Source organism: Marmota monax, unplaced genomic scaffold, assembly GCF_021218885.2.
Source record: "Marmota monax isolate L192 unplaced genomic scaffold, Marmota_monax_Labrador192_F-V1.1 WCK01_AAM20220418_F8-fsc00345, whole genome shotgun sequence".
Classification (NCBI taxonomy): domain Eukaryota; kingdom Metazoa; phylum Chordata; class Mammalia; order Rodentia; family Sciuridae; genus Marmota; species Marmota monax.
The window spans coordinates 939490-1011578 of record NW_026694478.1 but is presented as its reverse complement, the minus strand read 5'-3'; the positions used below and the strand labels follow the sequence as shown (position 1 = coordinate 1011578).

General features: G+C 37.7%; 1 protein-coding gene across 1 annotated transcript; it reads left to right on the top strand.

Moving 5' to 3' along the window:
* Window positions 1–33457: 33457 nt before the first annotated feature.
* Mtnr1a (melatonin receptor 1A) lies at window positions 33458–68539 on the top strand. Its single transcript, XM_046419025.2, has 2 exons — window positions 33458–33733; window positions 64210–68539. The coding sequence occupies exons 1-2, from the start codon at window positions 33541–33543 to the stop codon at window positions 65076–65078; spliced, it is 1062 nt and encodes a 353-aa protein (XP_046274981.1). The 5' UTR covers window positions 33458–33540; the 3' UTR covers window positions 65079–68539.
* Window positions 68540–72089: the final 3550 nt, after the last annotated feature.

Genomic DNA, 72089 nt, shown 5'->3' with positions numbered 1-72089 from the left:
AGCTGAGGAGGCAGAGGTAGCATATGAATTTGTGAAAGCAGTCACCGGGAACTAATACAGAAGGTCACACTGAGAAAATAACAATTGAGCAAACATTCAAGGGAGGTGAGGGAGCCAGCACTGTGGATATTTGGGGAAGAGTACTCCAGGGAGAAAGGGCAAACAATCAAGAGAAATAGAAGGAGACAGGAGGCAGATTGAGAGGAAAAATGGGTCAGCCCATTGTCGTGCAGGGTGCTCAGACCCAGGAAACAAGGTTTGGAGCAGGGCAGGTGGAAGAAGATGCAAGATGCAGTTAGGATAGTAGACATGCTTTATTCCAAGATGGAAACAGCCTCCAGCCTCCAGCATCAGCTTTAGTCCCCAGACAGTTCCATTTTACCCCCCCACCAAGTCTTTTCCATAGGCCCTTTTTATACACAGGCCAAACAAAGAAGGCACACTGCCAACAGGTTGCATGAGGAGGTACATGCTCACATGTTAAGGGTTATGACCTTGAGTATATGTGCTTAATCAGAGTGTTTCTGGCCTTGACTAACCATAACATAGCTAGTTCCCAGGCCTGGCTACACACCCAAAACAGCATAGCCGTCCAGAAGTCTCGGCAAGACAGCCTAACTATAGCCTTTTGGGGCCTGCCGCAACACTCATTTAGATGGCCTTATTGGCCATCATAAGAACTTTGGTTTATTCTGAGTGGGATAGAGAGCATAGGAAGATCTGTGAAATCTTACAGGAATTCTAAAAGTTTATAAGAATAAAAAAAGTGGTGAGCTAGAAAGTAAACCAGTTATTTAGAGAAAGGAGGATGTGGGGAAGCCTAGAAAGGTAGCATTTGCTTATTTCTATTGTGTCCATATTTCCACCATAGTCAATGTCAAGCTACCAAAACATTGGCAACCACCTCAAAAAAATCCTGAATATTTAACTACCAGCTCCAGCAGAGCACAGCACATAGGATTCTCCAGTTACCAGTTCCACACTATATTCTATTTGAGCCAAGCAGTTTGGGAGTCAACTTGTGACGAAATGTATTTTTGAGGCCTAAAGAAAAATGAATGAGGAGATACCTCTGTTTGAAAGTTGTGAGATTCTGGAATTTATTCCTCTTTACTACACTTCCTGGTGATTAAACACTTTTAGTGCATACTGTAACTATATTCAATCTTGTCTTTTTTCATTGTCCTCAACCAAAACATCATCAGAGTTCAGCTTCATGAAAGAAGATGTATGAAAGAAGTTGCAGTTTCTTGGGTAAAAAAATTCAAATTATATATTAGGTCAATTGGGTGTGGGCAGGAATAGTAAATGGAAAGGAAAGCCAGGATTGACTATTCAAAGAAAAAACTAGACTTAGGAGTCACTGAGATATAAGGGAACTCTGCCATAAAAGGACATAATCTTAGGGTTTCCAGAGACTTGACAGATTATTTAGTCCAGAACTATTTTACGCAAAAGGAAAGTGACATGTGTACCCAGGTGGATATCAAATGTGGATTATGTCTCAGGAAGACATGATAAAATGGTACATGGTGACTTCAGTGAAAGGCAGACAGTTTTTTCTTTTTATTATTATTTTTTTTCTGGTGTTGGAAGCCAGCATGGAATTAATCATGATTGCTGAATTCATTTAATTTAATGCAAATTGGCATCCTTACTTAAATCATGCTCCTTTATTAGAGCGGGTAGAAGGGAGATGACTAGACCTGAGGAAGGCTCACAACTCAGGACCCCAGAGGAAACTGAGTGGGTGATGGGGAGGAACAGTAAAGTAGAAGGTGGGCAAAGAATGGGGAGCCAGGAACTGCCCTCTCTGCACCTCTCTGGTGTTATGACCCCACACATCTTCTGTAGAGCCTCAGAGAAACTTCTTTTTTTTTTTTTTTTAGAAAATATTGATAATATTTTTTTTTTAATTTTTTATTGTTGGCTGTTCAAAACATTACATAGTTCTTTTTTTTTTAAAATTTTTTATTGTTGGCTATTCAAAACATTACATAGTTCTTGATATATCATATTTCACAATTTGATTCAAGTGGGTTATGAGCTCCCATTTTTACCCCATATACAGATTGCAGAATCACATCAGTTACACATCCATTGATTTACATATTGCCATACTAGTGTCTGTTGTGTTCTGCTGCCTTTCCTATCCTCTACTATCCCCCTCCCCTCCCCTCCCCTCTTCTCTCTCTGCCCCCTCTACTGACATTCATTTGTCCCCCTTGTATTATTTTTCCCTTTCCCCTCACTTCCTCTTGTATGTACTTTTGTATAACTCTGAGGGTCTCCTTCCATTTCCATGCAATTTCCCTTCTCTCTCCCTTTCCCTCCCACCTCTCATCCCTGTTTAATATTAATCAAAGAAGACATTTGGCATTTGTTTTTTAGGGATTGGCTAGCTTCACTTAGCATAATCTGCTCTAATGCCATCCATTTCCCTGTAAATTCTATGATTTTGTCATTTTTTAATGCAGAGTAATACTCCATTGTGTATAAATGCCACATTTTTTTATCCATTCATCTATTGAAGGGCATCTAGGTTGGTTCCACAGTCTTGCTATTATGAATTGTGCTGCTATGAACATCGATGTAGCAGTGTCCCTGTAGCATGCTCTTTTTAGGTCTTTAGGGAATAGACCGAGAAGGGGAATAGCTGGGTCAAATGGTGGCTCCATTCCCAGCTTTCCAAGAAATCTCCATACTGCTTTCCAAATTGGCTGCACCAATTTGCAGTCCCACCAGCAATGTACAAGTGTACCCTTTTCCCCACATCCTCGCCAGCACTTGTTGTTGTTTGACTTCATAATGGCTGCCAATCTAACTGGAGTGAGATGGTATCTTAGGGTGGTTATGATTTGCATTTCTCTGACTGCTAGAGATGGTGAGCATTTTTTCATGTACTTGTTGATTGACTGTATGTCCTCCTCTGAGAAGTGTCTGTTCAGGTCCTTGGCCCATTTGTTGATTGGGTTGTTTGTTCTCTTATTGTCTAATTTTTTGAGTTCTTTGTATACTCTGGATATTAGGGCTCTATCTGAAGTGTGAGGAGTAAAGGTTTGTTCCCAGGATGTAGGCTCTCTATTTACCTCTCTTATTGTTTCTTTTGCTGAGAAAAAACTTTTTAGTTTGAGTAAGTCCCATTTGTTGATTCTAGTTATTAACTTTTGTGCTATGGGTGTCCTATTGAGGAATTTGGAGCCTGACCCCACCGAATGTAGATCGTAGCCAACTTTTTCTTCTATCAGACGGCGTGTCTCTGATTTGATATCAAGCTCCTGATCCATTTTGAATTAACTTTTGTGCGTGGCGAGAGAAAGGGATTCAGTTTCATTTTGTTGCATATGGATTTCCAGTTTTCCCAGCACCATTTGTTGAAGATGCTATCCTTCCTCCATTGCATACTTTTAGCCCCTTTATCAAATATAAGATAGTTGTAGTTTTGTGGATTGGTTTCTGTGTCCTCTATTCTGTACCATTGGTCCACCCGCCTGTTTTGGTACCAGTACCATGCTGTTTTTTTTACTATTGCTCTGTAGTATAGTTTGAAGTCTGGTATCGCTATACCGCCTGATTCACACTTCCTGCTTAGCATTGTTTTTGCTATTCTGGGTCTTTTATTTTTCCATATGAATTTCATGATTGCTTTCTCTATTTCTACAAGAAATGCCGTTGGGATTTTGATTGGCATTGCATTAAACCTATAGAGAACTTTTGGTAATATCGCCATTTTGATGATGTTAGTTCTGCCTATCCATGAACAGGGTATATTTTTCCATCTTCTAAGATCTTCTTCTATTTCTCTCTTTAGGGTTCTGTAGTTTTCATTGTATAAGTCTTTCACCTCTTTTGTTAGGTTGATTCCCAAGTATTTTATTTTTTTTGAAGATATTGTGAATGGAGTGGTTGTCCTCATTTCCATTTCAGAGGATTTGTCGCTGATATATAGGAATGCCTTTGATTTATGCGTGTTGATTTTATATCCTGCCACTTTGCTGAATTCATTTATTAGCTCTAATAGTTTCTTTGTAGACCCTTTTGGGTCTGCTAGGTATAGAATCATGTCATCTGCAAATAGTGATAATTTAAGTTTTTCTTTTCCTATTTTGATGCCTTTAATTTCTTTCGTCTGTCTAATTGCTCTGGCCAGTGTTTCGAGAACTATGTTGAACAGAAGTGGTGAGAGAGGGCATCCTTGTCTTGTTCCAGATTTTAGAGGGAATGCCTTCAATTTTTCTCAGAGAAACTTCTGAGTCCATTCATTTCTCTTCCCTCATCCTTGCTGTTGTTACAATTAATATATATATAATATATATTATTTATATATAATATATATTAACTAATTAATATTATATATTAATATTATATATATAATATTATATATATATATAATATTATTTATATATATATATATATATATATATATATATATATATATATATATATTTGAAACATAAATGCCTGACTAGGTGGTAAGATTTTTAGAGATCCTTCACCCAGTCTGAATTTCACTCCAGAGAATGAGATGGGTTAATAAGAAAAAGTCCTTGAGACTACTTCATAGCAATCAAAAAAAAATTGGTCCCTTTCCTATTCCCTTAGATTTTTATAAAACTTTTTCCCCAATGTCCAGAGAAACTGTGTGAAGTTTTAAACTACATAGATTTGACATAGGACTGACTTGAACTTCTGTTTTGCTTTACGTCTACAGCTTGCAACAGTTGTCAAATGTGTCCCCCATTATGTCTAAATAGCATCACACCTGCACCCAGATTTCCACTCAATTTTACTACTCATCAGCTCTATTATTAAATAAACAAGGAGCAGCTGCAATACTCAAGAAATGAGTGGGATTCTACTTTAAAAGCACATCTCTGCCAACACTTTTAGTTCGCTGAATAACTCCCATGAGTTTTCTTGTTAAATTCATAGAATATTTTGGTATCCATAAAAATCCTGAAATACTTGAAATAGAGACAACAAAGTATTTTTACAAGCAAAGAATAAATGTATGACACCTCAGAAATACTTTGAGGCAAGTTTAAGTGTTTATTTTTAATTAGTGTGTTTTCTTTCATCTCACAGTCACCAACCAAGGTTTAGTTCATGAGTTCAGCACTCATTCTATGTTCCTTGTAAAAGGCTGGATTTACAATAATGTGATTACTCGGCTTCTGGCAGAATCCACAGAAGACCCCAGGAACCACAAACCAATCAGTCAACTATGTAATGTCTAAAGTGTTTGCAACAAAACACTGAACAATTGGCTTGTTACAAAGCAGAAATCAAACTACATTAAGGAATAGGAGTTCTAGATGGACATTCTACAATGCACCCCACAACCATGGATCAATGGAATATTGGAAAAACCAAACCAATTGTGGCTCACTGCTGTGCATTTAGTCTACAGCATCATGATGTAGTAAATTAAAACTAAACAATTCTATAAAGTGTTTTTCAGATAGAACTCAAAATATTTATTAAAGTAAACAAAACTTCTTATAATTTTCAATCTGTTGAAATCAAAACTCTTCACATATTTTCGGTTCCTTTATATATATAGAAATAGCTTCTGATTGGTAGGCAGCACCTCCCATTTTGGGGCTTCACTTCCTATACTTCTTGGGTGCCACAGATGCTTTCTGGGCATTACCACCCATTAAGTGGCCTAAAGGGCATTAGCGAAATGTCTCTCTAAAGAACTAATAACGAGGCTGAAATCTAAAGCACAGAATTGTATATATCTCACCTGAGGTCCTTGTTAAAATGTAGATTCTAATTCACATAAATTCTAATTCATTAATTCTGGGGCGAGGCTTGAGTTCTAACAAACACTCAGAGATGCCCATGCAGGTGGCTTTGGACACTCCTTAGAGGAGCAAAAATATAAGTGGATGCTAGCCAACAAAAAAGGCTGAAAGCAGCTCTGAACTAGACCAGCTCCAGGAGCCTAAAAAAAGGGGGGCAACATAACTGAGACATGATTACTGGTGTGAGAGGTAGAGCTGAAGAAGTAGACAAGAGCTAGGTCAATGTGCAAGTGCCTACTAAATGCAAGACACTGGGCTAGGCTCTGCATAAACAGAAATAATTAAGTCAGCACTAATGCCTACATGGTTAGTGTTTGCAGTCCTGGGAAAACATTTAAAATTTTTAAACAAAAACTAAACATGACCTAATTGAAATCTTTAAAGGATCTATCTGGATGCTCCATAAAGAATGCATCGGAGGAGCACAAAGCTTGGAAAAAGAGTTTCATTCTATAGATCAGATGGAAGATGAGGATGGAGATGTCAGGAGTGGATAGCCTTAAGACATTTTGAAGACAGAATAACAGGATTTAGTTGCAAGTATGTAGAGGAGTGATGAGAAGGAAGCATCAAAGATTATTCCTCATTTCTGGCAGAAGCAAGTAGGTAAATGGAAATGATTTTTATGAAGACCAAAAAGTCTGGAGAAGAAGTAAGTTGACAGGAAAAAGTTGATTTGGGAAGAGGCATAGATTTTGAAATAGAATTCAAGAGTTCTGAGCTCTAATATTTAGAATGCTTGTGAAAATCCACATGGTAATTTCAAGACAGCAGTTGGACATACTGTTTTAAAGTTTAGTAGAAAAGAGCTACAGTACAGATTTACATTTAGGAGTCATAGGCATACAGATGTTATTTAAAGCCATCAGAATTATTAAGATCATGTCTAGAGTCTGAGTACAGTGAGAAGAAAAAGGACCCAGGGCAGAGGACTGAAAAAAAAAAGGAATTGGAAAAAAAGAAAAAGTGTGAGAGTTAAGCCAGAGAAAAGGGAAGAAAACCATTCACATACAGCCAATGAAGCCAGTGAATCCCCCCAAAGGAAAGTTCCAAACTAGAGGAAGAAGTCTATTCTGTTGAATTTACTCTGAAGATTCCATTGGTCCTAGAAATAAAAAGGCTACAGGTGACAGGTAGGATTAATAGTGTCCCTCCCCCAAAACTCATATTCAAAATTCATAAAATCCTGACCCTCACTACCTCTCTTAATCTCTGTTGTTTGTGGCCTAATCTCCTTTTCTTATAAGGATTAGAATGCATCTGTATTTGGAGAAGTGGCTGATAAAGAAGTAATTAAGGTAAAATGAAGCCATATGGGTGGATCCTAATCCTTATAAAAAAACTGGCCATCTGCAAGCTGAGGAGACTTCACAAGAAACCAAACCTGCCAACAGCCTGATCTTGGACTTCCAGCCTCCAGAAATGTGAGAAAACAAAACACCCAATTAGTGGCATTTTGTTATGGCAGCCCTAACCCACTAATTCAGAGACCTTCACAAAAGTAGTTTGATGATTTCAGTAAAAAGTGAAAGCCAAGGGGAAGAGTTTCTCCCAGATAAAAAATAAACTTTTTGTAAAATGAAAGATTTACATTTAAATGCTGACAGAAAATATCAAGAAGGAATAAATGAGAAATGCAGATGAAAAAATGGAAAAGTAATGAACAGACTCTCTGAAGAGCCAAAAAAAAAGGAAGGACCCAGAGCTCATGAAGAAGACCTTTTTACTATAGAAGAAATATTTCCTGCACTACCCAAGGACTGGAGAAGCTAATAAATGACAAGCAATATCGTACCAAATTGTAGAGCTTCATGCTTCCCAATACACTCTGTTGTGCATGACCTGATACAGTCAGCCAGGGAATTAAGTGGGGCAAAGTTATTCACATTTCACAGATGAGGACAGAAAGGGCAGAAAAGAGGAAGCCATTTTACTGGAGGTCACACAGAGGGTTAGTCACTCTGTCCACTTCAGATCACAGGATTCCCAGCTTGTTATTTCACACCAGAATTGTAGACAGAACTAGATAAAATGTCACTTATTATATTTTTAAATCTTGGAAATAAGAAATTCTTAGATTTTTATTCATTTACAAAACACAAAACAGGAGGGTCAGCACCCCATGATACTTTGTAACCCAAATCACTGGACACAGCAGGAGGCCTCTGATTTTCTGATTTTTATTTACAGAGTTTAAAAAGGGGGGGTGGGGGCCATGAGGCTGTAGCACAGTGGTAGAGCACTTGTCTTGCACGTGTGAGCCACTGGGTTCAATCCTCAGCACCACATAAAAATAAATAAATAAAATAAAGGTATTGTGTCCATCTACAACATCATAACTACACACACACATACACACACACACACATACATACACACACATCTATAAAACCTTGGGTCAAATAATTAGAGAAAACTCAAAAGAAGGTTATAGACGGTTATTTTGAAGTGATGAAGCTAAAGCTGTCGCGACCCCTTGCCCGCAAAGAAGACGCAACTCGGGAATCTTCTTTCAACAGTTTATTCAGGCCCTGGATATTTCTTCTTCTCTCTCTCGGATGCCCCTCCCAGCCTTAATAAAGCATCCCAAGCCCCAATGCAAAGCTGCCGCGTGGAGCTTTCTCACAGGGTGGTGAAAAATCATGTGCCAACTTTCCCAGATAAGAAGTTGTTTGTCACAGACCACAGTGGAGCCAGCGTCATCTTGTAATGGCGACCATAGTCTGCAGAAATGGCAGAAGCGGCTCACCACATAAAGCTATCATTATAGATGAATATTCTAATCAAGTGAAAGATGAGGAAGTTCACAATGGAAGGATTTCACTTTCAGGAATCTGAGATTTGATGGGAGAAAGAGGGAGAGGAGAAAGAATGACCACAAATCTGAAGGAAAGAATAAGAAACATCAATTAGAAAGCTCTTCAAATTCAAATGGACTGTTCGAACTACTGAACCTCTGGGACTAGACTTCAATTGGGGAAAACTCTAAAGGAAATGACCTCCTACTCCCGTGAGATTGCAAACATGATTTAGGTAAAAAGCTTTTAGTTTTACATCTGGGGAGGTAGCAATAAAGAAAATGAGCTTCCTGCCAGTGATTCTTTTTCAAGCCCTGCCAATTCTTGTGTCTGGAGAAGCTATAAAGAATGTCCAGCCTCATGTCAAAAAGAATTGCTATGGATCTCCAGCTCGCCTGCATTCAAGCATCTGAACATCCATAAGCCTGTTCCCAGGCCAGCCTGGAATTGAGGGCCAGGAGGTCCTGTTCTGTTCTTCTGCTGCAGTTACACTCTGTGTCATCATGAGCAGAACCATCATCAATAGGTGCTAGAGAAACACAGAGAGCAAAAACACACAGCTGATGAAAAGCAGAATCTTTTCTCTTTGGCAGAAATACCAATAGCATGAAGAATGTTTCTTTTGGAGTTTTCCAAACTGCTTCAAAAGCAAATTTTCTAGTGTGGATCAAGAAAGCTAGGCAAATTGACCCTGAGCACAGGGCCACCAGCCAAGATATTGATGAGTACAGGCAGCTCAGGACCATACTCGGGATGGCTGCTGTCCTCTGCAGAGTTCTGTTTAACTCCAGCAGGCATGGGTAGCATTTGAAAGCAGCATAACTGATTTGTGTGATTTTCAGCCAACCCAAAGGTAACCAGACCCTGACCCCTTTATGGTGATCTGCCCACACTCACTGTCCCTGGACTTGACCTTTGCCCCAGTCAAAGCCTAGCATTCCTGTATTGGCTTCCTTTAGACTGTACAAACTAATAAGTTTGGTGCAGTTAAATGAACTTAACTACTTGTGATTGAGGGGGCACTGGGCAGGGAAGGATTTGCAAAAGTCAATTCTGCTCTCTTCAAATTGGACCAACCTCTATTTGGATTGAATAAAATTCATGAGATCAGAGTCAATTTTTTATATTATCCCTCCTGATCCTTTTTTAAATAATCTTTCACAGAGAATTTTCATAATTTAACCAAAAAGAGAGGCTCATATGACATGTAAATTAATATAAAGAGCTGGTAGGACAGAGAACTTAGAGATTTTCAGAGCCTCACACATTACTGAGGTTTATCTATAAAACCGTCTTGTGTTTCTCTCCAACTCCAAATCTCCACTTTCAGTCAATCTCCACTTCAAGCATCTCCTCCTCATGAATTCTGCAGTTTGAAGAAAAATTTCTGAAGACTAATGATATTGAAGAATCAAAGAAAGGACTGTCGGATAAAAGGTTGCATAGAAATGGTATACCAAAGAGAACAGCTTCAGATATCCTCTCTTCTGCCTCTTTCTAGCTGTGTGACTCAGCCTCTGATCCTCAGTTTTGCCATCTCTAAAATGGGCTAATAATATACACATCATGGTACTGTTGTGAGAGTTGAATTTGAAAATATTCAAAATTATTCAAAATGTCCAGTACTTAATAAAGTGGTAGGAACAAAACACTTTGTAAATATAGCCTTCCCAGTTCCCACCTCCAAACAGTGGGATTTCTGGTTAGTGACAAGAGTCCTACAGGTGGTCAAATTTGCCACAAACCAACCAGTAAGCTTGCTTGGAACCAAATCACTACTATTATGCAAGCCTACAACTTGGTGAAAAACAAGAGGAGAAACAATCGATATCCCCAAGAAGATGCTAAAAGATTTACCTCATAACCTAATTCTCTCACTGTACTTGTTTCTTCAATCTCCATTTAGATTTTAATTCCACAAGGGAAATAAATTTTGTAATAATGGAGGTGATTAAGATGGTATTTGGCCAAGGAACAAATCTCCCTACAATGTCCCTAAGAAAGATATATATATATGTATAGAAAACAACGCACAGTTAAATAACACTTTATTACTACCTGGAGATTTTCCCCAAACACAGAACTCTACTGAGCTGAGCCTAAAGCCAGAATTCTGTTACTAACTTGGTCTAATGCCAAATTAGAGCAGAGACCTCCTTTCACTTGCTTCTCCCCAGCCCAAACACATGACTTAGATCTGGACACTCCAAGGTAAGAAAGAGCTGGAATACTTAGCAGGCAGGAAGGTAGAGGAAAACCACCCATCAGAGGGTAGCCTCACTGGTACCAGGGAAGCTTGCCTACAACTTATTTTTCTTATTTGTTTTTGGTTATGAGTTTGGTGTGAGAGAGTGGATAGGAAGCCTACTGCTAAAGATTAGTCTGCAGTCATGTCTTATCAACATTTGGGGGAACAAAGAGGATCCCCAAAAGAGGGAGAAATGATTAGACTTTCTCCTGAAAAAAAGCAGCCAACCCCAGGCTACTGTTAACTCTCTAGTTTGCCCATGAATCTCCACCTAGAATCAGAAAAGTCCCACTATTAGCTATGGCCCTTCAAAGCTCCTTATCCTTGGCCGACCATAGCAGTACGTCTCCCTGAAGATGAAGTAAAAGAGAGGTATGAGTAGAAGCTGGGAGCTTTCTGTCTTCTCTTGCCCAACCGATGTGTCTTCTACTTGAAAAGCCCATTTAGCAACCTCCAAATGCTGTTTACAAATTGACAATTCCACAGAACTGTTCCTTATCTCAAAATGAATATTAAAAATTTCAAAGGATTTCTTGTTGGCAATATGGTGTCCTGGTCACAGATTAATAAAATGCTACCCATAAAGAAGTGAGATTTCAAAAGAAAGGGTGTCAGCATTACCAGAGACTTAAAAAGTGTTGTAGGAGAATGGTAAATAGATCCTGGAATCAGAGAGATGTGGAGTAGGATCCCAGTTATGAACAGTGTGACTGTGAACAACTCTGTCAAATGCAGTTCTTCTGCAAAATGGGAACAACAAGGATAGCCAACAAACAGGGTTTCATGTGGATTAGATTAAATAATATATAAAAATGTTTAGCATTAGCATTTAATAAATTTTCTTGTAGGATTCCAAAGCACATTATTTTACCTACAGTGTTAAAAAGCTGCCGGTAATAGTTTGAACTATTAGGCTTGTGTAGGTAATTCTGTAAAACATCTGTATACATAATAGGATAGGAATGAGAAAATCTTCAGAGTAATAGTCAAGTGTGCATAGTTTTTAACAAATCCAGACACTTTTAGTAAGAGTCAAGTGAAGTCTTTTTATAGGGGCTAGATTTTTATCCAAAGGATAACTGATTGTCATTAGATGAAATGTTATTCACTGCATTTTTGTGTCCTCCTCCAAACTCATGTTGAAACCTAAACTGACAATGGGATGATATTCAGAGTTGGGGCCATTGAGAAGTAATTAGGTTGAGATGAGAGTGGATCCCCAGGATGGATTAGTGTCTTTATAAGAAGAGGAGACAAAGGTAGAGCTCATTCTTTCAGCCATGTGAGGATACAGTGAGAAGACAGCCACCTGCAAACTAGTAAGAGGGTCTTCACTGAACATCAGATCAGCCAGTGCCTTGACCTTTGACTTCCCAGTCTAGGACTGCTGGAAACCAATTCTTGTTTAAGCTACCCATTCTATGGTAATTTGTGAAAAAAAATCAGACAGGCTAAGACTTAGAATTCTCTCTCTCTCTCTCTCTCTCTCTCTCTCTCTCTCTCTCTCTCTCTCTCTCTCTCCAGTTTGGTCCTTGAAGTAGAGGCTCTGGGACTGAACCTCCAGTCCACATCTGAAAAACTTGTCTCTGCTCCCATCGAATGCTTCTGTCTAATCTAAACTCTCAAAGAATGTGTGCTAAATGGATTTGAACATCTTGATGCTACTCACCAGGCAACACCTGCAGAGCACAGTTCTGTGGGTTCTCACTGGCTTAGACTTCTGAGACTTCTTAATCCTGCCCATTAGACTGGGGTCTCAGATTCAGCCAGGAAGTTCAGATTCTAGTGTCAGCTTGGGGCTCAGAATGCACGTTAACTCCCTTCTTAGCACTGAACACTGAACATTCGGCTGCCACCTCTGACCAGCATCCTCTCTCCCTATTCCAGTTGCCAGTCAACCTAGCTCCCATGCAGCCTTAGCATTTATTGTGTGTTTTGCCTGCTGTTGTCACCAATGACAGTCAAACTGAGAACATAGATCTGCTGGCTCCCAATCCAGAACTTCCCCTCAACTTATTGCTGTATATATAAAACAACTAGGCTTGCTTTATTTTCATTTTCTCATTTTGCCACTTCTTTAGAGGTCTCCATCTAGAAAATCTTGACCTCCCAACATTCCATAATCCTTTTGAAAATGACACAGCAAATATGATGCATGCACAGTGCAAACCACAGTTGACTTCATTTCTCCATCATCTAAAAAGCACATAAGGTAATTTCTGAACCAGCAGTAAAATCTATTTATAAAGAATGCTGATTTGTTTTCTGTGCTTCCCAGCACAGAGGTTCAATTTATTTCCTTACCATAAAAAAAATTTCTTTTTTTAAACAACTATAGTGCATTTTAGAAATGTTTTAATTAAAAAAAAAACTTGCAAATTGGAGTGTAAATTGCTTTCTTAAAATGTTACTATTTTAAACCCAGTTTCTTGATGGGTGATTTATCTGTGCTCCAAGGCAAATTGTTTCAGTCATTGGCTACATAATATAAATATGTTTTTTAAAAATCAGTTGCTATCATTAAAAATATAAATATTATGAATAAAATTGCAGGGCTAAAAAGAAATATTCATTATGACAATGCCAAATTTTGAGTTAATTTATTGCCAAAAAAATATATTTCTGCAAGAAAAACTCTATGTATCCTTCTATGGGATAAATCTAATAACACCCCAAAACCGTAATAATTGTAGAACAAAAGCTATGTAGAGTGCATTGTGTTCTTAGTGGGTCAGTTGCCTTGCCTTATTAGAAGGGAAACAGCAGCACCTTGTGGAGAAATAAGAAAGAACCCAGATGAAATTTGCTCATGTAATATTAAGTTGCAGTAAAAGTACTCTAGGTTTTTGTAGCACTTTCTAAAAGGGAACTAGTAATCCTATTTGTATTGAAATGACAACAAAGAGTCGCTTATAAATATATAAATGATCCAAAAATGTCTTCGGGGAGATATAATATCTCAAAATAGGTATACGGACTGTTTTGTAAATTCCAAATTTGGTGAAAAAAAAAAAAAACGAGATATTTTAGAATATACCAAAACTCAGAAGGACAAGGAGAAGAAAAACATTAACCAGGTAATATTAAAGATATCCTTTCATGCCATTCCTAAGTCACAGTGATCTTATCATCTAAAAAGGAAATTCTAGCAACAAGAACCCAAGTGGAAGGGGGCTCATCACCTCCATATCCTGAACACTCCTCTACTCCAACTTAATAAGACCCCACAACCACTCCTTTTTCTCCTGTGCTTACCCTCTGCTCTGTGAACATATGATTAGGGAACCCTGGGAGATCCCTCAGTGCCTTCTAGGGTATCTGCAAAATCAAATGCTTTTTTTAAAAATTCACAAGTGTTATCCACATTTTCCACTTCCAATCTCACTCAGTATATTGGAGTTGCTCAGAGACTGCCTGTCATAAGATATCAATAGAAATTGAATGTAGAATCAGATAGGAGAATAAGACTCTCCTCCATTAAGCCAGTCTTAAAGATCTACGCAAAATGATGAAGCAATTCCACTCTTCTCATCAATGTTATTGAATTGATGAAAGTAATAATTTTAATTAAAAAGTGATAATTTTAATGAAAATATGATTTATTTTAAAATGTAATATCTTAATATTTTTAGTTTTTCAGTTTTAATTTTAAGATGATAAATATACATAGATATAATCCACATTATCAAAAGTGCTTTGGGTCCTGAATAACTTTTAATGGCATGAAGAGGTCCTGAAACTAAAAAGTTTGAGAACAGTTGCTATAAAGCACATATCCTCTGATACAGCTTCTACCCAGGCCCTTTCTTAAGGACAATACCTGATCAATCACCTCCCATTCCCCTAATCTTACCCTGTTGCAAAATTCAGAGATTATATCCATCTGCCAGTCTTCCCTATTATATAGTTCTGAATGCTGTGGGCATCACTTACTAACATCTTTATTTATAACAACTTCATTAAGATATCACTGACATAAAATTGTAGAAATTGTACACCTTGATATTTTCATACACGTGAGAATTGTGAAATTATTGTTGCAATCAAGCAAATTAATATATCCATTATCACTACAAAAATAATGTGTATGTGTGTTTATGTGTGTGTTAAGCTTTCGCTTTTATCTACCTTCTTACCAAATTACAATTACATAAATAGTATCATTAACTACCAACACCATACGAGTACATTAAATCTGCTGAATTGATTCTAACTGAAACTGTACCTTTTGACCAACATTACCCCATTTCTCCCTACACTCATTCTCACAACCACTATCCTATGAATTCTGTGAATTTGACTGTGTTAAATTCTACATGTGAGATCATGCAGTATTTGTTTTCCCATGTCTTGCTTATGTTGCTTAGCATAATTTCTTCCACTCAATCCACACTGTCACAAATGGTGGGATTTCCTTCTTAAGTCTGAGATGTTTTACATATATATTAAATTTTCTTTATCCATTGATCCATCAAAGAACATATAAGTTGTTTCAATATCTTGGATATGGTGAATATGCTGCAACAAACATGGGAATGCAGATATCTCTTCTGGAGGCTGATTGCAACACACACACACACCCTGAAGTGCTGGATTATATGGTAGTTTTATTTTTTATCATTTGTGTCACTTCCCATTCTGTTTTTCATGTTTTCTTAATCTACATTTCCACCAGAAGAACACAAGTGTTTCCTTTTCTCTACATTCTTGCCAATACTTGTTATCTTGTGTCTTTTTTATAATAACTGTCTTACTGGAAGATAACATCTCACTGTAGCTTGCATTTGCATTTCCCTAATGATTAGTGCTGCTGAATACCTTTTCATATTGTCCAATGCCCATTTGCATGTCTTCTTTGAAGAAATGGCCATTTAGTTCTTAGTCCATTTTTTTCATTAATATAATGAAATACCTGAGGAAGGTTAACTTTATTTTTTTTTTTAAAAAAATAGGTTTTTTAGCTCACAGTTTGGGAGACTGAAAGTTCAAACAGCATGGTGACACAAGTTCTGGCAAGGGTCTCCCTTGGCTGCAATACCTCAAGGTGGATGGCAATGGCAGGAGTGCATGTGGGAAGAAAGAGATCACATCTCAAAATAAGAAGTCAAAGAGCAACTCAGGAGTTTAGCTCACAACACTCTTGTGAGAGCTCAAAGGTCCCACAAGAGCTCCTGTCCCTTCTAAGAGAAGGTCCCACAGTGACCTAAGGATTTTCCACTAGGCCCACTTCCTAAGGTCCCACTGCCTCTCAGCGCTGCCACACTAAGACCCAAACTCCTAACCTATGAACTCTTGGGAGACACACTCAAACCATAGAAAACTTGTTTGCCCATTTTTAATCAGGTTATTTGGGCTTTTGCTACTGAGTTATACAAGTTTTTTACATATTTTGGATATTAACTCTATCAGATTTATGGTTTTCACATAGTTTCTGTCATTCTGTAGATTACCTTTTCATTTTGTTCTTTCTTTTACAAGTGTAGAAGCTTCTAAAGTTTGATATAATCACATTTGTCTGTTTCTGCTTTTATTGCCTACACTCAGGTGTCATACCCAAGAAATCAAAGCTAACGAGCACTTTTCCCCTATGTTTTCTTGAAGGAGTTTTATGGTTTCAAGACTTCTGTTTAAAGTCTTTAATAACTGATGTGATTCTGCAATCTGTTATGGGGTAAAAATGGGAGCTCATAACCCACTTGAATCAAATTGTGAAATATGATATATCAAGAACTATGTAATGTTTTGAACAGCCAACAATAAAAAATTTTAAAAAAAAAGTATTTTCTTCATCTACTTTTTCAAAGAGTTTAAGGACTGCTCTTCTTCTTTAACTGACTGAGTCTTTTTAAGAATAACCATTTTTTAATTATAATACAGATGAATTTATTATTTATGTTGTCTTCTTAATGAATCATTCCCTTATCTGGGTAATAAATTTTTTCATCTCTTCTGACTTCTAGAATTTTATAGCTTTGTTTTCCACATTGAAGTTTTTAATCTACTCAGAATTAAATGTTTTTTTTCTATAAAGATACAATCATTCCAGCACCATTTCCTTAATAATCATTCTTCTCCCCCCAACCCCCTCCTTCCGTCTGCAGTGTCTGCTTTATCAAAAGTCCAATTTCCTATATTTGTGAACTTTTGCCAGGCAAGCGCGCTATGGCTTAAGCCACATCCCCAGCCTCATACTCATTTTTTATCATATGGTGTGTGAAGCCATCTTACTAACCTGCTGGAAATGAGTATTTTTCTAGCACTCATAGGTGTCAGATGCCTTTCAAAAGTTATGATAGCTTTTGGGGGGCTGGCAGCTTTTAATGTATGGAAGCAGGAAACCAGATGCCACCCATTTTAATGTACCTTCTGAAAAAAAAACTATATATCAACTTGGTGAGGTCCAAAACTCACACTTTCATCCGAGCAACTCAGGAGTCTGAGGCAGGAGGATGGAAGGTTTAAGGCCAGCCTTGGCAATTGAGTGAGTGGTCAAGTGGCCCTGGGTTCAATCCCCAGCACTGGAAAACATCAACATATATAGTAAACATTAGCCTGAGAAATGAGGAATTAATTCCAAAAGATAGTGATTCAAACAGGTACCCAAGATATTCATTGTTAGTTTGAGTGATAACTCAACAGCCTATGTTTATACTCTTTTTTTTTTCTTTTCTTTTTGGTATGGGGGATGAGCATTCAACCATTGAGCCACATCCCCAGCCCTATTTTGTATTTTATTTAGAGACAGGGTCTCACTGAGTTGCTTAGTACCTTGACATTGCTGAGGCTGGCTTTGGACTTGTGATCCTCCTGTCTCAGGCTCTCCCAAGCTGCTGGGATTACAGGCATGTCCCAGCGTGCCCTGCTATGTTTATTCTCTTTTTAATGAAAATTCTGTATTAAGTTATAATGACATCAGTGTTTGGGATTACCAAAATGTACTGTGATAGAATTTTGCTTTCATTAACACTAGTATTCATTGGTAACTAAAACTACAAATGATAGCCAAGATATCAACAGGGATCAGGAGAAATGTTGAATATTTGTTCTTTTTCTTGTGACATCTGAAAGTTTAGGGCAACACAGTAAATAAGCCATGATGTCAAAAGCCTCCTCTAAAATAATTACTTGGCTGTATGATGCTCCAGGACTGGTGCCAAAATGCAGTCAAACTCCTTAATTTCAAGATGGGATGGGGGAAAGAAATCTTGCTGTCTCCAACTGAGGAGAGAAGGGTGGCTATTGTGGGAATAGAAGAGGGTAGGAGGAACAGAGAGGGACAGAAGGGGATCGTTGGTGGCCCAAGTGCCAGGGCTCTGGGAAGGACCAGGGAAGACAAGTGAGGTAGGTGCCCAGTGAAGTTCACCAAGCTTCTTGTTTCAAGCGCACTTTCAAGAGTAACTGGAAGACCATACTAACTTCATCACTGGAATGCATGGCTGCTTGTGGAAAATTAAGAATAATTGCTTTTGAAAGAGAATGCATTCTCGTATAATTTATTGGGATGTGTGAAATGAGGTGATCCCTTGATGTGTTCATTTGTGCGTTTATCTAAAGATTCATTTGAGCCTTTACTGTATGCCAGACACCAGCTGGCTTGACAAGCACAGATTTCTTCCCTGAAATCTGTCTTGTTGGTATCTTCTAATAATCCAGGGATAATTCTCTTACTAAGAATAATGGAAGATTTTTAGGGTTTTAAAATATCTAAATGTAAGCATTCTAAGAGATGTCTTTAATCTCTTCAGGCAACATGAAAAGATGTTGGCTAAAGGAGACTTAATGGACAACAATAAGTACACTTAATAATGTGTACTTAAAATCTGCTAAGGGAGTATATCTTAATTGTTCTCACTACATACAGGAAAGGTAATTATTTGTACGATGTTGATGCAAACCAAATCATCCTTCACATCCTTCGCACTATACACCTTAGTTTTTTATTTGTCAGTCAGACTTTAATAAAATCAGTGAAAATAAACTCCAGAAGAGGGAATAATCCCAGCTTCCCTCCACTATCACCTTTTAGCATTTGTACATCCGGAGATGATGATGAACTCGCTCAAACTAGGCCATCCGTAAAGGCCCATGGATTTGAGATGGTGCCCTTTTTTATCTTTCAGGACAATGTTCCGACTTATGCACTGTTTATTTATGTTCAAATCCTTTTAGTCAGTATTGGAATGGGAGGTTTTCCTCTTCTTTTTGTCATTCACCTGCATAAGAAGAAAATCCTTTGCAATGTTTTATATATTTTAATTTTTAATAAAAGGCATTCATACTGTATTTCTGAATATGTAATTAACCAAATGATTACTTCAAACTTTTTTTTAAGTTTCTGGAATACAGTGAATCCAATATTAGAAACTGTCACACTATAAAATATCACATTATAATTTTTATTTTGAAAAGTTAACTATTTGAAAAAGTACAGATTATAATCCAAATACATGTTCTGTGCATAATCTAATTTTATTTTCTGAATGCACTCCCTCTTAGTGAGTTATAAAATGGCATATTGTATCTAGCTTTGCACCCTGATTTTCTCACTTTAAAGTAGGTGATTTTGTGTATGTATGTGTGTGAGTATGTATGTGTGTGAGTATGTATGTGTGTGAGTGTGTATCTGTGTGTATGTGTCTTTTGGTGCTGGGGGTAGAACCCAGGGCCTTGTCCCTAATGGGTGAGTGCTCTGCCTACCACTGAGCTACATCCTCAGCCCTTTTTATTTATTTTTTATTTTGACAGAGGAACTTCCTGCTAAGTTGCCCCAGCTGGCCTCGAACTTGCTTGACCTGCATGAGGCTCTGAGTTTTATCTCCAGTTACTGCAAACAAACAAGCAAAAACTTTTTTAAGATTTGCATAATTTTTCTTAATATGGACATAACTTATTTACCAATTTTGCTTATTTTAAAGATAAGCAGAATGTTTTCATTGTATTGCACATAACATTACAAAATTCTAGAACTTCGAATAACATAAAAGGTAGAACTGTGATGGGCAGTGTGTGGAGATTTCTTTAACATTGATGTGGTTCTCTGCTGTGATATAGCTATGACAATATTTTTCCCATGCCATGCAGAAAATGATCATATTTTTATTGCACAGTGGTATAATGGGGTTAGACTTCTCTGCATCAGAGATCTAGGCATTCTGATTTCACCCACCTGCCCAGAGGATCACATCCACATCTCTGTGCTACAGAGAACTCAGGACAATCCTGCTCTCCTTTCTCTTCCTGCAAATTTATTTCTATGAAAAACAGTCTAGACAGACCTGTCATCTTTATGCAGTTAACTTTGATTTTTACTCAATTTTCAGTGACTTCTTAAAATGTAAGGTTAACATTTGTTGTCCATCAGACCCCATGGAAAGCTCTCTCCCTGCCACCACCTCCAGTCTGTCAGCTGATGGGCTCCCCTTGAACTGCAATCTGGGCTCTCACTGACATGGATCTGCTGAAATCTGGTCAGTAACTTTTTGAAGGTCAGTGTGGGCTTCTCTTTCTCTTCTGCAGACTGGCATTCTGTGTACGTTCTGATTGCTCTTCATCAAAGACATGAGGTTCAGTTTCAATTAGTGCACCAGCAGAGAGGAGAGTTGTTTGTCAGAATTTAATTTCCTCACTAGCAGTTTACTGCCTCTACTGCAAACAGAATGAACCACTTGAAAAGAATGACAAGTATTTTTTTTTTCCTCAAGAAAACCATGACCCTTGTGAACACTTACGTAATTAATGCACTTGTCACTGTGGTATTACAGAGTATGGACATCCAAGAGGCTATAATTTCAGATGACGCTAGACAAGAGGAAGAAGAAAATGTATGACACATTTGAAAGAAAATGTCATCAGACCAAATACATCATGTAAAGAACTAACAGCACATGGCCTATGGAGAAGAGATGATAAATTCGAGCTCAGTTTTCTAAATTGCAGCTGTTATCCAATTATGTCAAGGAGTAAAATGAAATTCTCAAAGTCTATTGACTATTACTTCAATTCATTTTAATGTTTATGGCCACTAATAGGTTTAGGGTAAAGGGAGAATATAAGAAAAGGAATGAATAATATATCTAGGTGTGTCAACCCCTCAGGCCTTAGACAAAGAAGCAGTTTCATTCTTTTGCCAAATTTGAAATGTTAGCCCACCTGCAAATGAGGTTTACAGAGAGTTCTTTTTAAATGATGCCCTTATTTTGTGATAGGTGTTTTTTTGTTTTGTTTTGTTTTGTTTTTTGCTGCTTTGACCAAAAGACCCAAAAAGAACAATTGAGAGGGAGAAAGGTTTTTTTTGGAACTCACAGTTTCAGAGGTCTCAATCCATAGACAGCCAGCTCCATTGCTCTGGACCCAAGGTGAGGCAGAACATCATACAGGAAGTGTGTAGCAGAGGAAAGCAGCTGTGGCCTTGGTACCAGGATGCAGAGAGAGACTAAACTCAGCTCACAAAATATATACCCCAGAGGAATGCCTCCAATGACCCACTTCCTCCAGTCATGCTGGGAGCCATTAGCCAAGTAGGTATGATAATTTCCTTGCCAGCGTACCCCATGTTGCTTAGTGGAAGGACTTGTGGAAACAGGACATTTTGCAGTGACATTGCATCTAAGGTGACCTTGCTCAAGGACCAGGGCGGATCCGGGTTTAGGGCATTCCCGGTTTAGGACTATCCGGGTTTAGGGTGGTTCCAGGTTTAACGTTATTCCTGCTGGGAATAGGGCGTATCCTGCTGCCTGAGTTCCCCTTGAGTTCTCACGGGATTCCCACAGTATTTTTTGGGAGACAGAAGCCCAGTGGGGGTGGGATTTGGGCAGAGAACGTGGATTTCCCCAGACCGTGATTGTAGACGGCTGGTGTGAGTTCGGGAATAAAGAGTTGCTGTTTGAATCTACAAGCTGTGTGGTGGCTCGTGATTTTGTGCCCAGCCAGACTGCGGCACAGTCACACTCCACCTGCCTAGTTACTACCCAGTTAATCCCTATTAGGGGATTAATTTTACTGTTTAGGTTAAGGTTATCATAACCCAATCATTTCACCTCTAAACTTTCTTGAATTTTTTCACATGTGAGTTTCTGGGGGCACCTAATATCTGAACCATAACGGTGTTTTAAATTATTTTTGCCTTAAATGGGTATTTGTTTCTTCTTTCAAGTAGAAGTATACTTTTAAAAAATATGTATATTTAAGGTGCACATGTTTTCCTATATGTATATATAGACACACAGACACTGAAATGATTCATTACTGCAGTCAAGCCAGTTAACATATGTATCATACGATATGTGTGTGGTGAAAGTACCTAAAATTTACCTCCTGAGTAAATATCGGGTATACATTACGATACCATTAATTACCATTAACTAGACTCTTGATGATATACGTTAGGCTTCTTCATCTTACATCATTGAAACTTTGTACCCTTTTGACCTACATCTCTCCTTTTCCTTCAAAATCCCCCACTTTGGAAACTACTTTTCTACTTTCAGTTTCTGTGTACTTGAGGTTTTGTTTGTTTGTTTAGATTCTACATATAAGTGAGATCAGCTAGTATTTTCTTCTTCAGCGGGCTCATTTCACTTAGCATGATGTCTTCTGGGTCACAAATGGCAGAATCTCCTTTTAAATGATTGAACAACATTCAACTGTGTGTGTATGTGTGTGTGTGTGTGTGTGTATCAATTTTTTTAATCCATCTGTCAGTGGACACACAGGTTTATTTCTATATCTCACTATTGTGAAAAATGTGGCAATGAACATGAAATGATTTCATTACCTTGGGGTATCAGAAAAAGAATAGCATGGCCAGATGGTAGTTCTTTTCTTTTCCTTTTTCCACACTCAGGTCTCCAAGGTTGGTAGTTCTGTTTCCCTGATGGCTGTACCAAACTACATCCTCAAAAGCAGCATTTTCTGTCTCCACTCCTTTGCCAATACCTGATATCTCTTAGCTTTTTGATAACAGTCATTCTAACAGGTGTGAGGTGATATCTCCTGTGTTTTGGTTTGCATTTCCCTAGGTTAGTGACACTGAGCACCTTGTCATATATCTTCTGTCCAGTTTTCTTTCCTCTGTGGAAAAATATCTATTCCAGTCCTTTGCCCATTTTCTGACTGGATCATTTGGTTTTTGCTGTTGCACTGTGTGAATGAATTCCTTAGATATTTTAGACAGCAACCCCTGATCTGTGGTTCACAAACACTTCCTCCCAATCCTTTGGTTGCCTTTACATTGTGTTGGTTGCTTTTGTTGTTTGTTTGTTTTGCTTCACAGTTTGGTGTAGTCCCATTGGTTTATCTTCTCTTGTCACCTGTGCTTTTGGTAAAAAAAATCCGTACCAATGCCAGTACCAAGGAGCTTCTCCTTTAGGTTTCTTCTAGGAGTTTTATGGTCTGAGGTCTTTCATTTAGGGCTTTCATCCATTTTGAGTTGATTTTTTACACATGATATAGGATAAAATAGAGTTATTCTTTTGTGTGTACAAATCCAGTTTTCCCAATGCCATTTATTGAAGAGACTAACCTTCTCCCATTGTGCCTTCTTGGTGTCCTGAGTATAAGTACACTTTAAAATACATATATATTTTATAAAATATATAAACATATAAAATATATATTTTATTAAGATATGTTATATACAAAACATATAGGTATATACTGTTTTTCTAGTACCAGGGATTGAACCCGTGGGTACTTAACCACTGAGCAATATCCCCAGCCCTTTTTATTTTTTATTTTGAGACAGTGTCTCACTAAGTTTTTAGGGCCTCACTAAGTTGCTGAGGCTGGCTTTGAATTTGTAATCCTGCCTCAGCTTCCCAAACCTCTGGGATTATAGGCATGCGCCACTGCAGCAGGCTTAAAATAGATATTTTAGGTTTACATAGACAATATAAAATTTTATTCACAAGGCTTATTAAAATACAAATTCCTCTAGTTAATTAAAATGACCAAAATGCAAAAAAAAAAAAAAAAGAATTCTCCAACTAAAAAAACTCTTAGTAGAAATTGTTTTTACTAGTAAATTCTCAAAGATGCAGAATTTTGTTTTTAACTTTTTCAGGATTTATTTTTTAGTTGTAGCTGAACACAATACTTTTATTTTATTTATTTAACTTTATGTGGTGCTGAGCATCGAACCCAGGGCCTCACCTGTGCTAGGCAAGCGTTCTACCACTAAGCCACAATCCCAGCCCCAAAGATGCTGAATTTTAACTACTAACGGGGAATTTCACAAAACATTAAAATATACACAGGTCATTGAAAATTAAGGTTTCCACATGGAATTTCTGTGTGTGTTGTGAATCATACCAAGTTCCTCCAGTTATCAGCCACACTGAAAGCTAGGTTTTATCTTTACTAGAAACAATAATAAACTTCCTTGAGTCTGGATACCATGCTTTAGTGCATGAACTTTTGCTACTCAATCTTTACAACTATAGTTTAGGGTAGTATTTGTTGGTACCATCCTCCCTATTTTATACGTGGAAAACACAGTCCTTGATGACAAATCTGACAAGTGGTGAAGTTATGTGTCTAACCTTGGTGATGTGGTGGCACAGCTCAGACTTTACCAAAAGCCCCCTGCTCCTGGCCAAAGCCCTGCCTCACTCCAATGGAGTGTCCATCACTAAATAGAACACCATGTTTAGGTTACTTTGCAGCCTCTGGGTTCAGCTAATTTCATAGATCTAGTTCAGTCCATTCTACCTCTATTAGCAAGAGGACTTCCACTGAGCACTCTAATTCCCAGGTAGAGAGGCAGGTGGAGACTGCCAGCTTTCAAGCCACAGACCTGAGTTCAAAATGGTACCCTGCTTCTCACTAGTTATATGACTGATACCTCCTGGGAGTTTTGTGAGGAATCAACCCTAACAATCCCAAGGAGAGCTGTCCTTTTTAAGTGCTCACTATACACCAGCCCTGCTGCCATGGACTTTTAATCCACTCATCAGCCTTCCTCATTTCCCCCTTTTTCCATATCGAGAAACCGGGGCACAAAGAGGTAAAACCCTTTGGAAGGTCACACTGCAAGTAAGTGTTGAAACTGAAATTCAAACCTCTCACTCTGGCCTCCAAGCTTCTTCCTTCAGACCTCCTTTTTATGCATCTCTCATGAAGTGAACCAAACTGCAAGAGGGCGAAGCCCCTCACAACAATGGTTTAGGCACAAAGTACATGTTCAATTAATGTTTTCCTATTGTTACTTTTTTCTCCCTTGACCCCATTCCAGTCTTAATATATGCATTTTAATATAGTTTAACATTTTAAAAATACATTTTAAGAATGCTTAGTTTTCTAAGTGTCCTGACAGAGCATGCTTCAACTCGAAGAGTTTCCTAAACTCCTAGTTCAGGTCATTTGGCCAAATATTGACTCTAGTCCGGAAGAGACTTGGTCATTTGAATCCTTGTTATTTTTCTCATATTTAGTGCATTTCGTCATGGAGATAATATATGATATGGGGTGCAGTGAAGTCTCAGAGTTCTGCATTTTCTATCCATTTATTCAAAATTTTATTTGAACACCTACAACAGTTAATACCAGAAGCACTATGTTTGCCATCAGATGAAGGATGAGCAAGGTCACCCTGGTCTTTAGGACTAAGATATGGGTGAAATAAGGGGTCAAATTCCCAGCCTGTGCCCTCTCATTCTTTCACCCTGCTTCACTCAACAAAATTAAAACCACACTCTCCATTTCATCCTGACTCTAGGCTCCTGAAACTCATTCTTCCCTTGGCCTCATTTATACCTTCTTTTATTCATTCTGTTCTGTTTAGTATATGAGCTGCACTAACAAATATTTACACTGCCTCTAGCCTCCCTTACCCCCTTGTACATGACAGTGAACCAAACTTGCCCACTAGCAGTGATGGTCTTCGATAGAGAAACCTTTTTTCAGTGTGGTCAAAGAGTTATGTGCTACGAAGCAAGCCTTTTACTAAAAACTGAGCTATGTTTAGGTCTTTTTTCTCCCAAATTCCTAACAAGCCTTTGTATATATTATTGCTGAAATGACAGTTATACATTTGAAGTCATCGATCAAAATCAAAAGGTCTTTCTAATCACTATGAGTTTTCTCTGTGTTCAATCAAAACTAAAGCACGTGATCCTGATTGAGTCCTGCATTTCTGTAGAACAGAGCCCTGTACAGTGACAACAACCAGGGACAAGTGGGAGTTTGCAGTTCAAGACAATAACAAGCACAACTTTGCCGTGTATGGATTGCTGATGGCGTTCACATAAAGGAAATAATAACCCAGAGTGAGAGCTCTTAACCTTCAGTCCACAATCCAACAGAGGCAGGGTTCATGCATGGTTACAGTGAATCATGTCCCTGTGGCAACTCTATCACCGCGCAGTCTTCTGTAGCTAATGGAACACTTGCACCAGGTGAGCTCCCCTCCCCCAGGACACGTTCACACATGCCAATTCACATCCTTTTCCTGTGGTAAAAACCCCTTATTTGCACAGTTGTACCTCCTGGGTTACTGACGTTCTGACTTACTGAAATTACTCAAAAATGCTCAGTAGATGCTTGGGATGACTTGGCTCATAGAAGGCAAGTCCTGGTGCTAATATGAGTTTGTGGAGGCTGCTCTGGACAAATATCCCTATGTAGATCAAAGGGTCAACAGATTAAGAGGGCTTAGCCCTGCGAGAAATGAACTCCTGGCTCAATGGTACACTGAGGCAGAATTAAGTTGATCAAATCTTGGACAAGTCCCTGTTGCTTTAGCATTAGGCAAATTCCGGATGCCTATGAGCTCTGGGGGTTTTTCGTGTGTGTGTGTGTGTGTGTGTGTGTACTTTATTGTTGTCTTTTATTTGAACACAGTGGGCAATATTCTAATTTACAATGTGTCTAATTGTAGCATCTTCTCCCTGGATTACAGAAAAGAAAAAAAAAGAGGTGTCCTAATGGAACTGGTGCTTGTGTACAGCAAGGTTTTTGAGGAGCAACACGTACATTCATTCATTGAGAAATCAATGAGGCAATTTCTCACCTCTACTTGAGAAGCAGATCTCTATTACCCTATGCTGACAATCAAATCCCTTGTCCTACTGGCACAACCTCATTCTTTTTCCTGAACATCTTCTGGGGAAAGTCTGTCTCCGTCTCTTCTTTTTATAGTTGGGTCTCACTGTGTTGCCCAGGTTAGTCTCAAACTCCTAGGCTCAAGCCATCCTTCTGCCTCAACCTCCCAAGGAGCTGGGACTAAGGGCTCAGGCCACTTCGCATATTGTAGTGACTGCCGTAAGGATCACAAAATCCATCTTTAACTTTTTGCAGTCCACTATGGTTATTAATATACTATTTTATATAAAATATAGAAATTAGCAACCTTACATGCCTTTTCCCCAGGCTTTATAGTTATGAATCCCACAAGCCAATGTTATAAAATAAGCTTTAAGCATTATATTATTTACATAGGACTTAGGAGAAAGGAGAAAACTGTTCCTGGTATTTACCCAGCTGCTTATCACTTCTGACACTTCCTTTTATTTCTGAGAGTATGAGTTTCTAATTGGCACCATTTCTTTTAGCCTCAAAGAACTTCCCTTTAATATTCTTTATATAGAATGTCTGCTAGCAACAACTTAACAATTTTGGGGGGGAAGGCACCAGGGATTGTGCCCAGGGGCACTTAACCACTGAGCTACATCCCCAACCCTTTTTTTATATACTTTATTTAGAGACAGGGTCTTGCTGAGTTACTCAGAGCCTCACTAAGTTGCTGAGGCTGGTTTTCAACTCATGATCTCCCTGCCTCTGTCTCCTGCAGTGCTGGGACTTCAGGCTAAATATGTCTTTATTGTGTTTTCACTCTTTTAAAAAATTTTTTATTTGTTTTAATTATGACAGTAGAATGCATTTATGCACTTTGATATATCATACATAGATGGAATATAATTTCTCATTTTTCTGAGTGTACATGTTGCAGAATCATATTAGTCATGTAGTTACATATATACATACAGTAATAAAGTCTGTTGCATTCTACTATCTTTCCTACCCCACATCCCCTCCCCTACCCTCCCATTACTTCCCCCTTCCTAATCTAAGGTAACACTATTCTTCCCTAGTGCCTCCCACTGCTTTATTGTGAATTAGCATCTGCATATCAGAGAAAACATTTGGCCTTTGGTTTTGTTGGATTGACTTATTTTGCTTAGCATGATATTTTCTAATTCCAACCATTTACTTGCAAATGCCATAATTTCACTCTTCTTTAAAGCTCAGTAATATTCCATTGAGTATATACACCACATTTTCTTTACCTATTCATCTATTGAGAGACACCTAGATTGGTTCTATAGTCTAGCTATTGTGAATTGAGCTGCTATAAACATTGACGTGGCTGCATTACTGTAGTATGCTGATTTTAAGTCCTTTGGGTATAAACCAAGGAGTGGGATAGCTGGGTCAAATAGTGGTTCCATTCCCAGTTTTCTGAGGAATCGCCATACTGCTTTTCATAGTGGTTACACCAATTTGCAGTCCCATCAGCAATGTATGAGTGTGCCTTTTCCCCCACATCCTCGCCAACATTTATTGTTGACTGTATTCTTGATAGCTGCCATTCTGACTGGCATGAAATGACAGTAGTTTTGATTTGCATTTCTCTAATTGCTAGAGATGTTGAACACTTTTTCATATATTTGTTGATCAATTGTATTTCTTCTTCTGTGAAGTGCCTGTTCAGTTCCTTAGCGAATTTATTGTTTTCATTCTTGAGTGGTATTTTCACTGAATGGAGAATTCTGGTTTGACAGATTTGTTCTTTACAGGTGCTTCCAACTTTCTTCAAGGTCTCTGTCCCCTAAATACATCCATTCCCTAAATGCTGAAACCAGTGAAAATCTTTCACCATGTTGGGAGAAGGGCCTTTTCAGATGGAAAAATTCACCTGAATTATTAGGTTGGGCCCAATCTAATCACAAAAGTCCTGAAGCTAGAGAACTCTCTCCAGTTAGAGGCTGGGGAGATGAGGCAGAAGGTCAAGTTAGGGAGATGAACTGAGAGCAAGGCAGGACCCACTAGTGCCAGGTGTGAAGAAGGAGGAAGGGACCATGAATCAGAGTGCTGTAGCCTCTGAAGCTGAGGATGACCTCAGTCCTACAGCCACATGGGAGTGGACTCTACCTACAGCTGGGAGAAGCTTAAAAGTGGATTTAGCCTAGAGGTTCCAGAAAGAAAGGCAGCCCTGATGACTGTTTTATTATATCCTTCCAATGCTAAGCAGAGAGCTCAGCTGAGCCACTCTGTACCTGGACTTCTTTCACTGTGAAATAATACGTGGGTGTCATTTTAAACCTTTAATTAAGATAATTTGTTACGACAATAATAGAAGATTAATAGATTCTGATGAGTCAAAGATATTTCTGTTGGTTGTGTTAATTGTTCACCACTATGTAATATGTCACTTTGCATTTAGAGCTTTTTCTCTTTGCCTTTTAGCATTTTGATTATGAAGTGCCTTAGTGCAGTTATTTCTGCTTATTCTGCTTCACATTCATCTTTCTACAGTTTGGGAAACATCTTGATCAAATATGTTTTTTTCTGTACCATTTTATCCCTACAGCTAGTCTTCCAATTAATATATCTCTAGGTATTGGAAGCTTTGTATTGTTATTGTTCATATTAAAAGAAATCTTTTCTCTGTTTTTTCACATAACTTTTTTTTTTGTACTGGGGATTTAAACCAAGAGCAGTTTACCACTGAGCCACATCCCTTTTTATTTTGAGACAGAGTCTCACTAAGTTGTTTAGGGTCTTACTAAGTTGCTGAGCCTGGCCTTGAACTCTGGATCCTCCTGCCTTTGCCTCCTGAATCACTGGGATTATAGAATGTGCCACTGTGCCTAGCTTGAATAATTTCTATGGATTTATCTTTACATATATTTACTCTTTCTGCTATCACGTCCACTTGGCTATTAAGTCCATCTAGTTTAATTTCAACATTTTTTTTTTTTTAGAATTTCAAGTTGGTTCTTTTTTTATTGTTCCTGTTTCTCTCCTGAGATTTCCCACTTTTTGTGCTGAGATTGTTAGTTCACATCTGGTTCATTCAGGGGTGGATTTGATTGATTTTATTGTATCTTAAGAATATGTTTGATAGATACATAGTCTTCACGTGTTGAGTAATTTGGATTGTGCCATGGACAGTATGGATGCTAAACTATGGGTATTCTAGATTCTATTCTTTTCTGCTGAGTGTTTCTCCTTGGTTTCCATATGTAGTGTTCTGGGGTAGGCTGGGACCACCACACCTCTGTTCCTTGTGTGGCAGCTCCACTCTCAGTTCAGACTCAGCAGCTGGCTTCTTGGAGTCTGTTCCTCACATTTTGATGTGGGCAGAGAGAAGTTGGTGAGCCTCTCTCTGCTCTTTCTAGTCTGAGGTTTCGCCTTTCTTTTCAGTGTTCTCAATTTCCCAACTTCAGATTTCTCGTTCTCCAGGCCAGCAAAATTTTGAGTTATTCTATGTACACCCCACCACTGTGTACGCCACCCATTGTGGAGGAGAATTAGCTACCTGTGCCATTTCATTTCATGTATTGATATTAATTTGTTCATCAAAATCCCAATTATAAGAGGTTTAGGTTGTAAGTACAGTCGCATATCACATAACATTTTGGTCAAGGATGGAACAGATACTTAACAGTGGTCCCATTTAATTGTACCCCTAGGGACCTCATAGTCACCTTAATTAGTGTAAGTAAACTCTGTGATGTTCACAGAAAGAGAAACAGCCTAACAATGCACTTCATCATTAAGTGCTATATGACTACCTTACAAATTATGCTGAGGAACAACTATGTGTCCTTATATATGTGAACAATTGTTCAATTATTTTTTATTAGAATTACTGAAAAGTATATGCTGTTTTAAGATTTTTACATGTAATATGTAGGAATGCTTTTTCCCTGGATTTTAAAGAATCACATTTTGTTTTAAAAGTGTTAGCTGGAATGATAACATACTATCACTTTTTTTTCCTTAAAAGAGAGGTTATATATAAACTTCACAGACTCTTTTGGGTGCTGGGATTGAACACAGGGCCTCATGTATGCTAAGTATGTACTCTATTACTGCTACTAAGCCATTCTCTAATATAAGCCACATCCTCCAGTTTTAGTTTTTAAATGTCTAATTATGACAATTAAATATATTTCTATTTTTCCTTGTTAATTTGAAAAGTTATTTATATAAATAGGTTATTAATGATTTTGTTTCTTAGATATGACATAATGACATAAGCCTTTCCCCCAGTTTATCTATATGACTTTTACTAGTTCATGATATTTTTTTAAAATATAAGACTTTCAACCTTTTTTTTTTTTTTTTGGTATCAAGGATTGAACCCAGGATGGCTTAACCACTGAGCCACATCCCCAGCCATTTTTAATGTTTTATTTAGAGACTGGATCTCATTGAGTTGCCTAGGGCCTTGCTAAATTGCTGGCTTTAACTCTCAATCCTCTTTCCTCAGCCTCCGAAGCAGTTGGATTACAGGGATGTGCCACCACACCCAGCTAAGACCCTTAACTTTTCTTTAGTCAAATCTATCACTACTAAGAAACACTATTGCTTAGTGATGAGATTCATAGCTTTGGAGGCAGAAAGAGCAAAGTTCAAATCTTGCCTCCACCCATTACTAGTGGCTTAATTCTGGCATATTACTTACCTCTCATCCACAAACTGGTCCTAGCGAAGCCAAACTTGTAAGATTAATGTGCAAGGCAATGCACAGAAAATAATGACCCAGTGCTAGGAAACCAGGGCTTAGTCAACGATTGCTTCTATCATTCTTCCTATGGTTATGATTTTTTTCCACTCTCCTATTGTTTCCATGCTTAGAGTTCCTTTCCACCCTGAGGTTGTCTAACTATTTACCAACATTTTCTTTAAATACATCTTTATTTCAATAGTAAATTACTCTCTCCACTGATTTGAAATGTTAATTTTCTCAAATGTATTTTATATATTGATAAACTTAGTGTTTTACTTATTGTATTTTTGTTGTTGTTGTTTAGGGTACTGGAGATTGAACCCTGGGGGTGATGGTTCTAAGCTATATTATTTATTTGGGGACACAGTCTACCTAAATTGTCATCCTCCTACCTTGGCCTCCAGAGTAGCTGGGGTTACAGTGTGCTACCATTCCTTGCTTACCTTGTCAGGGTTTTTAGCACCCCCTCCGTTCCCTCCTGACCTGTGGGAGAGATTGGGGGAGCACGCCCCCACCAGGACAGGCCAAGAAAGGTGAAAGTCGACTGGCTGCCCACACCCAGCCCTCCTTCCCTGGAGGACAATCAGACCGCCAGGGAGAACAGTCAAAGCAGGAACTTGTTTAATGAGAAAACATACACAGCTAATATAATGTGCAAGAGCCAATCAGGATAAAGGTCAGCAGGGTGGGGAGAATTTACATCTACACCCATCCTACAGGCAGTAATGTCCATGAGGGAAGAAGGGTTCTGAGCCTATCCTAGAGGTGGTCCTATTCTTCATCACACCCATGGCAATGCATTCTGGCTAACTGCTAGGTGCTGTCTTAGCCACATGTGGCCCCAGGACTGGGAAGCAGTAGCAGCCAGCAAGTTAAGTTTCCTCTTTTCTGATGCAACATGCCCCGCGTTACATCATGCCCTACATACTTAATGTAATTTTTAATGTTCACTTAAATATATATCACCCTTTTCACCTGCTCATCTTACTCAAATTCCTTTGTCTACACTTCCTCTTTATTCTTTCAAAAGAATCTTAGGATCAGATTGATATTTTTATTGGGGTGGCATAAAATCTATAGAGAACATGAAAATGTCAAGCTTTCAATGTGAGAACAATGGTATAGCACACCACGTAAGTTTCCCAGCAAGGTTTAAGGATTTTTTTCCCCTCCCTCACTCTACACATAGCTGGTTAAGCCATTTCTCAGCAATCTTACATCAATTTCTGTTGTGTCAGTCCTATATGATTATGTGTTCTGTCTCATTTTCTCTGGTGTTTTAGAAAGTACTCCTATCATCTGCAAATACTGATTCTTCCATTTTTCTTTTATAATCTCATTTCGTTATCGGAAACATCCAGCCCAAGTGTTAAATGGTGCAATATCGGACTGAAAAGATTTCTTGATTCTTTTCACATCCTCCAAACTGTAAAGTTGATGAGTTAGGTACTATTTTATTTCCATTTTGCAGATAAGAAGCTGGGGCACATGGTGGTGGTTAAGGAATTTTGCTTCAATTCAATTTAGGGCTCAAGCCCGTGAAGTCTGGCTCTCCAGGGTGAAATGGTCGGTTCTACAGAGGAAAAACCTAACCAAGGAGAGCAACAGCACCTGGTCCCCTGGGTCGAACCGCTTCTCCCTGCTCTCGCCCCAGGAGGCGCCGGCGACTCGACCCCACCTTCCCGCACGGGGGCGCTGTTGGCACGTATCCCGGGGGCCTGGGAGCGGACCGCAGGTGTCACCAGGCGGGGGCCGCCAAGTGCGGAGTGGGTGTCGGGCCGTCGGGAGGGGGTGGAGCGGACAGGACGGTCGCGAAGGAACTGTCGGGATGAGGAGTAGATGGGGGAGCCATAAAAAGTGGGGCAGAGGCTCGCGCCGCGCTGGGGCACCGGAGAGCGCGGGGCGGCCGGGGCGATGGGTGGGCGACCCTGAGACGCCCCGAGGGGGACCATGAAGGGCAACGGCAGCGCGCTGCTCAATGCCTCTCAGCAGGTGCCCAGCGGCGCGGAGGGCGCGCGGGTGCGACCCTCATGGCAGGCCTCCACGCTGGCCTTCATCCTCATCTTTACCATCGTGGTGGACATCCTGGGCAACCTCCTGGTCATCCTGTCGGTGTATCGGAATAAGAAGCTCAGGAACGCAGGTAGGTGGCCCCGGCCTCGCCCAGTGCCAGCCCTCTTGCTGCGCACCGTGTCCTAAGGCAGCCCCAAGTAAAGGTCAAAGACATTCTTCCTTCAAAACTGGGGACTTCGGATCATTTTTTTCTGGGTGAAGGCTGTCGGTTTACTTTGTCTTTAGCCTGCCCTTCTAAAATGCCTTTTCACAAAACAATCAGAAGTTTCCAATCCTTAAGCAGTAGAAAACTTTGCCAAAGTCACTCTTCTTTAAACGGAAAACCCATTCTCCAGTTGAACATTTCTGGGGTTTATTAGATGGAGAGGCACCGGGTCCAGGTTGAGAGAGTTCCTCCAGATGCCCTTTCAAATGAAATCAATGAACTCATCAGATGCTTGGTTTTACATATAAATTAGTTTTCCCAACTTTGCTAAAATATGAGAAAATATATGACCTGGCAAAATGACAGAGCAACTGTTTTAGCTTTGTTGTCGGGAGTGGTTTTCTGTTATTAGCACATAATTGAATAAAAAAACCATATGCTCCTAAACTTGCTTTGGAAAGCACTTTGGCTCTTGCCAGTAAATAAGTTTGCATTTTAGAAATAGTTGTAGTAAAGAATACATTTACATGTAATATACTACCAGAGCTAATTTGTGCTTCAGTTAAACTTGCTTTTTCCTCCTGGCAATGAATTGAAATTGGTTTATCCAGGGTAGGAACTAGTGGACAGTTCATAAATAAGCCATGAATTTCACACCTCTAAATATTGTTGAGATGATTGATTTACTATCCCTTATTGGGAAGCAGATTTTTGGGAGAAGGGATGGGAGAAAATGGCACACTTTAATGTTTCCTCAAAGTGCTATTTTTTGTTCTAAATCAGATATTGATAAAAGCTCTAATTTTGTTTACTTCCTTTTGAGAAGACCACCCTCCTTTTTGTTGCTTTCTGTAATACTTGGAACAGTGCATGAATTAAGAATTAGCTAAAAGGGACTTAATAATATGAATTGAATTTGAATTAGTATTGATCAGCCTGTCTTCACAGATATTTGGCTTAATTTAGAGGAAGTCGGTCTTCAAGAAGGGAGCAGAAGAAGTTCATTGGACTAGACAAATGGGAATGAAGGGAAGGGAGGCGGGTTGGGAATAGAAAAAACAGAATGAATCAGACACAATTTTCCTATATTCACATACGAATACAATATCAGTGAAACTCTGCATCATGTACAACCACAAGAATGACATACTAGGCTGGGCGTCATGGCCCATGACTGTAATTCCAGTGGATGGGGACACGGAGACAGGAGGATCATGAGTTTTCAAAGCCATTCTTAGCAAAAGCAAGGAGCTAAGCAACTCAGTGAGACCCTGTCTCTAAATAATATAGGAAATAGGGCTGGGGATGTGGTGCGGTGGTCAAGTGCCCCTGAGTTTAATCCCCACTATCAAAAAAAAAATGAAAGAAAGAATGGAATATTACTTAGAATAAGTCATACTCCATATGTGTATAATATTTAAATTTAAAAATATGATCTACTGTCATGTATACCTAAAAAGAACAAATAAAAAAAAATTTTAAAAAAAGAAGGGATCATAGCCCTAGGTGAAAAATCCTAGCCACTCTTGCTAACAAGAGATAACAGAGATAACAAGTTCGAGGCCAGCCTGGGCAACTTAATGAGAGACCTGTCTCAAAAAAATAAAAAAGAACTGGGAGTGTATCTCAGTGGTAGAGCATCCACAGGTTCAATCCTCAGTACTAGAGGGAAAAAGCAGCTTTCAGGGTAGATTTGGTTCTGAGCCTGTGTTAATAGAATGAATTCTTGGGCCAGCCCAATGGTGGGTGTTATTGTTACCCACTTTACAGAGGAGGAACTAAGAACACACATTGGTCTTATAGACTGGAAGCACTGGGCAGGGTTTAACTCACAGAAGGATTATCTAGAACACAACCTGGTTGGTTGGCATCAGTAACTACAGCCCTTGGGAAATTTGAATCCTTTGTGATCTTCACCCAAAAAAATGTTCACGTGCCTGGAACAATTCTGATTCCTGTGTGTTTTACGAAAAATATGCCTTCCACACTATTGCTCAGCACCTTTTTGAGAGGACCATTTATTTATTTATTTTAATATTTATTTTTTGGTTTTAGGTGGACACAATATCTTTACGTGGTGCTGAGGATCGAACCCAGTGCCTCACATGTGCTAGGAGAGCACTCTACCACTTGAGCCACAACCCCAGCCCCTTGGGAGGACCATTTATAAAATATTGTTTTCTCATATCTGACTGGGAAAACTTTTTCTGTGAAACTTTTGAACTTTCATATTTTTGTAATTGAACTTTTTGTTTAAAGGTACTGCTGTTATGGTTCAAATTATTTGAGGCTTTCTAGAATAGATGGTAATTTGAAATAGTGATAGAAGTAGCTGATTCAAATACGAGTTTGGGGATGCTTATTGTATTAGTCAGCTTTTCATTTCTATGACAAAATGCACCCCCCCCAAAAAAAAATAAAAACTTAGAAGAGGAAAGATTTATTTTGGTTCATGGTTTCAGAGGTTTTCATTCCATGGTTGGTTCCATTGCTGTGGCCCTGTAGTGAGGCAGAACATCTTGGAGGAGGGGGCGTGATGCAGTAGAGCTGCTCAGCTCATGGTCAGTGGGAAGCTGGGGGCGGGGCAAGGGGGAATGGGAGGGGGAGGAAGGGACCAGGGCATGCCTTCATTGACTTACTTCCTCTAAGTAGGTTTTACCTCCAATAGTTTCCACCCCTTCCAATCATGCCATCACATTATGAATGTATCAGTGATTAATCCACTGATGAGGTCAGAGCCCTGATGATCCAATCACTTCCCAAAAGCCCCACCTCGGAATACTGCTGCACTGGGGAACCAAGCCTTCAATATGTGGGCCTTTGGGGACCATTTCACATCCAAACAATTAAACTTATTAAAAGTTCTTACTGGCCCTTCTCAGTGGCACAATGACTCTAATCCTAGCTGCTAGGGAGGCTGAGGCAGGAAGATCACAAGTTTAAAGCCAACATCAGCAAAAAGTGAGGCACTAAGCAACTCAGTGAGACCCTGTCTCTAAATAAAATACAAAATCGGGCTGGGGATGTGGCTCAGTGGTCCAGTGCCCCTGAGTTCAATTCCCAGTACCCCCCCAAAAAAACAGTTTTTATGGTTACTCAGTACTCCCCATTTCAATTAAATTTCTTTTGTTGGCTTTAAGAATGAAAAGATTAAAAAAGGAGAGAGAAAATGGGAAAACAAGATAGGAATTCTAAGGCATCTAAGCTTTGAAAGAATACTTTTTTCTTGTAAATCTGGTATACTTGTAGAGTTATTTATGTCCCTTCCTCTCCTTAAGGGAATATGTTGGTGTTTGACCTCCTAAGGAAGAAAATCAAAATATTTAACTGCTTGCCTGAGAAGACATTGGCTAGTCAGATCAGACAGTGTCTAAACAACCACTAAGGTTTAAAGTACTGGCAGGATCCTGTCCAAAATCTGATAACTAGAATTGATATTCACATTATATTTTCTGAGTAACTTTTAAAATATACTGGGAGGATTCTTGCAGTGGAATACTAAGATTTTATCTTTGCTGTTATCTACCTTCTGATTTGAGAAATCAGCTTTCATCCCAACTTCATGTTCCACATTTGTCAAATACAAATATTAATTTCATCTTTTAGCCTCACAGGATTGTTGCAGTTACCTACTGAAATGATGCATATGAAAATACTTTGGAAAGGAGAGACTAGGTAATGCCATGTGTTTGAGTATTTTTTGACTTTTTTTAGCTTGCTAAAAATCAGATTTGTGATTTGCACACTTTTTATATGTAAATTATACATACAACTTCTATTAAAGAAAATATAAAGTAAGAATTTTTAAAAATCTTTCCTATTTAAAATTTAATTATCTGGTGATCTAACCTGTGTAGGATACAACCCAAAATTGGAAATTGGCAAAAATAACAGGCTCTTACCCACAGCCAGTTTGTTCTAAAACAGAGTTCTATAAAACTGTGGTGTTAAGATCTAGATCCCTATTGAGGTAAACAGTAAATTAAGAGAAAGATAGGCGTATATTGGCAAACGGAAATAGATTCATTAAAAGCAAGTATAGGGGCTGGAAGTCTCCCTCGTAGAGCTTGGGCTTAGTATGGGTGAAGGGCCTCAGTTCAATCCCGTGTGTGTGTGTGTGAGTGTGTGTGTGTCACATAGACACACACACCGTAGTTCTGATGATCTGATCAAACATAACCTTTTGTAGGAGCTCTGAAGAAACAGATAACACTGCTCACTATTTACTGTTCCTGAAACCCTGCAATACAATAGCCTATTTATTAATTATGACTCTGATCTATCTAAGAAAGGTCCAGTCATGTATAGTCTGTTCTGCTTTAGAAGATAAGATCTTAATACATTTTAGAAAAATGCCCATCTAAAGCAATACAAGATTGTTTTTAAAAAATCTGGGTGCACAGCAGAATAAACTGGCAGTAATTGTTAGAAAAAAAAATCCCTTAGAATCACTACAACTAGGTGCTTGACACTGCTACACCATTCTTGTACTATTTCTTTCAGGTTTCTACAGAATATGGTCTCTATCCCTTCTGCATTACCCCTCAGAGAGGCTGCACAGAGTATGGAGAAAACATGGATTTGTGGCCTCAGAGATCTGAGTTCCCCCCTTGGATGCAGCAGTGTTGTTATAAGATGCTTGTAGGTCCTAGGCATGCTTACTTAAAAAATTATTTTAAATTGAAGCACGACTTGCACATAGTAAAGTGCATACAATTAAAGTCTACAGCTTAATGTATTTCTACATATGTATACACTTTTCAGAAAAGACTTGGAAAAAAAAAAGTAGTGAGAGATGGTAGTTCAAATATGCACAACTTGACTAGAATTTATGGCCAAGCCTGAGTTCTGAAAACCATCAGCCTTTTTTTTTTTACCTTTCACCATTTAGGAGTCAATCGTTGTCTGTGTGGACTTGACTGCTAGTGTTCATTCCTAGGCAACACAGGCCACAGCCCACTGGCTGCTCGTCACCCTTGCCCCACTCTCTGACGTCAGTGCTGTAGCCTTCCCACTGAGACCCTTGGATGGAGCCCTTGACCAGTGTGCACCCTACCCTGGTTTTTCTCTTCTCTTTCCCCTCCTTCCCTTCCCATTTCTTTCTCCTCATTCGTTTCCTTTCCTTCTTTCCCTTTGTCTGTTTCTGACTCCTTGACTTCCATTCTTCTCTCATCACCGTAATTGGATTCTATTTTAGTAGAAACCACATTCATATCTCGGGTTCGGAATTATATCCGTGTGTATCAGTAAAAACGACAGCCCTAAATCTATGTGCACATTGTATTCTATAAGTTCATTTGTGAATTTCTTTTTTTTTCTTTTTTTAGTTGTTGATGGATCTTTATTTATTTATCAATTTATATGTGGTGCTGAGAATCCAACCCAGTGCCTTACACACTCTACCACTGAGCCACAACCTCAGCCCCGTTTGTGAATTTCTTAAAGGAATATTTTACATGATGTTTTGGCTCTTACAATAGCCCACAAAGTCATGCAAACCAGCCACGTGGCTGTAATAATATTTAGAATTGCCAAGTCAGTTGAGATCTGCGAACCCCTGGAAGCAACCTACCAGGCTCTGAGTTCCCAGCCCCTTGGGATTCTGTGAGAGTGGGACAGAGTGGTGCTTCCTTTACTGCCTCAGAAATGTCAGGAGAGGGCTCAGAGAAAAACAGATGATGGAGGATGGATTTATGTCAGAGATGGGGCAGAAACAAGAACAGTCAGCTCTACACATCCATGTATTCTGCGTCCCCACACATCCACCCAACTGCAGATCAAAACCATTCAGAAAAAAAATAATGCATCTGTACTGAACATGTGTAGACATTTTTAGCCAATATTCTCTAAACAATACTACCACAACTTACATAGCATTTACTTTTTTTTTTTTTTTTTTGAGATGGGGTCTACTGTTTTGTTTGGCTGGTCTCAGATTGTGGGCTAATGGGACTCTTTTGTCTGAGATTCTGGAGTAGCTGGGACTTCAGGATATGCTATTGTTTCTGGTTTAGCATCCACCTTGCTTTAGCTGTTATGAGTAATCTGGAGATGATGTAAAGTGTACAGGAGAATGTTCATAGTTGTCATGCAAATATCACATCATGTGATATAGGCACCTTTGGGTTTGGATATCCACAGGGGTCCTAGAACCAATCTGCCGTGGATGCCTGTACAAGTATATGTTCATAAATTGCTCCTGTATTGGGGACAATCATATTATATAATATAGAGAAGTCCTTTGATTTTCATGATTATTAAGCTCATTACAGAGTTGGAAATTATCATGTTATGAAGTTGACTAGCTATGAACAGTTTCATGAATACAATATTATATACATAAATATACATGAATAATAGGCATCAGAGATCTGGGAGAGTATGTCCTTAGGAAAATATGCTTTCCTTTCCCTAAACTCTGGTTCATTTCCCTCTCCTCTCTTCTTCTCTCCTCTCCCCTCCCCTCCTCTTCCTTCCCCTCCCCTCCCCCTCCTCCTCCTTCTCCTCCTCCTCCTCCTCCTTCTTCTTCTCTATCTCTATCTCTATCTCTATCTCTATCTATCTTCTTCTTGGTACTGGAGATTGAACCCAGGGGTGCTTAACCACGGAGCCACATCCCTATCCCTTTTTATTTTTTATTTTGAGACAAGGTCTTGCTAAGTTGCTTAGAGCCTCAGTAAGTTGCTGAGGCTGGCTCTGAAATTGCCATCTTCCTACCTCAGCCTGCTGAGTCACTGGGATCACAGGTGTGTGCCACCGCACCTGGCAAGAAAACGATCTCTTAATGACATCAAGTTCCCCACTTTACTTCCCAAGGAATGTTACAAGTTTTAAAAACTTCCCACATTTTCTTCTCCTGGAAAGAGAATGAAGTACCCAACCACACAGGAAAATTCAAGCTTCCTTCTGTGGGACTATTTCTGATTAAGGCACGTGGATTGGTGCTCCAGAACCTCGAGGTTCTCAAGGGTAGGAGTGGGGAGTGCTCACGATCAGCTATGAGCTATGGTGTGTGCCAGTGAGCAATTCTCCTGACTGAACTAACTTTCGTGACTTTGGTTGAGCCAAGGTGAGAGATTAGAAGTGTAGTGACCCCATCAAGATGTACGCACTGGGGAGGAATGGCCTAAACAGGCGGCCAGCTGGCTCATTCACTTTGCAACAAGACACCTGTAGGGAACAGCAGGGCTCAGGTTCACACAGGTGAGCCCCTCATTCTCACCAGGCATTCAAAGGAGGGTGGAAGATAAGCACCTCACCATGTTATAAACATTTCTAAAATAAAGAATCAAACCATCTCTCCTGCAGAGTCAATTCAGGATGTCTGTACTAGGGTCATAAAAGTGACTAGCCACATGGTTTGCTGATTGGAAGACTGGTGCTCTGTGAGATTTTTGAAAACACAATCAGAAAACAAAATATATATACAGGAGATAGTTGCCCAAATCCTGAAAGAAAAAAAAATAATGCATTTGGATGCTCCCTCTAAATCATTTTATCCTATCAGGAATATTTTTTTCTCATAAAGACACTTTGCATCTTATATTCTTGTCTCATATTAATTGCTATCAATAGATATCAGATATAAGTATCTGATAGATAGAATGGTATAAAAGTCTAGCTTTTGGGACTGAGCAGTTGGAACAGATTCACAGTATGCCTGAAAAATCTGATTTAATGCTATAAAACTTTATTTTCCTTCTTCCTTTTGTGGCCTATAATCAATTTTACAAAAACTGCTGACCATTTTTTGTTGTTGAACTTTTCCACTTAGTGGAAAATCCAAATAATTTACTAGGCCCATATCAAACCAATCCCAATGATTATATAAATTAGGTTTTTAATTCTACAATTTTATTTTAAAAAATTTATTCATGAATTAGCATTTGAAACATTTTTGAGACATTCTGGGTCAGTGCTCTGTGACCTACACAGGTTCCCATGAGAAAATTAAAGTACAAAACTGGTGGGATTGGACTTCCTGTCATACTTTAACAGAAGCTGGTTTGACCTGATTTCTGACTTTTATAAGATAGAAAAATAACTTCTTGTTTAGAATGTCTAATGCTTTCTATTTATAGGCTCAGAGCACTTTTCAGCTTTCAAAACACTTTCCCACAATTTGTTTTATTCATTCATGTAATAGTCTCCTCAAATAAATAAGAGATCTGAACACCAAATTTAGTTAAATTATCTGTAATTCTTATTCCAGAACACAACCCAGTGTAGTACAGTGAAAGGAACATAGGAATTAAAGTCAATGATCCAGGCCACTTGAGTCTTATATCTGTATACTTTTATTTTGTAGTATATTTGAGATCTAGTTACTCAATTTCTCCATCTATCCAATAGGGTTAATACTTGTATTCTCATCAGTCTGTCTGTCCATACATCCATCTATCCATCCATCCATCCATCCATCCACCCACCTGTTCCCCACTTACCATTTTAAGTTATAAAGTACTGTACAAATCATAGTGTTATTATTTCTATTATACATTCTATGATTAGTTTTTTAGGTTGTTTTATTTTTAATGTTCATTTCTTTTTAAATGTATTAAAAAATAAACACTAGGAACTAGAAAAAAGTGAAATCAGCCAGAAATTGAAGGATCTAATGCTCATTAATGATGTTATGCAAGTACTACATAAATTCTCTGATGTCTCAGCTTTCCCTTTCATAAGAACCATTATCTCTCTCTGACAAATAGGTCTAAGATTCACAGGCTAATTATTTTATTATCCACACTCTTCCCCAATTTTAAATGAATTATCTCTGGAAATTACAGTAATTTTCTTGGGACAAGTACACCACCAATTCACAAAATTAAGCCTTAAACTGTATTGTGTAGACTCGCACAAGACTTCAAGTCAACAAAGTCCATGCTTCAAACAGTCTCCGGATAGATTTCTTGTTAGCACTGATGTCCTTTTCTTATAGTAGCTCTCTGTGATAGTTGGATTTACTGATTCAAGCCAAGTTTTACTTTTGAAGATATTTTATTGATTTTTTTTTAAGTTGCAGGTATAGAAACTGCTTAAAGTGTTAGGATTCTTTTTTTCTGATTTGTGTAGTACATTGTTATATAACTCTTTAAAATGTTTATGAATTTGCCAAAGTAATTCCAACCATCCCCTAGAAACTTTAGAACAATAGTTTCAGACTCCTTAGTACATGCTTGAATTTGAGTCTGATCTTAGGTTCCACCAGCTATTCCTCTCATAAGAAATTATTCCTGGTAGCAGTTTTGAGGATTAAATTAATTATGGATAAGATGGAACTTCTTTTGGGGATAGGAAGGATAGCACAATGAATCAGATATTATTGTCCTATGTACGTATTTGATTACACAACCAGTGTAACTCTACCAGAAGGATGAGAAGTTATACTCCATTTATGTATGATGTGTCAAAATGCATTCTACTGTCATGTATAAGTAGAATAAAATTTTTCTCTTGGAAATTTCAAAAGTTAATCAAGAATAAAATAGTCCTATGTTAAACCTCCCCATATTAGTTTTTACTAGCATTTGATGATTCTGCTTTTTAAAATACCTACTTTGAAAAGTGTCTGCATTGGAAGCCATATTAAATCAACATGCTCTTTGGAGTTTATTCTGCATTCTTTATTATCACCTTTTAAAAATAACTAGAGTATCTGAAGTGAATACTAAGATCTTTACCTGGTGTCTGAAGTTTTCCCCTTCTTCCTCACTATTTTGAAGTTACTAGCTTGCCAATATACTCTGTCTTTAAAAGAAGAAATTCACTTACTTTCTTAGGGTTTTCTCAGTTACCCAAAAGGAAATTAGTGGATATTTTTTAAAAGATGTGTTTGTGTGTATGTAGAACTCTGTATCATCAAATCATTCATCTCCTCCTTTTCATAAAGACAGTCCCTTAATCAGCTCTTTGTTTTTCTCACCTCTGGAATAGGTTGGCCAATCAAGTTGACCTGACTTCTAAGGACTCTTTCTGGTCTCTCTCTAACTTCCAGTAAAATTTTGATAATGCCACAGATGAGAAGTAAACTTGTGGGTTTTCTGGTTGAGATGCTAAGGGCTTATCCTGCTAAGGAGCGTACACTTCTGGCAATCACATTGAAGGAGTTAGTCTCAGAAGAAGGGATAAAAAAATAAAATACGTCTACTTGGTGCTGAACACCATTCAGTTTATTGTGGGTACTTTGAGTTGTTGACCTTATGGTTTAAAAGGGCACTTAACCCGCTTTGATGTTGAGCAGTTTTGGTGCTTACTGAATTGACTATTCATTTGAGTAAATAGTCATTGCATTCCTGTGAAATGAGGCAGAATATGATTGATCAGTAAATTCAATGATTTGTCAGAATGAAAGAAATTGTGCTAAATTTATATAAAAACATGGTTCCTACTTTCAAACATATTTATATCCAAGTACATTAAAATTTTTCTTCTCTTTATTTCAATTAAAAACGAGACACAGAGAACAAAAGTAGAAGAATACAAACATATAGCAGAAAAGGTTTTCAAGAGAAATTTGAAAGTTGGTTGGTAGATGATAACTGGAGCCTGCAGCACTCCTGAGAAAGTTTTTTAAAGCTGTTACCTTAGGATGAGAGAACAACAGATGATAACTAGGGAAATGTGAAAACTAGTCCACACATAAAATACCATCTGCTGGAGGGGCTGGGGATGTGGCTCAAGAGGTAGTGCACTCACCTGAGTCCCATCCGGGTTCGATCCTCAGCACCACATACAAACAAAGATGTTGTGTCCGCCGAAAACTAAAATAAATAAATAAATATTAAAATTCTCTCTCTCTTTAAAAATTTTTAAAAAGATACCATCTACTGGAGTCAGAATTAATGAAAGAACTTCAGAGAAATGAGCCAGTGATGGAGACAAAATAGAACTATGTGAGAGTAATATATAGCCTGAAGGACACGTGTTGGCAAAGGATGGGTTGAGAGCTGCCTGCTAACTTAGATTGCTATTTAACTTCTCATGTAGCTCTTACATGGCAGAGGATTAGTGATTTCCTTTTAATTATTTTCTTCCCTGTCTCAGAATACAGAACTCTTTGTCTTTTATGACCTTGGAAGGGATATGTGCTTCTATCCCCCATGCATCCCTTCCTTCTTCTCTATTTAAAGGCCTGTTGGATTTCGCCATGTACCAGGTGGAGGACAAGGGGCTTGGGACACAGTTCTGTGACAAGCCAAACTCTGTTAATTTGCTTTTATTTAATATTTGGTGTGCATTTTAATTTTTACTTTTGAGAGTTTGTCTGCTAATTAAGTTTAATTTCATTTCTAATTTTTGTTTCTTGTTTTTATTATCCTTTAGCTTATCATTAATTGTTCCCTATACTTGAGGAGTTATTTATTTATTTATTTATTTATTTATTTATTTATTTATTTTAAGATTCTTTCTCTTTCTGTACCTTTCTACTTAAGTTGGGACTGCATTCAGCTGTTGTTGTTGCTGTTGTTGCTGTTGTTGTTGTTTTGTGTGTGTGTTATACATATTAATTTACCAAATAAGTTTTCAAAAAAGATTTTGTGTATGTATGTATCTATCTAGCTATACATACACATACATATACATGTATCATCTTATGGGAAAGTATTTCTTATGCATGGAAAATCAGTCCTATTATAGACTCATTAAAAAAAATTGTTCCCTCTGAAGAATGTGGCCTCTGGAACCAGATGGCCTAAAGTAAAACCCTGGCTCTGCTATCCATTATGTGTGATCTTGAGCAAGTTATTGAACTTTAATTTTCTCACTCATTAATTTGAGACAATACTGATGTTGCAAGGGTTAAGTGAATTGCTATACCTCAAGTTCATTATGACTTAAATGTAACATTACAACAAACAGAATAAATTATTTAACAGAGTTATGACCGGTGAATGAACACCATGTTATGTATTTTTATTTTTGAGGTAAAATACAATATTTAACACTTCCAGATCTTTAACTACTCTGTAAATATGTCAAAAATGAGACAAATTTTGAATTTTTAAAAACTACTTTTATGAGAATCTTAACTTTTTCTTCTTTTGTCTCTCACTGATTTAATTACATAAATTGGCAACATTATGATTGTACTACTTTTAAGAATGACAATTCTTTTGGAATATGGCAATTTAGATCTATCAAGTGCAATTAATCTGTTTTTTTTTTTTTTAAACTGGAGTCTTTATTGAGTCCTTCAAGGTTGGGGAAAATGTTTAAGGATATAAAGTCTCTATCTTAAAAGGCATTAAGGTGGATTTTTTTTTGTTTTGTTTGTTTTTGTTTTGTTTTGTTTTAGTTGTAGTTGGACACAATACTTTTACTTTATTTACTTATCTTTATGTTGTGCTGAGGATCAAGCCCAGGGCATTGCATGTGAGTGAGTAGGTGAGTGTCTACTGCTGAGCCACAACCCCAGCTCAACATTGATTGCCTTTTTATGTGGCTGAAATATTACATATTTGTCATTAGCATTTTATCTTAAATTCTCTAAGGTGAATGATTGTGCAAACATCAGTAATTTGTCTTCAGCACAAGGAGGAAAGGCTGAAGAATGAAGAAGTCAATTGGGCTATAACATTGGTGCTTTATACACTATAAGTTTCTCCCTAAACCATCCTTCTGAGAAAAGAGTAACCAGATCTAGATAAATAAATAAGCAGAATACTTAGCAGGATTTTACACCTTCAAAACTGACTACATCACACACCTGTTAAAAAAAAAAACAAACAGACTAGGGATGTAGTTCTGTGGCAAAGCACTCTGGGTTCAATCCCTGATACAAGAAAAGAAAAAAGAAAGAAAGACAAACAAACAAAAAACAATCCAGACTAGAGCAAGAGGGTTATTTGTACTTTATTTTAAATGACTTGTGCTAGTCTCTTTTGTTGTATAGGTACTATATTAATACAGCAGTTAATGAAATCCATCAATCGACTTTCTTTATAGCAGCAAAGTCAACAGTCAAGTTAAAGAGTAGGACGAGGAACTGGGGACACGGTGAGATATAGAACGAGACTGAGGAGCTAGGAAGACAAGAGGGGTCAAGGAAGCAAAAGAACAAAGATGCTCTCAAATGAAACAGTATGTTGTATGTTGGGGTATGATGTGGATAATATGTTATATAAACACAATATGATGTGGGAAGTACATTATACGAATGATGTTATTATGCTAACAGGGTATGCTTGGACAGTGTGTTATATGAACAGCCTGTTATATACACAGGGCATGATGTGATCAGGATATGATGTAGACATGTGTTATATAAACAGTGTGATGCGGGTAGTATATTGTATGAATGACTTATTATGTTGACAAGGTGTGACGTGAACAGCGTATATGAACACCATGTTATATGAATAGGATATTATGTGGATGTGTTATGTGAGCAGTGTGTGGTAGAACTTGGTGTGATGTGAATGGTGTGTTGCATGAACAGGAGTGATGTGGACAATGTGTTATATGAACAGAGAATGATATGGATGGTGTGTTGTATGAATGAGATGTTATATTTCAGAGACTTTAAGAAGTACCTGGGAGTTTACATAATGTGGTATGGGCAGAATGCAGGTATTAGAGAAAGGTGGAAGAAAAACGGGTAGAAAGGAAATAGAGGCTGTGCAATGGGCAGCCTTGCTGGAAATGTTGAAGAGAGTCAAAGAGGCTGATAATCAAAAGGGGAAGGAGGGTAAGAAAAGGATTCTTTGACTTGGACAGATCCCTGCTATTGCAGAGATGATGGATGGAACCTCCTCATTTGTGAATTTCTGGTCGGGGCGGGGATCTTCTGTGAAGTGGAACATCTGGTTTCCATTACCGAGGAACAGAAATAAGAAAGTGGGTGTGGCATGAACAGCTGTAATCTCAGTCACTTTGGGAGGCTGAAGCAGAAGGATTGCAAATACGGGACCAGCCTCTGCAATTTAGCTAGATTCTCTCAAAATAAAAAGGGCTGGGATACAGCTCAGTGGCAGAGCACCCCTGGGTTCAATTTCCAGTACTGGGAGGGAAAAATAAAGGTGAACAATCATCCAGATCCAAACATGTGCCTTGCACTCTCTCAGCTCCTCATCAACACCAGTATAATCTCAATTTATTGCATGTAAAAGTCCGAGGTCCTGGAAAGCTATGAATTACTTGGGTTATTTTTGCATGTGGCATAGCCAGGATTTGAATCCAGAGGTACAGTTTTGTTTCTAAACTTATGGTCCACACTGCCTCTAGTAATCTAAAAAGACAAGTTTGTAAAACACAGTTCTTTGAAGCTTAAGAATGTGTTCTTTGATGTCCAAAACCACAGCCTTTCCCGTTCCTTCACAGGGCCAGAGAATATGCCTCAATCACCTTCAGCATCTTAGCTGTCCCTTGTCAAACTCTCAATGTTTATGCATATGAAATTTCTTTCTATACAAACCACATAGATTCTTTGTTTTTATTATTCAAATTTGTTATGTATGACAACAGAATGCATTACAATTCATATTATACAGATAGAGCACAAATTTTCATATCTCTGGTTGTACACAAAGTAGAGTCACACCATTCAAGTCTTCATATATGTACTTAGGATAATGATGTCCATCTCATTCCACCATCTTTCCTGTCCCCATGCCTCCTTTCTTCCCCTCCCTCCCTTTGCCTTGTCTAGAGTTTGTCTAATCCACTCATGCTCCCCCCGCCATCAACCCTGCCACAGTCTGGCTGGGCACAAATCACGAGCCACTGAAGCAGGAACAAACTTTATTTCTGAACTCCACCAGCACACTCCACACACGCTCCCCGGGAACTATCCCGAACCCCATGCGGCTCGTCCAGGAACCAGCCACCGGAAATATCTCCTCCAGAAATCCCTCCTCCTGTACTTCCCCAACCAATGGGAACTCTCTGGGAATCCCCGGGAATCCCCACGAGAACTCCAGAGTAGCGTGAGAACTCCAAAGTAGTGGCCAAGGTGGATAGTAATGCCTCGCCTGTCAACCAATACTATTGGCAAAATGCCAGGGGCCATTCTGACTCGGCTGTGGCTCTCAGCACAACCCCATTATGAATCAGCATCCTTATATCAGAGGAAACACTCTGCATTTGGTTTTTTGGGATTGACTAAGTTCACTTAGCATTATACTCTATAAATCCATCCATTTACCTGCAAATGTCATGATTTTATTCTCTTTTAATGCTGAATAGTATTTCATTGTGTATATATAACACATTTTCATTATCCATTCATCTACTGAAGGGCATCTAGGTTGCTCCACAGTTTAGCTATTGTGAATTGTGCTGCTATAAACATTGATGTGGCTGTGTCCCTGTAGTATGCTGTTTTTAAGTCCTTTGGGTATGGAGAGAGGAGTGGGATAGCTGAATCAAATGGTGGTTCCATTCCCAGTGTTTCTAGAAATCTCCATACTGCTTTCCATATTGGCTGCACCAATTTGCAGTCCTACCAGCAATGTAGGAGTGTGCCTTTTACCCCACATCCTCGCCAACACTTATTGTTGTTTGTATTCTTAATAGCTGCCATTCTGACTGGAGTGAGATGAAATCTTAGAATAGTTTTGATTTGCATTTCTCTAATTGCTAGAGATAATGAGCATTTTTTCATATATTTGTTGATCAATTGTATATCATCTTCTGAGAACTGTTCATATCCTTGGCTCATTTATTGATTGGGTTATTTGCTTTTTTTGATGTTAAAATTTTTGAGTTCTTTATATATCCTAAAGATTAGTGCTCTATCTAATGTGCATGTGGTAAAAATTTGCTCCCATTCTGTAGGCTCTCTATTCGCCTCACTAATTGTTTCTTTTGCTGAGAAGAAGCTTTTTAGTTTGAATCCATCCCATTTATTGATTCTTGATTTTATTTCTTATGCCATAGGAATCTTATTAAGGAAGTTGGAGCCTAATCTGACATAATGAAGATTTGGGCCTACTTTTTCTTCTATTAGATTCATTTGTCTCTGGTTTAATATCTAGGTCCTTGATCCACTTTTTTGAGTTTTGTGCATGGCAAGAGATAGGGGTTTAATTTTATTTTGTTGCATATAGATTTCCAGTTTTCTCAGCACCATTTGTTGAAGAGGCTACCTTTTCTCCAATGTATATTTTCCATGCTTTTGTCAGGTATAAGATAACTGTAATTATGTGGCTTTGTCTCTTTGTCCTTTATTCTGTACCATTGGTCTACATTGGGTTCAATTTCCAGTACTGGGAGGGAAAAATAAAGGTGAACATTCATCCAGATCCAGTAGTCTATTTTGGTATCAATATCATGCTGTTTGTGTTATTATAGCTTTGTAGTATAGTTTAAGTTCTGGTGTACTGATGCCACCTGCTTCACTCTTCTTGCTAAGGATTGCTTTAGCTATTCTGGGTCTCTTATTTTTCCAGATGAATATCATGATTGCTTTTCCTGTTTCTATAAGGAATGTCATTGGGATTTTGATTGGAATTACATTTAATCTGTATAATGTTTTTGGTAGCATGGTCATTTTGACAATATTAATTCTGCCTATCCAAGAACAGGTAGATCTTTCCATCTTCTAAGGTCTTCTTTAATTTCTTTCTTTAATGTTCTGTTAAAGAAAAAGCTACCCAATCTTTCACCTTCAGTCTGTTTTCATTGTAGAGGTCTTTCACCCCTTTCGTTAAGTTGATTCCCAAGTTTTTTTTTTTTGTTTGTTTTGTTTTTGAGGCTATTGTTGTAAATGGGGTAGTTTTCCTACTTTCCCTTTCAGAGGATTTGTCACTGATATACAGAAATGCCTTGATTTATGGGTATTGATTTTATATCCTGCTACTTTGTTGAATTCATTTATTCTAGAAGTTTTCTGGTGGAATTTTTTGGGTCTTCTAGGTAGAGAATTATATTATCAGCAAATAGTGTTAATTTGAGTTCTTCTTTTCCTGTGTGTATCCCTTTAATTTCTTTCATCTGACTAATTGCTCTGGCCAGTGTTTCAAGAACTGTGTTAATAGAAGTGGTGAAAGAGGGCATCCCTGTCTTTTTCCAGTTTTTAGAGGGAATGCTTTCAGTTTTTCTCCATTTAGAATGATGTTGGCCTGGAACTTAGCATAGATAGCCTTTACAATGTTGAGATATGTTCCTGTTATCCCTAGTTTTTCTAGTGTTTTGAACATGAAGGGGTGCTATATTTTGTTAAATGCTTTTTCTGTGTCTATTGAGATGATCATATGATTCTTATCTTTGAGTCTATTGATGTGATAAATTACATTTATTGATTTCCGTATGTTGAACCAACCTTGCATCCCTGGGATGAATCCCACTTGATCCTGGTGCACGATCTTTTTGATATGTTTTTGTATTCTACTTGCCAGATTTTTATTGAGAATTTTCACATCTATGTTCATTAGAGATATTGGGCTGAAGTTTTCTTTCTTTGATGTGTCTTTGCCTGATTTTGGAATCAGGGTGATATTGGCCTCATAGAATGAGATGGGAAGTGTATCCTCTTTTTCTATTTCATGAAATAATTTGAGGAGTATTCATATTAGTTCTTCTTTAAACGTCTTTTAGAACTCAGCTGTGTATTCTTCTGGCCCTGGGCTTTTCTTGGTTGGTAGGCTTCTGATGGCATCTTCTATTTCATCGCTTGAAGTTCATCTGTCTAAATTGTGTATATCATCTGATTCAATTTGGGCAAATCATATGACTCTAGAAATTTTTCAATGCCTTCAATATTTTCTATTTTATTGGAGTACAAATTTTCAAAATAATTTCTAATTATCTTCTATATTTCTGTAGTGTCTATTGTGATATTTCCTTTTTCATCACGTATGCTAGTAATTTGAGTTTTCTCTATCCTTCTCTTCATTAGCATGGTCAAGGGTTTGTCAATGTTCTTTATTTTTTCAAAGAACCAACTTTTTTTGTCATTTTTTTCAATTGTTTCTTTTGTTTTAATTTCATTGATTTCAGCTCTGATTTTTAATTATTTCCTGGCTTCTACTAATTTTGGTGTTGGTTTGTTCTTCTTTTTCTAGGGCTTTGAGATGTGATGTTAGGTCATTTATTTGTTGACCTTTTCTTCTTTTAAGGAATGAACTCCATGCAATGAACTTTCCTCTTAGTGCTGCCTGCATAGTATCCCAGATTTGTCAATACATTGTATCAGTGTTCTCATTTGCCTCTAAGAATTTTTTAATCTCTTTTTTTGATGTCTTTTGCAGCCCATTGTTCATTCAGTAGCATATTATTTAGTCTCCAGTTGCTGGAGTAGCTTTTATTTTTAATTTTATCATTGATTTCTAGTTTAATTTTATTATGATCTGATAGAATGCAGGGTAGTATCTCTACATTTTTGTGTTTGCCAAGACTTGCTTTGTGGTATAATATATGGTCTGTTTTAGAGAAGGATCCATGTGCTGCTGAGAATGTGTATTCACTCGCTGAAGAATGAAATTTTCTATATATGTCAGTTAAGTCTAAGTTATTGGTTGCATTATTGAGTTCTATTGTTTATTTGTTCAGCTTTTGCTTGGAAGATGTATCCAGTGGTGAAAGGCGTGTGCTAAAGTCACCCCAAATTATTGTGCTGTGGTCTATTTGACTCTTGAACTTGAGAAGAGCTTGTTGATAAATGTTGATGTTACGCTGTTTGGGTTATATATATTTATAACTGTAACGTCCTGTTGGTGTGTGGTTCCCTTGAGCAGTATGTGTGTCCTTCTTTATCCCTTTTGATTAACTTTAGCTTGAAGTCTACTTTATTTCACATGAGGATGGAATCCCCTGCTTGCTTCCGCAGTTCATGTGAGTGCTTTGATTTAAAAAATAAAAGCTACCCAACCTTTCACCTTTAGTCTCTGGATGTCTTTTCCTATGAGATGAGTCTCTTGGAGGCAGCATATTTTGGGGTCTTTTTTTGTTTAATCCAATCTGCCAGTCTATGTCTTTTGATTGGTGAGTTTAAGCCATTAACATTCAGGGATATTATTGAGACATAATTTGTATTCCCAGCCATTTTTGGTATTTAACTTGACTTGGTTTCTCCTTTGATTAGTTTTTCCCGTAGTGTAATACCTCCTTGTGCTGATTTTCATTATTATTTTTCATTTCTTCTTCACAGAATATTTTGCCAAGGGTGTTCTGTGGTGCAGGCTTTCTAGTTGTAAATTCTTTTAACTTTTGCTTATCCTGGAAAGTTTTAATTTCATCATCAAATCTAAAGCTTAATTTTGCTGGATATAAGGTTCTTGGTTGGCATCCATTTTCTTTCAGAGCTTGGTATATGTTGTTCCAGGATCTCCTGGCTTTGAGGGTCTGGGTTGAAAAATCTGCTGATCTGATTTCTCTCTATTGAGGTCTTTAAGATTCTATCCTTATTCTGAATGCTAGGCATTTTCATTATAATGTGTCTTGGTGTAGATCTGTTGTAATTTTGTACATTTGGTGTCCTGTAAGCCTCTTGTAATTGGTTTTCCAATTCATTCTTAATGCTTGGGAAATTTTCTGATATTATCTCAGTGAAGAGATTGTGCCTTTCTTTGATTTGAAACTCTGTACCTTTCTCTATCCCAATAACTCTTAGATTTGGTCTTTTGATGCTGTCCCATAATTATCAGATGTTCTGTTCATGGTTTCTGTCTTCACTGTGTGGTCAACTTTATTTTCCAGATTGTATACTTTGTCTTCATTATCTGACATTCTTTCTTCCAAGTGATCTAGTCTGTTGGTGATGCTTTCTATTGAGTTTTTTATTTGGTTTATTGTTTTCTTCATTTCAGGGATTTCTGGTTTTTGGGGGTTTTGTTTTGTTTTGTTTTTGTAAATTCTCTCTTTCTTAAAGTAATATTTTGCTACTTGTATTTGCTCTCTTATCTCTTTGTTGGAATGATCAATTTTTGCCTGTATTTGCTCATTTAGGTCATTCTTTAATTCACAGATCATTTTAATTATGACATTCTGAACTCCTTCTCTGACATTTCATCAACTACACTGTCCATGGGTTCTGTTATTGTAGTATCCTGGTTTGTTTGGGGCACTTTACTCCCTTGTTTTTTCATGTTGTCTATGTGTCTTCCTTTCTTGCAGAGTGGATCCAAGATATTACAGCTTCTATCCTTTAGTCTTGTAGTACCCGTGAAGATTATCTGTACTTCACCTTGATGTTGGGCTTCCAGACCCTGCAGGTGTCCCTTGATGTATGCTACTGCAACTAAAGGTGGTGGCAGCAATAGTGGAGGTATCTTGAGATAGCAGTGGAGGTGCCCCAAGATGAATGCAACGTCTTTTGAGATGGGGCTGAAAGGTTGGGCCTTACACTGTCTTTGGAATGCCTGCTCCGAGATGCAGCTGCTTCTAGGCCCTGTCTGTTGTCAAAAGGTAGTGGCTACTGCATGGGGAAGGCTATGGCAATATCTGCAGTGTCCCAAGATGGAATAGGGTTAGGCCTGGGCTCCCAGGTGGGTGGGGTGGCAGACTTGGACCTATCCTGGGCTTGGGTCCCACACAGGTTGGTGAATACGGTCCTGTGCTGGTGCCTGAGCTCTGTTGGGTGTCTGTTGGTGGCGGGATGGACCCAAGTCTACCCTGTACCAGGGTCTCATGCAGGTGAGCGCAGTCAGATCAAGGCTGGACCTGAGCTCAGGGGGGGTGTCTCTATAAATAGATTCTTTATTATACCAGACTTCTTAGCTCTGAATCCATGGATTTGCTATGTAAAACTAATGAAACATGGTTCCAAGAGTGTTTGAGGTACATTTTTTCCCCAAATAAAACTGGTCTTTATCACTTTGATGAGTTCAAGTAGTTGTTTTTTTATTTTTTTGTTTAATTCTTATAAACAATAATTTAGTGGGTCACTACTCTTGCTTTCTACATAAAGTACAGGATAAGTGAATGAAGGAATGAATAGGACCTATTGAGAAAACCAACATCCTGGTAGATGAGAGCAAAAGAGCAGCCAGTCAGTGGGTATAGCTCAGTCACAGAATGCTTAACCTATCATATGTGAGACCCTGGGTTCAGTCCTCAAAATTGCAACTAATTTCTGCTTCTGCATGGGTGACTCTTTGAGACTTAGGAGAGTTAATTCATCCAGCAGACTGTTCTTGAGCACCTACCATCTGCCAAGTTCTGTGCTCACAATGATAATGTAAATATTCAGACCTACACCCCAGGATCTGAGCCCTTTGGAGGGAGACAGACTCTTATGCAAATGTGTGTGGTTTTGTGTTGCTTTGATTGGAAATATATCCACACACAGTGAGGATAAAGAGATTGAAGAGCATTGCTGGGAAACCTTTAGAACTGGTATCTTCTCAGTAAGCTTTGTTTCTGTTAGGTATCATAGTAACTAGTTCCTCCTTTTCTACCAGGAAGCCCAGCCCATGATCTCCTTAGAAAACCACCTGATTTCATCAAAGAGTTGAAGGTCTCTCCTTTTTTTTTTTTTCCTTGTGGTATTGGAATAGAACCAAGGGTCTTGTAAATGCTAGGCAAGTGCAGAACCACTGAGGTACTTTCCCAGAACCTGCCCCCCACCACCTTTTTAAAACATTTTATTTTGAAAAAGGATTTTGCTCAGTTGCCCAGGCTGGCTTCAAACTTGGGATCCTCCTACTTCAGCTTCCTGAGTACCTAAGATTACAGGCATGCTCCACCATGTCCAACAAGATCTATGTTAAAATTTCTAGAAACAGAACCTGAGACAGACTTGGCTCTCAGGCTGTTGAGGTCTACTCTCAAGAGGAGCTTATAAGCAGTGAGGAAAGCAAAGTAGGGCAGAGATGAAAAGACAAACAAGAATGGAACTTAAGATAAAACCTAGACTTGGCTTTATCCAAAAGTTGGGGTCTCTGGACATAAATCCATCTGAAAAATTGCCATTACTTGAGGCAAGGTAACTGGCCTTCTGTATTCCAGAGTTAGCCATTGGATTGGTCACCAAGGGCAATCTCTGGAGAGGGGTGTAGAAGCCAAATGGAAGCACCCAGCACTCAGAAACCTTGTGGATAAGTGCCTCAGCTTGGAAAAGGGGACCTGGGACAGGCACTAGCAGCATCTACTGCAGGCCTATGGAGCAAAGAGGTTATGCTGAAGCAGGCTAAAGACCAAGCATATTTAGTAATGGGTTCCTGTAGTCAGTATGTTGAAGAGAGCACACAGAAGGAAATTAATCATCCTTAGGTTTCATCATTGCAGAGTTTCAATTATTTTATCAAATTAGAACAAGATGCCTAGTGCCATAGAAACAACGTTGATGAAAACCTTAAATTCAAGGCCCAAACTTTGCTATGTCAGGGTGACAAATTTCTTAATAATTCACATAAAAACAAAGTGATTCAGAGTAACATGGCCCATCTTTTATTTATTGATTGATTATATATTTTTATTTGTTTTAAACTAGTTACACATGACATAATGTATTTTGACACATCAAACATAAATGGAGTATAACTTCTCATTCATCTGGTTTTACATGATATAGAGCACAGGTCATATAGTTGTGTATGCACATGGGTAATGCTACTATCACTCCTACCTCTCTTTCCCCTCCCCTCCCTTCACTCCCCTTCATCTAGTCCAAAATACCTCTCTTCTCTCCCAGCCCTTATTGTGAATTAGCATCCACATATCAGAGAAAACATTTGGTCTTTGGTTCTTTGGGATTGGCTTATTTCACTTAGCATAATATTCTCCAGTTCCATCCATTTACTGGCAAATGCCATAATTTCATTCTTCTTAAGGCTGAATAATATTCCATTGTGTATATATACCACAGTTTCTTTATTCATTCATCTGTTGAAGGGCATCTAGGTTGGTTCTATAGTTTAGCTCAATAATAGGTCATTTTTAAAGCATTTGCCTAAGACTTTTACTAGTTAATGACGAGCTGCTGTAATATCTAGTTCCTTTCTTGAATTCTCTGGACATTTCCACCTCCTGAATCTTATGCAAAATTCTTTTGTGGATGATGCTAGTCCATCTCTGTGCAAGAAAGGGAATTCTGGGGATCAATTTTAGCAAGTTAACACAGTACAAATCCAATGCAGTTCACCCCTTGACATCTTGACATATATCCAAGTAAAGAAAACATCAAAGTTATGTTTTTATATAACATAATGCAATGTTATTTTATTAACATAAAAGTGAAAATACATTAACCCTTTTCTCAAAAAGACAATATAGTCTTTTTGTCCACCTTTACATGATTTTCATTATTTGTCTTGCTGAGTCACATTCCACATTTTACATACTGTAGTCTAAATACTGAAATATATGGTTCACTTCTAATCATATTAGATGGAAATAATAGTGGAGGAGAAAAGGAGGAGAAAAGATTCACCATTTATTTAATCATGGAAAAGGAGAAATGTCGATATTATTTTAATCTTCATCTCTGCAGCTGGTCACATGGTCATAATGGGTATTTATAATTACCTTTTCCATCCCCCATTCCCTCTGCCTTCCACTCATTGTGGTTTCTTGCCTGTTCAAGTAGCTAAAACCTTTATTCATAAAGCTCTGGCATATTCATATACCTGCCTATAATTGGGTTATTTCAGTTTTCTATTGACTTTAATCACAGGGCATGGGAGTAATAAGACATTATAGGGATTTCTTGCATTCAAGACATAATTCCTTGCTCTTATTGTATAATAACAACCTGATTTACTCTTGATAATCCAGACTAATCACCCTGGTCAGGATAGTAATTCCTTTCTTTTTAAATTAATTAATTACGTGAGGAGCCCAAAGTAGCCGGGTGGCAGTCCTGACTTCCAGCTTAATGAAATCATTGGTATGTCTCCTGATGGAAGCATTTCCTCCTTTAGACCAAAAAAAAAAAAAAACAAAAACAAAAAACAAAAAACAAAAAACAAAAACAAAACAAACAAACAAAAAAAAAAACTAAACACAAACCAACCAACCAAACAAAACCCCCTAGTTTCAGGGCCAGGGGACTGGGAGCCTTTTGCTAGTGTACTTGTAAAAGGAAAATCCATTTCCAGCCTTGATTTTCTGATTCGTGAATCCTGACTATGGGATAAGCAACACTCTATGTTAGTCACTTTTTAAAGGCACATACCATATCCTGGGGTGTGGTACCCTAGACTCTAACCCAGTGATGGTGAAACAGAATCTTTAAAACCACTCCACTAATTTATCAGTCAGCTGTTCTAAGATGGGAAACATGGAAAGTCCTATGACTTCCAGAAGCACGACCCCATTGTTATACTCCATTTGTTTTAAAGTTAATTTCTTAGTCAGAAGGAATGCTGGGAGGAATACCATCATGGTGAACAAAGGACCCTTTAAGTACATGGATGTTAGGTTGGTAGACGAATTAAAGGTATTAAAGGGTAAGAAAGGCAACTTCATGTCCAGAGTGAGCTTCTGTTCCAGTCAGAACAGTGTGCTCCCCCTTTTGATGATGGGAGTGGTCTTATGTCAGTCTACTACAAGTGATTGACTGATTTTTCTAGGAAATGGAACCATATTAATGTTGCTCTCCAATGTTGGTTGAACATTCATCAATACAATAGTGGCTATTGCCAGATCAATATTCATGTATTGATCTTTACTAACTATGTTGCTGAGCCCATGAATAACTTCCATTCTTGCTTCTGTAATAATTTTGAGCCCATTGGTCAAGGACAGTCATGGCTAAGGATTAACTGATGTCCACAAGTTGCATCATTGAGCTCCCCTCTGTTGAACATTCATACGGGATACAAACATCTTCATACTAAATGACCATGCTGAGAGGTTTCAAAATCTCTTTGCCACTGATTTTCTAATCCCCTTTCTTCCAAGTTCTTGACCATATAGCTGTACCACTAGCCATTATGAATCAATGTAGTCTGTGGCCATATCTCCCTCCAGTAAGAATGAATGACCACTCTGAAATTCAATTTGAAGCACCACTCAAAGTTCTGTTTACTAGGAGTGTTTTCCTTCACTCTTGTCCTTGAAAGCAACTCTGGATTTGGTCTGCAGTGCTACAACCATTCAGTTTCAGGAGTGCCAGTATATAATGAAGAACTATTTGTAAACTAGGCCAGAAATTCTTTATTTCTTATTTAACTGGTCAAAGGGAAATCCCCATGAAGCCATAGGTACACACTGAGAGAAGGGGGTTTTGTGGCAGGAATATGGGACATGGGTATCTGTGTAACCTACTTTGCCTTCCGGGACCTGCTTGAACCATAAATACATACTACTTCTGTTTGATGCTGTGCATGTAGAATCTTATGATGTGGTGGGTCAGAAAACACCTGTCAAAAAGGGACCTTTCAAATCACATGGTCACTTAGTTTTTCATGGTCAAGTGTTAAGACTCTACTGAGTAGCAAGTCAACTCTGTCTCAAAAGCGCATACTTATCTGCAGAGGACAGTATGTATTGATTCAGGATTTTGAAGAAAATCCTGAGTCTGTGTCATAAATCACTTATATGTGCCTGCTGAAGCCTCCCTACAGTCTCATGATCTACCGAAAATAATTCAAGTACTATCGGTATCTTAGTTAACTCATGCTGCTTCAACAAAACACCTTAGACTGGATAATTATAAATAATTAACATTTATTTTTCATAGATCTGGAGACCAGGAAGTACAAGATCAAAAAATTGGCAGGCAAATTGGTGTCTGTCGAGGACTCTTCTCTTCTTCCAATAAGATGCCTTCTCGATGCATCCTTTAGAGGGGACATATGCTGCATCCTTCTATGGTGGAAGGGGTAGAATGGATGAACACCCCTCCATACCTGTTTTATAAGGCCCATCCTCATGACTTAATCACTTCCTCAAAGCCTCACCTCAATACTATCATATTGGTGATTAAATTTCAAGATAGGAATTTGTGGGGGTACCTTTAGACTAGAGCTATTGGATATGATGGATCAAGTGGCAGAGTAGCCTTTCATAGCTTTTTCTTGCTCCACTAAAACCTGTCAGGTTCGGGGTTACTCAGTACATGGGTTTATGTAGTATGTCAAAAGGGGGTATATGTAGTTTTTTTCTATTTTTCTTGAGCAGGTAACAGGGCAATACAGCAACTTTTTCTTTACCTTAGAAGATGATACAGGTGACAATTTATGTAACTATTGCTACTGAATGTCATGAACTACCAGTGTCCTCTTTTGCTACTGGAAATAGGGTTTTTAATACTTTCAGTCTGGTCCTGTCATAGAACTCAGAACCAATACAGTTTAATCATCTTTAAGGTTCTTTTAGTTCACTTCCACCTCCAAATTCTGCATCAATCAAGATTTAGTCAATTCAAGAAGCAAAATCTTCAGATTTTGTGGGAATTGATAAAGTAATTTATTAGGGCTATTGCTTCTAATTCTGGTTTTGGAGCCTAAAGTCCACAGAAAAGGCAGCTGAGATGGCAAGATAGATGTCAAGAGGGGTCACAGGGAACCAGAACTTTGGAGGAATGGCTGGAACCCAAGAAGATGAACTGAACTCACCTCAGTGGGTCAGTCTCCCAGTTTATCCAAGTGGAGTTCAGCAGAATCTGGAGAAGCTATGGACATGCCACTGCCCCTCAACCATCACCAGAGGCCAGTAGATGAGACTCAAGTGCCAGAGCTGCTGTGGCACCCCATGCTTTATGAAAAACTTATGAGTGTAAAGAGAATATGGCGACCACTTCATTTTCACTTTTTAATAAAATCTTGTGGCAAATTGTCTCTTGTGGGGAATACCAACCTGGAGCTATACAAGGAAGTGTCTTTTTAGCCTTGCTATGTCAACACAAAATGAACTCACTATATGTAACTCAGTGCCAGATACTGTTTAAGGTGGTGGTGGCAGCAGGGTGACATCTAGGACCGGCACTGCCCTGGTGAATTTGATGACATGGGCTGTGGGGAGATAGGAGAAGGTGAAGAAGTCATTGTCACAAGTAGAGAGCACTGCCAGTGGGACCATTCAGAGGGAAGTCACAGGACTAGTTCTGTGGGAGGCATTTAGACAAGGCAGCTCTGTAGTTGTCTCTTCATTTCTGCATATCTGGGCTATATTTTGTTTCTAATTTAAAATTTTATTTATTATAAAAATACTACTCTGCATTTTTATAGTTTGTGCATTTAATCATTGTGAGGCTGTATTTTTTCCTGTTCCTAGTAAAGTGACCTCGAAGTGGTTTCTCTTCCCCCCATCATCTCTGTAATTTTCTAGATCTAGCTTTTAAAGAATGATGCCTGTAGAGGCCATAATCCTTGGATCTCTGTAGGAGCACAGGAACTTCTTTAGGGAAATACACTCTGCAAAACTAACAAAGAAGCAATGTTGTACCCTCAGTTCTCACTAGTTTTGTGACTTCATCTAATGTAACTCAGTATTTCTGCTTTTCTTGTCTCTAAGTAGGAATGTACAAGATGGTCACTAGTAGTATATACCTTTCAATTTTGACTGGTGTTTTAGTCAGCTATTTCGCTGCTCTGACTACAGAATCTGACCAGTACAGCTATAGGGGAGGAGGAGTTTATTTGAGAGCTCACAGGTTTTAGTTCATAGAAGGCCAGCTCCATTCCTTGGGGCTTGAGGTGAGGCTGAATCATGGTGGAGTGTGTGACAGAAGGAAGCAGCTCACATGAGATCAGAAGGCAAAGAGAGAGACTCCACAAACCAGATAGAAACATATACCCCAAAGCCACGCCCCAGTTCCCATCTCCCCAACCACCCTCACCACTTCAGTTAATCCTATCAGGGATTAATTCACTGATCAGGCTAAGGCTATAATCCAATCATTTCTCCTCCAAACCTTCTTGCATTTTCTCACATGTGAACTTTCAGGGGCTACCACATCTACACCATAACAACTGGATAATTCCAGAATTCCTCCACAGTGAGGACAACGAAAAAGAAATTTTTAACCATCGACAGATATTAAACTTCAGAATTCATTACTATGTTGGTGTATAAAGTCTTTGATATCTGTAAAAATGGGTAGATTGCTAATTTCTGGAGTAGCACAGAACTGAGAATAGAATACATGACCTTCTGGTGTGAGTAATTATGATTGATTTAATTGCAAGAATGAATGAGTTAAATGAAAAAAGTTCCTTTTCCATCCTCCCCGCCCAACACTCACACCTTACAAAATGAGCAGATGTGATAACTTTTCAAGCTAAGCTACCTGATATCTACATCTCCATACAGTTTGTAACTTAAGTTTTTTCTCCAAACATTTGTAAGATGAAATTAATTCAAAGAAAATGAAACCAACAATTTAATTAATATAATTACTTGAACAGTAATGAAGCATAATTGCTATAAAATAAATGGAGCACAGAATGAAAGCCATAAAAGATGATTTTAAGTTCCTTAAAAATAAATCTGTATTAAGCCAGTTTGTCATTGTGACATTCTAGGGTATTGTTTTGATGACATTTTAATTTGTAGTTGAATTTCACATATTGTTCGTATTTTTCAAGTGTTAAATAATTTCAGTTAAAATTCATTAACATATACTGACTTTGGAATTTAAATATTACATTGGTAATTGAAATGTATTTGTGGGAAAAATTAGTTTTCCATCACCTTTAACTTGAACTGTAAAACCAATTTGTGTGAGTGTGTGTATGTGTGTTTGTGCGCGCACAGACGCGCGCACGCGCTGGGGATCAAACCCAGGGCCTTATACATGCAAGGCAAGCAGTCTACCAACTGAACTATATCCTCAGCCCCAATATAACCATTTTTTAAGTAATTTGCTTTATAACAGTTTATCTGAAATTCATAAATGATGCAAGCTTTGCTTTTCTTGTATCATTTCATGACTGCTGTTTTACTTCATGTTTTTTGGTAACAATTTCTTGGGGGAATAAAATTAGTGAATTAGAAACATAAAGTACAGAGACTATTTTATTTCAAATGTTGGGAAGTGACAAATTAATTACATCATCAAACATGAGCAAAAGTCATTGTACTAGAGAGTAAGACATAAAAATGAGGAAGACGGATGTAACCTAAGGGGCTACAGTCGAGGAGTGTAGGAAAGCAAAGTTTATAAATAGACATCTAAATATTTGCATCTGTAGAAGGTTCTAGAATGCCCCTTCTCATCCCTGTCTAACAACCTCCTCATTTCCTCTTACTGTTACATACTCTGGTGCTTCTGACTATGTGCTTTTGTTTTTCTGAGTTTTCCTGTCTCTTCATTCCTGTTTCCCTAGCATCTAGTGTATGCATTTAATAAATTTTTATTGAACAGAATTTATTACAATTTAATCCACACTAAAAGTGGTATAAAGTGACTTAGGAGCCTTTCAAGAAGGAAATGCTTACTTCTGATTGGTCAAATAAGCAAAGGCCTTTGGTCTTCTCCATTTAGGATGGACATAGAAAAATGGGTGGCATTTTAAAAGATGGAGCAGAGTCATTTGAGGCAGAAGGAATAGTAAGAAACAAAGATTAAAACAAAAAGTCACAGAAGTGGGTCTGGGTAGCTCAGTGGTGGAACATTTGCTTAGCATACATTGAGGCCCTGGGTTCGATTACTAGCACTACAAAAAGAAAAAGAAAAAAAATGCCACAAAAGAAAAGAACATACTTTGTAGAACATCTTATGAAATTTGAGTTATTTTTCTGCATTAAAAATGTGTTTAATTATTACACTGATATAGAAAATTATAACTTATCTAGAATATTTAGAGTTTAATTCTTGTACCTTAAGTGCTTTATAAAAGAGAAATTTTGCCTTTTCTTTTGATTTGAGAAGAGCGAGTTGTAGAATATGAACACCATTTTACTTGACAGAGATTTTTTGCCTCATTTAATGCTTTCTACAGTGTTATGCAGAAGATGCTATCGTTATCCCCTCTCTCAGCTTGGCAAGGTGAAGTAATTTGTCCCAGTTACATAGCTGGTAGGCATGAGGCTGGTGTTCTACTCCAGACAGGTGACAGAGTCCTTTCTGCCTTAATTTGTTGTGCTGTGGACAAAGATCCATTGCTCTCAACAACAGAAGCTAGCAGTTCATTTGAGAACTGTTGAAGAACTAAAGAGGATAGAAGACCTGGAATTTAAAGAAATCACAGCTGACTTGAGAATAACAAAATATGAGATTTCTCAGTTAATATAGATGGTTCCAAAGCAAAAGAAGCAATACAGATATAATAAACTTGGGACTTTTTTTTAAAAAAAGAGGAACTAGTTTTAAAGACAACAGTCTGGGATATAGAATATACCTTGTTGTGGTAACATGGAAAGTTATGAAGAGGGGACTTGATTTTACAGGAGTGACAACAGGCTTACTTCCTGGTGAAAATGGCCTCTACTTCATTTATAGTGTGGACAGTAGCTATGATGTCAGATCAACCAAGTTGTGGAAATATTAACCAGCTCTTTAATTATGAAAAGAAGAAACTACAACTCCTGCAATACTGGTATTGACTTATATTTTATAAATCTCTCTCTTTTAGGAAATATATTTGTGGTGAGCCTAGCAGTTGCAGACCTGGTGGTAGCCATTTATCCATACCCCTTGGTGCTGACATCGATATTTAACAATGGCTGGAACCTGGGATCTCTGCACTGTCAAATTAGTGGTTTCCTGATGGGCTTGAGTGTCATTGGCTCCATATTCAATATCACTGGGATCGCCATTAATCGCTACTGCTACATCTGCCACAGTCTCAAGTACGACAAGCTGTACAGTAACAAGAATTCCCTCTGCTACGTGTTCCTGATATGGATGCTGACACTAGTGGCAATTGTGCCCAACTTGAGAACGGAAACACTCCAGTATGACCCAAGGATCTATTCCTGTACGTTTTCACAGTCTGTCAGTTCAGCCTACACTATAGCTGTGGTGGTTTTCCACTTCATAGTTCCGATGGTCATCGTCATCTTCTGTTACCTAAGAATATGGATCCTGGTTCTTCAGGTCAGACGGAGGGTGAAATCTGACAACAAACCCAAACTGAAACCACAGGACTTCCGGAACTTTGTCACCATGTTTGTGGTTTTCGTACTTTTTGCAATTTGCTGGGCTCCTCTCAACTTCATTGGTCTTGTTGTGGCCACAGACCCTGCCAGCATGGTGCCCAGGATACCCGAGTGGCTGTTTGTGGCTAGTTACTACATGGCATATTTCAACAGCTGCCTCAATGCAATTATATATGGACTACTGAACCAAAATTTCAGAAAGGAATACAGAAGAATTATAGTTTCACTGTGTACAGCCAAGATGTTCTTTGTAGATAGCTCGAATGATGTAGCAGATAAGATTAAATGTAAACCCTCTCCATTAATAGCCAACAAGAATTTAATCCAAGTGGACTCTGTTTAGAAAAGCAAAACATTTCTGGCACGATGTCCATACTGCTCAGACCATACTCCTTTTCATGTCTGCTTTGCTCTGGATGGATGTCTTGAAAACAGTAGTTGAGAAAAGGAAGCTCTTAAGAGGTTACCCGAAGTTTCTGAGCTAGTGTGCCCTGGAGCAAAGTGTCTAATTCTGCTTATCAAGAGAAATCCAGAACATACAGAGAATCATGTTAATTGAAGAGTATGTTTCAGGAGTAGGGGGTTAAAGTAAAATACTGGATGAATTTAAGGGAAGAAATACTGTTAAAACATTTATTTTACCGTAAATAGGTTTCACAAATGCAGTACAGTTATCCCTCATTTTCTGTGGGTTCTTCATCCTTGGATTCAGTCAACCATGAATTGAAAATATTTAGAAAAACATTGCATCTGTACTGAACTTTTGTATGTACTTTTATTTTTATTTGTATGTACTTTTGTATGTACTTTTATTCTTTTTCCTCCCTGAAGAATGTAGTATAATAGCCATTTGCATAGCATTTACCTTGCTATGGGTTTTATAAGTAATCTGCAGATGATTCAAAACACTGTAAATGTGAAGATATGTATAGGTCATATGCAAATACTGTATCATTTTATATAAGGGTCTACAAATTTTTATATTCTTGGGGGCTCAAGGATTTTGAGGGATGAGTAAAATTACTTTCCCCCTCACTTGTTAAAATATTTCTAATGGGGAAATGAAAAAAAACATTTGATTTATAAGTGAGTAAATGGAACAAAAAGGAGAAGTGAGAGGAGTGACTCATTACAGAATGACTGAGTGGCAGTGGCAACAACCATTTACCACCACCATACTGAGCCACCCCCACCTAGCCATTTGTATTTTAAAAATAACATACAGGGTCTGGCTAAGTTACTGAGGCTGGCCATGAACTTGCGTTCCTCTTGCCTCAGTCTCTTGGGTAGCAGGGATGACAGGCTTGCGCCACCAGTCCCCTCTACTTTTCTCTATGCTTTTCTTTATGCTTGAAAATAAATCATCTTCATTTGGGAAAAAATCATGTACAATTCAATGTAAAACCAGCTTTGCAATATTGATTACAGGTTTTGGGAAATCTCCTATGACAGTGTACGGGTAAAAATTTAGAGAATAACAAAGTTATTTTAGTGCTGTTCAATATTTATGTTAATGATGAGTACTTATTTTACTGAAGCCCTTTTAGAAGACCAAAGAGTGAACATAAACTAAATTTGTAAAATATAGGAAAAGGCCAAAAGGGACAGATATTTAACCAAAGTTTTAGTATATCCATAATGTAACAATAACAAGTGGGGTAAAAATTTAATGACAAACTAAGCTAGTACCAGGAGAATGCTCTGGCCATCAAATTTCTAAAATGTTGGGACATGCCCTAATTGGGTTCAGCTTATGCTTATCTGTCACCAGAAGGATAATGGAGTCATTGTGCAATCACCTTGCTTCATAGTGCTGAGGAAAAAATTGAATTTAGGTATGGAAAAGCAATCACACATGAATATAGAAACAGAATGATTTTAGAAGCACAAACCTTAATCATATGTTATTCTATTTTCTATCTCTGAAGCAGACATTTTAAGTTAATAGAAATAACCACTTAGGAATTTTTTGTATATTATAGAGTTTACCATGGGGAGAAAGTGCCTGTGTATGATTGTGCACGTGTGTTGGCGTGTATACCGTGTGCACAGGCTGGTTAGCTCTGAGGAAATAAGAACAGCTTCGATGGCTCTGAAAAGTCAAAAGATGATTTAGGTGTGTGTTATATCAGTAGTAATAAGACTATGCTGTATTCCTTTATGATGAGGACACATTTCTTCATTCTGATTACAGGTTTATGATTCATATGCCCATTGAAAACCCAGTTGATTGCTATTTCATCTAGAGATTAGACACTGGGCCTTTCTTTTCTTGAGGTAGCCTGGTTCTCTAATGGCTAGCAGAACTGTTACTTTGCAGTGTGCGATGCAAACATATCCAGTTTGGAATAAAATAAAATGAATGTTATTTTCAGTTTCTATGATGTTCAACACTTTGGAGAACTCTTGAATTTTGGTGTGCAAAGGGGCAAGTGATGATTCACTGAGCGCCATCCTAATAAATACTAAATAAGCCTCCATGCTTGGGATGTGGGAGTAAGAATCAGTTTGGCTATTTGGTTTACCCAGTAAAAGAGCTGATAGAATTTCTGCCTAGAGAGCTATAATTCCTTCATTAACTCTGTGACTACTGAGCTACAGAATAAATGTTTGCATAGACAATGTTTACACAATTCAAAGTAGTTAAATATAAGATGTTAACCTCAGTCCTGACATTATTTTCTGCTTGTCACTATTTTCTTGCAGCCTGGGTATAAATGTGTATAAAACTGTAGGAAGTCTGTTTTTCCAAAAGACAGTTTAATTTTATATTTTTGAAAATAAAGCCATGATAGAATATACTTGTATTATTTTACTTCTTTTTACCATGTATGTACCTTGTTACTGCCAAGGATGAACTTCAATGGGGATTTTACTTGTATATATTGTTTTGATAAATTATGTAGGTATACATGTGCATGTGTATATATGAAGGTGAGTATGATTTCTTACGATTTTCAAGATGTCCAATTTTTATGTTATTTGGGGGAATTAAACTTTGGTTAAGAATGAAAAGTGGTTTGATAATTACTTAAGATGTGTACCCGTTTATGGAAAATAAGCTTATTTTTCTGGTTTTGGCATTTTTCTCAGCAGAGTTTCAATGACTCAGTTATTCACATGTGTTCATCTATCATGCATCTATATCATACATATTCATATATTCATGTTCATCATGGAAGGGAACTGAGTTCAACTGAACTTTGTTTGCCCCACCTTGATATATGCAACCAACAACCTATGTTCTATTCCAAATACAGACTTATTGCACTATTTATCAAATGTGTTTCTCTTCTTTTTTTTCCCCCCAGAAAGCATTATTTCTTGCTCAGTACACATGCACAGGATGGACTCCTTTCATTTTTAGAATTTAATTGGGGGAAAGACAGCCTATTATCTTGACCTTTGTCATAAAATCATTAAAGGGAACTTAAAGGGTAGGTTCAAGCTATTTCTCTCATTTTACAGACCACAAAGATGAGATTCATTGAAAATTGTCCTGTTAATGATCTACTAGAGTTAGCAGAAGAGAAGAGACTGAACCATGAGCTCCTGAGTTCGTTAAAAATTTAGGAAATATTGGACACCTTTATTTTTCATAAACTACCATTCCTGGAGGAATAACCAGCTTCCAACTGTATGAAGTCATATCCTTTGGAAACCTCTTTTCTCTTCCTAACATTTAAAGACAACAACATCTTATTGAGAACACAGACGTATAAATGACCATCTGACTTTGATACATGAGAACCCTAAGTAGAACCTAGTTTTTGCTGCACTCAGTAGTAAGAGAAGGACAGGGAAACAAAGAATCCCAAAAGACATGGTGTCAAGGATCTTGATCCAACACTTATCAGTGGGACCTCTCTAAAGTAAGATTATCATTCTCAATTGTTTAGTCCTAATTCTCAGACAAATATATAGGAAACTTGTAGTTAAGCTTCATTTAATTCATTAATGAGAAGACCTGAAGAGTGACAGGGACCATTCAAAGATGAAATGAAGAACTAAGACTTAAATAGTCACTGGAGAAAGGAATATGGAAGTAAGATTGTTACATTAAATACACATCACATTAATGATCTATGAAGCAATAAAATTGTCAACTTTAAGATTCTCATTTAGAACAAACCAAAAATAACAACAAACTTACCAGTTTAAACATGTCTAATTTAATTAAAAGTCAGATGACTTCAGCTTATTGAAAAATGTTCTAGCATGATATTTAAAGTTCCACAGTTATCTTTTTTTTTTTCCAATTTCCTGTTTTGGACAGTTTTTCCTAAACAACTGGTATTGCATTTCTTCTAATAGACTGATTTGAAGCAAACTGTCATCTTAATGCTAAGTCTTATGATACATATCATCATATTACCTTTCATTTGGTAATATCTATTTTTTCCCTGAATATGAGATTAGAGATTAGAGTTGGGGTTGTGGCTCAGTGGTAGAGTGCTCGCCTAACGTGTGCAAGGCCCTGGGTTTGATCCTCAGCACCACATAAAAATGAATAAATAAAACAAAGTTATTGTGTCCAACTACAACTAAAAACAAAAAAAAAATATTAGAGATTATTTATGATAGGCAAAATGATGTGTTCCTGTAATCTCAGCTACTTGGGAAGTTGAAGCATGACGATGAGCCTGCAAATTTGAGACCAATCTGGGCAGCGCAGCAAGATCCTGTCTCAAATCCAAAACCAAAAAATTATTCATATATTTATTCATAGATATTATATGTTTCAAGTAATGTTATGATATTATAAAATTTCATCTTCTAATCATTTGTTTCTAGAATATAGAAAAATAATGGATTTTTATATTTTGTATTTTGAAAGTAAATTTAAAATTCACATATTTAGATTCTTTTTTATTATAAGTACATTTATATTATCTTGGATGATGGTTTTATATTTTAAATTTTTATGCTTCTTTTTTTTTTTTTTGCCTGACAGAAAACTTTTATTTATGCTTTTTCTTTATTGTCTCATGACACTGGACTTTCCATTGCAACATGAAATGGAGTGGTCATAAAGGCATTTTTGTGTCATTTCCAATCACTAAACAGGTGTTAACATTTCACCAGTAGGAATAAAGTTTGCTGTGGGTATTCTTGAAGACATTGTTGTAGATTTTCCATATTAGATAAAGGAGGGACCCCACTCTTTCAAAGTTTGCTAAATTTCTTTCTTAACCATAATTAGATTTTAAAATGACTATGTAGATTTTCTCCTTTATTCTGTTCATTGTAATGATGGATTTTCAAATATGTAGTTAACTTTCCTATGATATAACCAAGTTGGACTTTTTCACATTCTAGAACTTAAGTTTGTTACTGTATTTTTAGCCTATTTGCATCTATGCTCTTGAAAAAGATAGTTCCATTGTTTTTCTTTTCTAGAATGATCTCTTTAGGTTTGGTATCAAGTTTATGCTGACTTCATGACCTCACAAAGTGTATTGGCAATGTTCTCTTTTTTTTTATTCTCTGCAGTAGGTTATGTGAGGTTAATGTCAGTTTTCTTTAAATGTGTGGCAGAATTCACCAATGAAGCCCTCTGGGACTGTTTTCAATTGTAGGAATAATAATGATAATATTTACATTTTTCAAAATATATAGAATCATCCAGTAATGTTCATGTATGTTCATGTGTTAGGATTTTTTAAAGTAGTATTTTCATTAGAATGAATCCATTTAATCTAATTCATGAAATTACCAAGGTGCTATTCTTACACCTTAGCATTATTTTTTAATGCCCATAGGGTATATATTGCTACCCATTTTTCATTCCTGATTTTGTTAATCTGTGCCTTTTTGTTTCTTGATCATTATTGCAGGGGTTTATCAAATCTATAATTTCTCTTTTCCCTAAAAAAACACCTTTTGACTTTGTTGATTTTCTTTGTAATATATTTGCTTATTGTTTCATTTATTTCTGCTCCTGGTTTTGCTATTTCTTTGCATTTTAGAGAAAGGAGTTCAGTTTGCTCCTCTGTGTCTAAATTTTTGAAATGAATGCTTAAATTATAGATTTTTTTAAGCTTTTCTTTCCTATCAATATATTTTATTAATTTTAAATTCATTACTATCTTCCTCTAAGCATAGTTTTAGCTATACTTATAAGTTTTGATATATGGAATGTTCATTAGAACTTAATAAAAATATTTCTATTTACATAGTATTTTTTTTAACCTATAGATTACTTAGGAATGTTTTGATTAATTTCTAAATATATAGGAAGTTTCCAGTCTTTTTTTTTGAGAGAGAGAGAGAGAACTTTTTAGTATTTATTTTTTAATTTTTTTTTTGGTGGACACAACATCTTTATTTTATTTTTATGTGGTGCTGAGGATCGAACCTAGCGCCCCGCACATGCCAGGCGAGCTCTTCCACTTGAGTCACATCCCCAGCCTCCATTGTCTTTTAATAAGGAGTTTCTTGCCCAAAATAATTGTGCTCAAAGGCCTAGTCTCTTCATATCAGTTTTTAAAAGTTGTTAAAATTTACTTTTCTGCGTTTCAGTTCATATTTTTAAAATTTGCTGTTAGTGCATTATAATTATAAATAATAGTGGAATTCATTATGCCATTATTCATACATGCACATAATTTGATCAATTTCATTCCCCAGGATCTTTCATTTATTTCTTTCCTCTCTACCTCTGATCTACTTGTCCTACTCTACTGATCTCGCTTCTAATTATTATTTTAATTAGTGCATTATAATTATATATATATATATATATATATATATATATATATATATATATATATTCAGGATTTATATTTGTACATGGACATAGCATAATTTGGTACATTTCATCCCCCAGCAATTCCCCACACCCTGCCTCCCTCCTTCTTGATCCCCTTCCTCTCCTCCATTGGTCTCCCTTCTATTTTTGGAGATCTCTTTATTTATTCCTTTCTTTCTTTTTCTCTCCCTAACTTTTGTGTATGAGAGAAAATATTTAGTTCTACAGTTCTATCCATCTACCAGCAAATAACATAAATTCATTCTTATTTATGGCTGAGTAAAACTTCTTTGTGTATATATACCATATTTCCAGAAAATAGTTTTGAAGAATTTAAAAAGTGCACTTTGAAATTTGTATGAAAAGCATAAATTATTTAGAAGATTGAGAGAGGGAATGATCCAAGTCTCTAGAGGATGTATTCTAGCACATATGAAGGCATACTACAGAACCATACTAGGGCATAAACAGGAAAATTGGTCAATAAAGTGGAATAGAGAACTTAAAAACAGACCATGTCTGAAGAGGAATTTGGTGTAGGTTATGGGTGATTCCTCATTGAAGTGATGAAAAATAAATGTCCTTTATTCATTTTTTTATTTT

Coding starts and splice junctions, on each gene's coding strand:
- Mtnr1a (XM_046419025.2), top strand. CDS start 33,541: ATGAAGGGCAACGGCAGCGCGCTGCTCAATGCCTCTCAGCAGGTGCCC. Junction 33,734..64,209: donor TAAGAAGCTCAGGAACGCAG/GTAGGTGGCCCC, acceptor TCTCTCTTTTAG/GAAATATATTTGTGGTGAGC.